The sequence below is a fragment of the Nanorana parkeri genome, unplaced genomic scaffold (genome assembly GCF_000935625.1).
Source record: "Nanorana parkeri isolate BGI_ZX_2015 unplaced genomic scaffold, ASM93562v1 scaffold890, whole genome shotgun sequence".
Lineage (NCBI taxonomy): Eukaryota > Metazoa > Chordata > Amphibia > Anura > Dicroglossidae > Nanorana > Nanorana parkeri.
In genome coordinates, this window is record NW_017307158.1 from 145,902 (window position 1) to 217,990 (window position 72,089).

Below are 72,089 nucleotides of genomic sequence, written 5' to 3' on the forward strand. Positions count from 1 at the left end.
GGCCGGGCGAACACAGCAGAGAACACCGCGGGCTTGCAGGGACAAGGTAAATGACACTTTTGCGCAATCCCGAGTGTGGCTCGGGGTTACCGCTCTTGGCACTGAAAATTAACCCCGAGCCACACTCGGGATTACCGCCAGGGAGGTTAAAGGAAACTGAAAAATAACAGACTTACTGGTCGGATTACCAGATGAAAATAAAGGGGGGGAAAAAACAAAAAAGAAAACTAACACAGTCACCCCTTCTAAGAACTGGTAAGCTGCAATGTACTGTATTACATTTTTGGGGGGTTTTACACACACACACACACACACACACACTTTGATAACAGGCTACCCACACTAGTGGGTAGATAGTTAAAATTTGCTTTTATAAAAGTATACATACAAAAGCAATAATGGTGTAATACAAAGCAGCAATTTAGGGGGTACATTGCATATGTCACTCTAGATATTTCTCTCCAATCGGCAACACTAAACATAAACTAATGTGTACAGTGGTGTCTTTATAAAAACAAGAGGTATCAACATATAACCACAAAAATGTAAAACTTCTTTAATTTTAGGATCAGGATCATTGAGGTATATAATCATTTATTTAGGATCCTGTGTCTAACTGTACATTCAGAAACATTGGTTTAGAGTCTACATTTTAAAGAGCCATATATTCAAACCTATTTTAGGTGTCTAATTTTTGGCTATCAGTGCAAGCATTGAAAAGCATAGCTCTATGAATTAGGTTTTAAGAAGTACCAGAACATACTGTCTAGCTATCCTGCTACTGAACATTTGAAAGAGCTAAACATAGCTTGTCACAGGAAACATTCACTTGGTATGCTTTGTTTTACATTCTGTTTTATCACTTGTCTGCATAGTTTATAGCTCTTGTTGATGCTAAAGTTCTTCTGCTGGTAACAAAGTATGTTGCTTTCGGCCAAATGCATTTTTAAGTTATGTATAAAGATTATGAAAAATTCAGAACTCTGGATATTCTCAGTGCACCTAGGATTATTGGCAAGTGTGATTTAATTGCTAACAATGTCCAGTAGAAAATATGACACCAGATACATAATTCATTTAAGTTTTTTCATATCTCAACCATCCCCTTTGGCTTTACTAATCACCTATTGACTGCAGCTAGTTATGTGATTTGTAAGCATAAGGGACATCACTAAAGAGTAATAAAAGGTTTTTTTCCTATAACGTAGCAAAGTATTGTGAAAACAGAATCTGTTTTATATTACTATGGCTTGTTCTTTTTTCTTTCAGAATAAATACAAAAGCATTACTCATTTAATGTGGACCTAAAGTCAAAAAGTGAAGATTCACTCTGTTATAGAGAACATCTAAAATGTTAATTGTGCATAAGCAGTACCCTGAAAAATTTACCTTTTGTCTATCATTCTGGAAATAGCAGTTTATGTCCTGTGCCTACAGCCTCATAGCTGTATATCTGCAGTATGAGATTTAAGGCAATGTTGACCCCTGGAGATTTAAACATATCACTATTACTCTTCTTGGTGTTCAAATTACAGGAGACATGAGGAAGCAAAGCTCTGCCTTTACCAAAATGGCAGCCTCCAAAGGGAGACACAGTGCTGGGGAAGGCATGTCAAGTCGATAATGGGGGAACGATCAGCTGCAGGGAGACCACAGGCAATGCCGGTGACTAATCCTTTGCCCTCTTCCTGCCTTTTGTGGGGCACAGCTTCCACGGTTCAGTAGCTCTCTAAGGTTGGGTTGACATCTAAACATCCATATTGATGCAAATAGGGCTTTTTCATATTTCTTTGATGCAGTGCAAAAAACAGCCTGCATATGTTAGGGTCTCATAGAAATGAATGATAAACCAGTAACCAGGGGTCTCAGACTACCAGCACATGGGCCAATTCTGGCCCACAGACCGTACCATGGGTCCTGCAGCCAGCTGACAAGTCAGGCACACAGTCACAGACCTCCTACCTGACTTGGGAGAGCAGCTACATTTTCCGCATCTCTGTCAGATGCAGACCGCATTGCTGCTCCTTGTCGGTGCAGCATGCGCCCTGACAGACTTCACTGAGCGCCAGCTAAAAGGAAGGATTAGTAAAGATTAGTAAGGTCACCAGCCAAAGGTGCAGACCATACTAATTGCCTCCTGAACCCACAGGGAATATGCCCCCTCCCTGGAAAAAATGTAAGCAGGTTAGGGGCCTCTTTCTTTTATTTTAAGGAGGTGTAAGTGTGTGTGAATGGGTGTGTGTGTGTGTGTGTGGGGATGTGTGTGCATTATTGTGTGTGTATATCTGTATGTGTGTGTGGGGGTGTGTATTTCTGTGTGCGTATGGGGACGTGTGTTTCTCTATGTGCGTATTTCTGTGTGTGTATTTCTCTGTGTGTGTGTGTATTTCTGTGTGTGAGTGAATTTGTATCCGTTGGTCCTCTATGATTAAAATTAAAACCTGTGGGAATAAAAACACACACGTATACTGACACTACACACATGCACACAAAAACACATGTATACATACTGATATGACACACACAGAGACACATTAACATACATACCGACATCACTCACAGAAATCCTGACATTGCATACAAAGAAACCATCACAGCAGCATACTGTATACTGACATTATAAGCACATGCAGACATTAACACTGCTACTGTATAGAGTTACATTTAGTTTTGAAGTATGACATTCTATGAAATTTGGCAAGTGGCCACCATGGGAGAGGAAAATGTGTCCAGTGGCCCCAAAGTGAATTGAGTTTGAGAACCCTAATCTAGTCTAATCCAGCAACAAATTCACTTTAAGGGACCAGTAAGTCCAGAAGGATAAAATTTTCAGATCTAAACCAAGAAGGAAAGACCTGACAATCCACTACAGCCCATTTGTTGTGTATCATTTATCATCATTGATAAAGTATTTTTTTCACTGCTTTTTATTATGGACACTGGCTAGTAGTTGTCACAGAGATCAGTGATCCCCATGACAACTGCATTTCTCTGGTAGATCAGGAACTGTTCACCCACATGAAATGAATGTCAGACTAGCAGCTCCTGGAAACATGCATACACACAGACCCTTGGAACTGAGCAATGCTTCAAGTAATTGTTTAATGATCCCGGTGTTCAAGGCTGTAACCGCCACTCTCACATGAACAAGATGTTACTTCCCTCCTGCATGTGTAGCATATCGGTTTTGCCTAGCACATTTTGCCATAGTTTACAGCGTTCTTTTAACAATGTTTGAGGGGGAACTGATACCTACCCCATCCAGTCCGATTCTTCCTTCTATTTGTCCCCTGTATGAAGGAGACAATCTCATTGGTTGTAGTAGCACTGCAATACAAGAATTTTCAAAATTTCCATGTACATGACTGGGTGTTTGAAGCTTTCACTGAGCGAATAAAACATCCTACTTCTTTAGCAAACCAATCTTTGTATCTCTTTCGATTTCACTCTGTCGACCATTATATTTGTGTGGCTCGGTTTCACTTTCACTTTTTGAATACTTTTGCTCCCTCCTTTTCTTATTCTTTTCTCTTTTTTTTTTAACCACATCCACCTCTTTTTGTGTATGAATAAAACCGGCATCATATTAAAGTGATATTAAAGTCAAAAGGTTTTTACGTTTTTTTCAAATGCTGATGAAATCACTCACAATGGATGCTGCATGCACTTTTATCTTTAAAAGTTTAATTTTCCTGCAGAATCAGCTGGTCCCCTGAGCACTGGCCTTAAATATTCTGTTTTCAGGTTGCTCTTTTACCTTGCAGGGTCCCATGGAGCCACCCTTGTGTGTACCGGTAAGCTGTTTGTGTCTCCACACACACACACACAGACACAGCAAGGCAAGCCACTTCCCTTCTTTTCACTCCTCCTTCCTTCTTCCTTCATCCTTTTCCAAGCTAGTAGATGGACAGCTGCTGGAGACTGCTATGTCCCTTCTGAGCTTGTACTGTACAGGAAGTTCATGGAAGCAGAGCTGAGAGTGTTTTAAGCCAGCTGTTTGGAAACAGAATGGTTTTAAGTGATTGGGACTACTTTGCTGGGAAAGTGTTATATTTTATAATCCGGTACAAAATGCACTATGGTTGATATATTTCACCATATTGTTTTTTAAGTGTTTTCTTAAAAGTATTCATGAGGGTTGAAAGGGCACTGGCAATATATGTACAGGGGTTTTAAGGGTACTTTGGATAATCTGCATACAGGGGGGGGGACATACCTGACAAATAGCTGATGTTATAGAGGGGTCCCTGATATCAGTGTACATTTTCCCAGGGGCAGACTGGTCTGCTGCAGAGGAAGTATGTTGGAAGACAATTTTTTAAATAGTGGGTTGCAGGAACAGAAGCACAATTGTGCAGACTGTGCAGCTGCCCAAGGGCCTGATTATGTGAGATGTGGGTAAGACTGTTTCTGAGGAACTCCCACGGACATGTAGACCTGGACATTACTCACTTCCACGGTAGTTGAGAAAGTAGAGGCATTTTTAATGATGATGGTGTAGAGTAGCAAGCCTTCTTTTCTGAACAGCACTGAGATGTACAGAATGCTTCTACTATTTTTTCTTATCATTTGAGCAGGTAATGGATAGGTGTTGTGTGTTACACCAGGTGCATATAATGGAGAGATCTTGGTGTATTACTAAGGCTACTCTCCAACTATATCTCTCTGCCTATCTGCCTGTCAATCTATCTCAAACTTGTTTGTACTTGGGAACTAAGAAAAGGGCCCAATCATTTCCTTGCACAGACGCCTTTTGCTGAATATGTATGCCATTGGTGTGAGCAAAGCCCTGCTAGCAAAGGTAAGGAGATCTGGTCATAGAGAAGTGTATTTAAGAGATCATCGCCAGTCAGGATGCCTAGGTTATGTGTAGGTGTAGGGTAACAATCCTTCTTCAAAATAGAGCATGCTGTTTAGGGAAGTGTATCATTGGCTTGTAGGTTAAAGTGAATTTTAATTTTTTTATTTTTGCAGAGTGGGAAAGTATTAGAACCTGTGGTTGGTCTTTTGGGGATATCGCTCCTACCTTTTGTCCCCCAGTGGCAACATTGTGACCAGGACAGAAAGTGATAGAAAATATCTACTGGCGGCAGCAATTAAAAGTCAAAGGAGATTCTCTCTTTCACCCACTGTACTAAAAGAAGTGTTTTTACCAGGGTTTCACTGACATTTTGGTCCAAAATGGTGCTATGGGCAAAATGCCGAAAGTACCAAAAAAACAGCTGAAAATGCGGTGCATCCCCAGATTTCCTCCTCCCCACTGGGCGCCACCTGCAAACTTCGCTCTGTGTCCCCTCCGTTCCCTGCTGCTCTCCCCCGCCTGTGTCAGCAAAGGCTGCAGGGATCAGAGGGGACACTGAGCCGATCCAGTTGCTGATGCCAGGAGGGAGAGACAGGGAGAGAAGCTTTCAGGAGGCAGAGCGGGGCAATACAGGTGGAGGACAGCTGTTAGGATGCCAAGGGGCAGTGCAGGTGGAGGACAGCTGTCAGGATGCTGACCGGGGCAGTGGGAGTGGAGGATAGCTGCCAGGATACCGAGCGGGGCAGTGCGGGTGGAGGACAGCTGTCAGGATGCTGAGCAGGGCGCTGCGGGTGGAGGACAGCTGCCAGGATGCCAAGCGGGGCGGTACAGGGAGAAGAGATGGGCTCCAATGACAGGCCGAAGGGGGCAGAGCAGTCAGGATGGAGAGCGGAGCACACATACTGAGCTATCAGTACTAATCGCTCAGTGTTTGTAAATAACTGAGCACATAGTAATTACTATGTACCCAGTTATGAATAAACAATAAATGCTATACATCACTTCCTGTTCATTCATGATTGCGGACACAGTAGATATTAACTATCTGCTCACTCTGTGAATGAACAGGAAGCAGCTATATGCAGAGGCTTCCTGTCCATTTATGAGTGGGTTGAAAGAAAATATTTACTATCTCCAGATTGTGAATGAACAGGAAGCCTCTGTACTGCTTCCTGTTCATTGAGTGCTGGGGCTGCAGAAAAAAGAGATTGAGGACTATTTTAAAAGAGAAGTTTTAGGGGTCTGTTTAGACCTCTAAAATCTCCCCAAAATCCCTGACAGTAAATTAAATTTTTTTTAAAAGTTGAAAAAAAGGCATTTTTGGTTTTGGCCTGGCAAATTAAAAAAAATTGGTTTTGGTCTAAAAATTTAATTTAAGTGCAGCCCAAGTTTTTTAACTGCTGCTGTGTATCCCTGAGATTTTCCCTCACTTCATGTCCTTGTGACAACATTGTATTGGAGACAGAAAGTGAGCAGAACTCTCCCCAATAGGGGCACAGACAGCAATAAAAATCAAATAGAGATTCTAACTATTCCCTGCTTGGTCAAAAATTAAAAGAAAAATTTGTCAAGAGCTCCACTTTTAAGTAAAATGAAACTTAGAGGGTTAGTTACTAAAGAGCCAAAGGATCCAGCTGTAGTTTCGGCTGATCCTTCGGCTCACTATGGCCGCCGGAGCCCTTCGGTTCAGTCAAACCAAAGGCCTGCTGTCCGGGCTATTCACAATAGCCAGTACTGCAGCCGAAGGCAGCCGAGAGGCTCAGCCGAGCCAAACGCATATGCTTCTGCTCGGCTGAGTCGAAGCGTGGAGAAAGGTCAGCCGAAGCCAACCGTTCTCCACGCAAATGACAGCTGGGCAGAGCCAGGCGTGGTCTCAAGACTTGCTCCGCCAGTTGTTGTCCTTCAATGACAGCCCAGCCTTTTTGAAGACACAAGGCTGTCATTAAATGACAACTGGGCGGAGCAAGCCGTGACACGTTTGGCTCCGCCCATGTGTTTTGATTTGTCCGGGACCTGCAGGCAGACTGTCAGGTGCCGGACAAATGTAAACAGTTGGGCCGAGCTAGCAGTGATGTCATCGCCAGCTCACCCAATTGTTTATATTTTGCTGGCACGTGTCAGAATGTCATTCTGCTGCGGGAGTTCGACTCGTACAGATGAGTCGGTGGGTGTCGTTTTTAAAAAATGTATTTTTTTTTTATTTTTTTTGCCGAGTTGGCGGCGGGGTGGACAATGCTGGACGTCGGACAAGGTGCTTTTCCAGGGAGGACCCTGGAAAAGCACCCTCTCAGTGCCGAGGGCATATGGCCTGGTATGGCAGGGAGGGGGGGGCTCGCTCATCCCCCCTTTCCTGCCCTGCCAGGCCTGTACTCGGTTTAAGGGTCTGGTTGGGAATTTTAGGGGAATCCCGTGTTTTTTTCCCCCCATGTTGAATCAGCTGAGTTGAACTCCTTCTGCACTTTGGCTCAGCCGAACATGCAGAGCATATTAAGCTGGCCGAAGGCAGCTGATGTACGGCTGATTTTAGCCGATGTACGGCTGAAATCAGCTGTACTGAGCTGAAGTGAATAGTCAAACATCGTTCGGCTCTGTTCACTTCGGCTCGTTATTCAATCGGCTGCCTTCGGGAGCTTAGTGAATAACCCCCTTGATAATAACATCAACAAAACTAAAATAGGCACGTACATTTATCAGCATAGTGCCAGTACAGAAATTAGATATAAACCTAATTATGAATTAAATAATGCAACTGCCACAAACCCAAATTCGTGCACCACATGCCCTCAATTTTGCAGCTCACATGCAGTTGTATAGGAAATAATATGATGTCACACATATATGATATGACACCTAGCACATATTTGAATTAACATTTTGTTCCTGTCAAGGCTATCATAACCTGTTCATTTTCCTGGCATCCAGGTAAAGTTATTTCATGCTGCCAGCAACAAGTTCCACTGAGAATGAAAGCTGTAAAAATAGATATGGTTTATTCTGTCTTTTATGATCCTTTGGTGAACGTTCAATAAGTGAAACTGAAGGAGAAAAGAGAAAAAAAAATGAACGCCAGTGTTTCATCCTCCAAAACATGCTGTTTATGTTGCAAATATTTAAGCAGGATATCCTTGTGAAAGCTTGTTAACCCACTTATTGAACTCAGAGCAGAGCTGACAGTGTCATATAAAGCAGCAGAGATTCCTGGGCTGCTTTATGAAACTTGACAATCCTCCGGTTCCCCATTATAAGCCTTTTTGTTATGCGGCAATTCTGAAAATAAAAAATGATAAATAGCACTGGCTGAAACCTGAGGTTTGCCTGCAGATTGTAAACATGCAGGAAAAGACAGTAGGGCTTAGAAAATAAAATCAAGACCTTGGTAAATTAGGTGTTTGGCTGAATGTATACAATCACCTGGAATAGCGCAGGATTCTCTTGAATGCTTAATGAAAGCTGACAGCCCATATTGTTTGCCTCTTTATAAGCCTGTATGGAAACTGGGGTGCAGGGATCTGGCAGTGCACAGGATGAGACACAAAGCAGCATTAGATCAAGGAATGGGCCATATTATGGAAGGCTGGTGCTGAAAAGTGACAGAGGGTTTCAGAATTTTCTTTTTCTGTACTCATTTTCAAATGTCATTTTTATCTTTTTTTCTTAAATTGAACAAAAATAAAATCAAAGTTATTATAAAAGAACAAGAATGGTATGCAAAGTAAAGAAAGCCTCAGCAACCAGATTTCTTATTTCCCTGCTCTGGAAAATAAAAATGCAATAGAAAGATGTAAAGTAGAACCTATAGGTAATAAGTATATTAATGACACTTTGTATACTATAGCACACTGTGTGGTTCTAAACTGAACAAAATATATGGGGAAATCAAAAGAAAGGAACCTTAAATACATGCTATAGGTAAAATATCATCTTACAATGTTAGGAATGAAAAATCCAAATTTATTTACATGCACACTAACCCTACATATATTTTAAAACTAAAGCGGGGCTCCATACAAATGTCAAAATATAAATAAAGTTAAACAAATATGTGCCTTGATAAACATCGTTTTTAAAAGGCTGTAGGGTTAGGGTGCATGTAAATAAATGTAGGGTTTTCCTTGTTCAGTATTTATATTGGGAGAATACAAAGAAAGATGCAATACATATTGAGACAACAGTGAGAACGAATTGGAAATAGTTTAATAAACAATGTTGAAAACCATTGAGGTATTAGCATGAAGCTGAACCAACTGAACACATAGAGCATCAATGCAACGCCTTAGCTGCAGGCAAAACACAGAACAACAAGGAGAAATAGGTAGTGGGAAAAAAAAGGGAAGGAGAAGGGGTCCTGGGGGTTCCACAAAGACACCAAGAACCTCAACAGATGACCAGGGAGCAATTGCAATCTCCAAATAAGTGATGGGAGCACGCTCATGGTTGCAGAAGGGAATGGTCAAACCCAGGTGGTAGGCATTTCTCTATTAACGGTTGCCACACTGTTAAATTGGAAGACTCTGTCTAAGATAGTTGCCTCAATTTGTTTTGTGGATCATGGTCTGTGTTATCCTATTCTTAACTTCAAGCAGATGAAGACCAGGGGTACACCAAGCCCTTGCGGTTTTTTGTTTTGCTGCAGTGAGAATTTGCAAGAGTAGTTTGAAATGGGAATTCAAGACATTGGGTGGTTGCCTATTTAACAGGGCAAAGGTCGGATCTGGAGAGAGTGAATATCCTAACAAGTTGGACATTACTGCAAACATAGCTGACCAAAACTTACAGACCACAGGGCAGGTCCAACAAATGTGCAAATGAGTACCATTCTTCTATGTATACCCTGAAACAAGTAGTGGGTACCCCGGGACAAAATAAAAAATCCTACAAGGGACCAAATACCACCAAGACAAAACTTTTTAATTGTTTTCCAGAGCCTCCACACTTAGCAAACAAGATTTTAATACCATTCATCCTCCTCCAAAGAGATCCCAAGAGTCATCCATCCATCATTCTGTGTAGGTAGGTAGCCCTAGATATGCTTCAGAGATAAACACGGAAAATAATTAAGACATAAAACCTCTAAAATGTGGGTCCTGCAAGCATTTCTGCTCAAAAAATTTGAGGTGGGGAGAGGTCCCAGGATTTAAGATTGGAAATTCTTGACATGTAGATATCTAAACACTTCTGAGTATGGCAGTTTATATTTTTCTTGCAGAGCCTGGAATGATTTTACACCAGGAGAGTCCACTATCTTGTGAATATTTGTTATATCCAGTGTTGGAATTGATAAAATTGACATCTATGATACAGCTTTGATATAAAGGTGTTCCTTGATATCCTGAACTGAATCAGCACGTGGCTGTGTGATACGCAAATGAGGACCATCAACGTGTTCTTGGGGCAGGGACACTGATGAATGAAGATTTGCTGGACTGTCTTATCTCCTGGGACGAGCCCAACCCCCTGCTGGTATTTACTGCCCACACCAGTGTCAGAAATGCAGCATGCATGCTGGGAAGGGGGCAGGGACATATGATGGAACCTTCTTCCTCTGTGATCGTCTGCACAAACCTAGCTCATAAGCAGGAACAATGGTGACCTTTGTGACCTCCAGGACAAGACTGGACTCTAGAATCAAGAATATGATTCGCTGAGACCTGCTGGAGAGGAGTGTTCTGAGCACAGAGAAAAGGCCACGGCATGTTTGAATGAAAGAGAGAGAATGTGGTTGCTAGCTGAAGGATCCTAACCTCAATTCCTATCCCTACTGACCCCCTTCCAAATCCCCTCTCCTTTTCCCTTAATTGTAATTAGAATGTATGTATATGCCTATTTGTAAATAAACCCAACACGTATTTAAGATTCGGTTGTTCATCAGTAATTTAAGGCACCCCCAAAGCCGAGCACATTCTACATGCAGCTTTTCCCAAGTGGTGAAGGAAGACTGGGATGTCAGGCCCAGAGCAAAAGAAGGATTACGTAGGAAGGGAGTGCGAGGATAGAGCAGTCCATCTGAGAGTTTCACCATGTCCAGGACCAAATAGATAACAATGTAGTCAACTTCCTAAGTATAGAGGAATAATTGGCATTATAAATTCACATAAATTATCATAACAGCTACTTAGGTTGACACCTAGGTAGGGAGAAACATAGATGACGAAGTGAAAGGGCAGGGGTCCTGCAACCCTAATAGATTGCGTTAGGAGAGGGAGATATTTAAAGCTTTTGACACCATTCACCACTAAACCCGAGATTGGGGCAAAAACATCCAAGTAAATAAGTAGATTGGTGACTGAAACATGGGGGTTAGTGAGAAGAAAGAGGACGTCATTAGTGAACAAGCTGACTTTGTGATGATGCCCTGCCAATGTGATGTGCTTAATATCCAGGTGTTTTCAGGCAAACAGAGCTAATGGCCTTATTGCCAGGGCAAAGAGAAGTGTAGAGAATGGGCACCCATGGCAGATACCTTTTGATAATGGCTAAAGAGTCTGATCTGTAGCCCACATACTTACAGGGTTATTCACAAAAGGGTGAAGAGTTTGGAGAAGGCAGGAGAAGTTAACAATCTAGGACAACATAGCTGAACTGGAAAGTAAGCTGAATTGGAGAATCTTTGCAAATCGGCTATTTTGGCCTAGAGTGTTCACTTCTCCTGCCTTCTCCAAACTCTTCACCCTTTTGTAAATAACCCTGTTAATGTAAGCACTCGGATACATTTGGGTTTATAATTTCTAATATTGTAAGGTAATACTATACCTAAAGCATGCATTTAAGGCTCATTTCATTTGATTTCCCGTATATAAAATAAAAAAGAATTGGCTGCTTTGGGTTACTGTACATTTGTATTTCTGTAATGTATCACAGTTTTGTGATCTAAATAACATTACCCCCCTTTGCACATCTTTAAAGCAGATTTAAACCGTAACTAGATGACATTCATTTTGCATAATAAAATGCTGCAATGTTTTTTGTCTTAAAAACATATGTTTTCTACTTTTTGCTTCTCAGTAGTGCTGATCTCTTCCAGTTGCTTCCTGTCTATATGCATGCACTCCAGAGATAGCTGTATGTAATTGCTCAGGGCGGGCTTCCTGATGGGAACAAAACATGGCCATTATAGTTTTCAATCGAAGACAGGGTATGACGGGGTGAAAACACAGGAGCACAAGCAGGAAACAAAGACTGTCACACTAAACAAAGATTTTCATGGCAGGATCACCAGGTATTATTTTAATAAAAATTGTATATTTAAAGCGATTGAAAGGCCCATGTCTCTCTTAAATGTGAACACAAAAGTATTGGCTAAAATCCTCACAGACAGGGCAAAACCATATTTAACAAGACTGGTACACTAGGACCAAGTGGGTTTAATACCAGAAAGGAAGGCCAGAGACAATTCTCAATGGACACTCTCCATCATTCACTCGTCACATTTCTTACAGTCAACAGATGTTGAAAAAGCATTTCATAGGATTGACTTGGTCTTTAAGGACAAAGTATTACAACATCTATGTTTTGGGGAGAAGATTCTCGGATGAATCAGTGCCCTATATAGTTGTCTCTCTGCTGGGATAATAGTCAACACTTTTTCAGATCCCTTTCACATAAAAAAACAGTACACAGTAGGGTTGCACGATTTCTGCTTTTATTTTTGTACCCCTCTTGGCATCCTTGTTATCAAAAACTAGAAATATAACCAGCGTTCACATTGGGTCACCACATCATAAATCCATGGCTTTTGTGGTTATCTATTTTTGAATATTATGGCAGAGTTGGTGTAAATTAAGATATCCCTGAGGAAAAGCCAAAATAAGTAGTCTAATACACGTCTCCTTCATTAATTCTAAAATTCAGGAGACTTCCTATACATTTTTTCAAGGTGGAACAGGGTGCATGCTAGATTTATGTTGATGCACCATAATGTGCCAACTTGCTGGGAAGGTTGTGGAGCAGAAGGTACATTCCTACACATGCGGTGGGAGTGTGCCATAACCCTCTTGGTCTGCAGTTTGAAAGGTCATGCACCAGTATCTACAACTCCAGGTCTCAAAAAACCCATTGGTGGTCTTATTCAATGCGTTCCCTACCTCTATCAGACTGTACAAAAAATCTCTTATATTTCATCTCCTAAATGCAAGCAAGAGACTTATGTGGAAGATAAATAGGGCATCCTCAATAAGGTATTTATTTACTAAAATAAATGAGATACTGTAGAACGAACAGTGGACAAAGAGACTAATGAACCAGTACAGGGCATAACATGGGTGGACTAGATCCACTTAACATTCACATACTCCTGTAAGGATTAAACACATAGATAGGGCCTGGAACATAACCCATAAACACCTTACACTGTCACTTTGCAAAAGAAGGTGGACACAACTTGGACTGTGTTGTCTGTTGATTAAGTATTGTTTCAATACATAATGGAAGAGTTAGGCCTCACATAGTGACACATATGCAGTGAATAGTAGACTTAGAGACACATAGTATTAGTATAGTACCTTATACATTCACATCAGTGTTTAACTTGAAAAGATGTGTTCTCAATGTCTTCCTTTGAGATCTAGCCAATAGACTAGTAAAGTGGTTAAATGTAACATGTTTGTGCCTTTGCGATGGAAAATGGAATGTACTGCTAATCTTGGCTGTTATATAAACAAATTAAGAATATATAATTTTAAAAAAAATGAAAATAACCTTGGAAATTACTTTAACATGTTAAAGATTTCATGAGAATTTAGTGATTGGGTTTACTTTAATAACATATAATGGTCTTATCTTGAATGAAAAGTGAGCAGACATTCTGTCAGGTACAGGAATTGTGGGTATTAATAGAAGGCCACTCATCTCAGTTCAGCATTAGGACGAAGGTTGATAAACGACCAAAGTTCATTCATGGGTTCCAGCAATTCTGGATAGACTAAGGAGTTATTGTCTGCTAAGCTGCAAAGTACGACAGCAATCATCTCTATTAGACTGGGCCCAACTGTCCCGTTTTCTTTAATTCCCCAAGAGCTAAATGTTCTTTTGTTCAGCTGGTGATTAAGGCAGAGTACATAAAAGTGGTGATATTGTCCCTATGATTTATTGATGCTATTTTCCACTTGCCTGTAAGAGATTTATAAACTTCACATCTTTTGTAGCATGTATCTAGAACATGTTTCCACAGTGAAGGTCACCTGTTTAAAAATATAATAAAGGAATGCTTGTGAAGGAAAAGAGGACCATAATTCCAGGCTTGCAAGTGTCTAGCACAGTGCATGCCACAATTATTCTGTTACGCATAGGAACAGCCAGTTACCGAAGAGTCACTGGATTGGAAACGGGAAATGTCTGCCTTTAATTTTAGAGCTTGGAACACGTCACTGTTCATCTAAAGAAACAAAGTATGCATTTTTAGAAATAAATCATCTGCAAACATGAATAAGTGAAGTTGAAACAGTGTCATTACTATGCCATTTGTTGCTGATTGTTAGACTATAGCTGAACTCCAGGCAGATGTTAAAGACAAATTAATGCAGGACTCTATTCAGAAATACATCATTAAATTTTTTTAAAATAGAAACAGTTTAAGTACCTGAATTTGATATGATATCAGCCTCTTGCAGTCCTCTGTACAGTAGAACTCAGACTGGTAAAGAGAGTAGCAGCACAAGGAGAAAGTCATGTGCTAACAAGAACCATTCTAATAAGAGGGGAGTGCAGAGGTACAAAGAGATAAGCTCAGTCATTGGGGCTAAGATGGGGCCTACCTTTCCTATAGAAGCCTATGGGGTTTTACTGAGCACATACACAGGCAGCGGTAAGTACAGGATAGATCAGCTGCATGTAAACATTGTGACAGAACACTGAGGGACTTGATATCAGAATTTGATAAGTATGCAGGTAGGAAGGGGGAGGGTGGGTTACATCTGCACATTGTGTGTGTAGAAGGGTGCGGAGGGGGTAAGAAAACTTTAATCAATTGAATTGGAATTTTAAAGTTTTCTTACACTTTACATATTTTAAAAAACTTCACAATGTAAGAATGGACAGCGGGAAATGCAAAAATATGTGAGTGTTCAAACCGGGGACATTCGGAAGAAAGAAAATCCAAGGGCAAATTTCCAATCTCTTGGAATGCCTCTGAAAATCAAAGGCACTTGACAACCATGGGAGACCTGTGCTGGTAGCATCAAAAGACATGTAATCCAAGGAAAGATTAAGCAGAGGGAGAGTTGAGGTGCTGTGAAAAACATTTATTTCTATCATTTTGTTTAATAAACTCCAAAAGTTCAAAAATGATTTAATATAAGAATATTAATATCTAAAATAAGAAGCCAAGCCAGGCCATCAAGTGAATCCTAAGCAAACGCCTGTTGTACCACACTGCCTACAGACTACAGAGATTCTGTATAAACACCTCTGAACAGTGAGTATTCCTTCTATTTTTATTGGATTCCCTACTGGTGCTTATGTTTGTTCTCATAAACAAAATGCATGTTGAAAGGTTACTATTACCAGAACTGTATGCAACATATCTATCCCAACATGTCAGGCAGTAGTGCAGTTCAACAGCAGTGCTACTCATCACAATCTATATCTAAAGACTCCTGTCTGACAGTTTAAAAAGGTCCCAAATCCATTCACTATGACATTCACAAGCCTCATAAAGTAAAAATAAAACTTCCTCTACCTCCCCTTACTGAGTCAAATCCTCCTTTATTTGTGCCTTACACGATCACGGTCCCAGGCACTGCATCCCACAGTAAGAGAGTTCCAGCAGTAGAGACATTGATGTCAATCCAGAAAGCAGCAAGCAGATCTAGGTGTAGCCAGGTGATGGTTGACAAGCTACAGGCTTCCAAAAAGCAGCGAGCAGATCTAGGTGTAGCCAGGTGATGGTTGACAAGCTACAGGCTTGTGAATCATCAACAACAATACTTATAGCCACACTCCTTCAACCTGACCAATCAAGAGGCGAAGAAGCTAAACCCAGAAGAAAACAAGGTGAAGATGAAAGCACCAGCAAGGAGGGGCGAACAGACAGAACAGCACTGGAAGGAATCTTCTACAAGGTAAGTTGACCATAATGTTCCAACTTATCTTGCTACCTATTACATTATGGCAAACACCCCTGGAGGGTTTTTATTTTTCTAATACCACTTTACCTCCACTCGAAGGTCATTACAAGACAGCTGGTAAGAGTAGTAGTTAATGCCTTAGGTCCATATATATGAGTTGCAGCTTTAAATATAGCTAGTTCTTACATAAGATGGTCTGGTAATGGTGACATTCTCATAATCTCCAAGGCTGGGAGGGAGGACCTACACAGAGTTGACACTGAGCAGAATGAAGAAGCAGCATCAAAATAAACCAATGCTGTACACTTCATTTAGGTTGTGACGTGCAGTTTGAATTAAAGCAAATTCTTTGCACAGAACCCAAGCGCACTGAGGCAATAAGTATGCCGGTGAGTGTCTGGTGCATTAACAACGTGCACTTCTTTTGGCACTTGTGTGTACAAATGATTAATTATGCACCCGGAGCTATTGCCCCCATTTCGCCCCAGTTATAATCCACCTTTGGCTTTGAAAAGCTTCATTTCTTAGGTTACTATAATTTCATGGGATCATACATACAAAATACACAATTCATTTTCATTTTTAGCATACATAGAGCTAATGATCCAGAACCTAAAGCTAGAATCCCAATCTATTATATAAAGTGTTATGCATCCCAGAGGCAAGAGCAGCATGCCTCAGCTTTACAATTCATACACTGATTTTTTTTTAAAGGTTATGCAAAGGTTAACAGACAATTAATATTTTAAACGCCGTAAAGCATGTGTTGTTTGTTTTCTATAACACCATATCAACATGTAAAATAATAAATAAATGAAACACAATGCTGGATATTTCCCCTCTGCGTGCATTGAATTAGCAGGGATGATAAAACAAATGCGTGCGTATACTGTACATATGTTCTAAAAAGCTTCTGCTGTGATGTATTGCAAGAAATATGTGCTCTGACAGCTGCTTCTATAATATGTCACCAGTGCTGATAATTTCTTTCATTATCAGGACAGCTGATATCTTTCTTGATCTATATCTGGGAAATACAGACAGAACAGGGATGTAATAAGTGTAGGTGACATTGTCAGTGCCTACTGCAAGCTACATGGTTCTCATTTTAGAAAACCTATAGTATTACTCGAATAAATGATTACAGCTTAAAGTAATTCAATGGTACACTAATTGTTTTATTGCATTACTGTAATGGTATGAAAAACACCTACCAAAAAATGTCTACATCCCGTTTTAGAAATTATAAACTGATAAACCTCGATTGTATGCCAAAGACACTATACACTAAAATAGAGTAACTTCAATAGAAAAATCAAAAAAGAAAACACATTCAAATAAATAGGGGTCGGTTCACACTTCTATCACTTTAAACTGCACTGAAGATTAAGAAATATGTTTTTACTGTTATTCCCAGTGGCACCATTGGCACATTTTTCACCAGTGCATTTTGTGCAGTGGGATTTTAAACAATTATTCTTGCTACAGATCTACAGTAAATTTTTGCTATAGGGGTGAATGGTGCCAGGTGTAAAACCATACATGCATACTACATGTTTTTAAATGCATTCTGCTGTACACAAAATGCAAGTAGTGTCCCTCTCCCCATGAAAGCATATGCATTCAAAAAGGTTTAAATGGAACATCTAAAGCGTTAAACAACTTTTGAAAATGCACTTAAAATCACACATTAAAAATACATGTGAAAAAGTGAACGGACTATTAAAGGACATTAAATGGGAAGATCTCAATAATGAATATAATACAAATAAATATATATATATATATGTATATATATATATAATCAGTAGGCTGCACTTATAAAACCTGTCAACATGACTACTAAGGATGTCACTAGTGGATTCCACTCCACCAATTACTATATAATAATAATCACCCCAAGAGCACAGCACTCATTATAAATGCATGAAGTCTCTTTATGCAGAAAATGGTACAGCAACCAGTACATGTAATGAAGGCAGTTTTTGCCAACCTTACCCTTCCTCACGTTCATGTTAATTAACAGCGTTAACACCTGAACGCTTGTCAACAGATCAGTTATCAACCAGGAACCACCCCCATCAACTTATGAATGATAGTATACACACAATAGTAAATAGTCCATACTACTCTCCAACTACCGTCAGTTGGGGAGTGGTATGGAATATTTACTACTGGGTGGAAGTTACCTTGCTACTCTGTTAATTACCAGGAATGAGAGGAAGGGCGAGGGCAGTTGAAACTATCTTCATTACATGTACTGGCTGCAGTACCGTTTCATGCATTTATAATAAGCAGTGCTGTGCTCTTGGGGGGATTTTATATTTTACATTTATATATATATAGTGATATTTGGGGATATTAGCACATATGGTGAGCGCTGTAAGGATGCACTCCACTCGCAATATCCTCTTTTTAAGGGCTTGGTAGCCCACTTTTTTTTAAACGAAAGTTCACATATCCATATCGGATACCCTTGCAGGAGTTGTTCAGTACAACATCCATGCACTGCTTGCAACACAACATAAGAACAGCCACCTGACTCCAATTTGACTTGTGTGGGAGTCCTTTTGACTCCTGAACACCGTCTGTTCCTATTTCCCAGCAAGAGCCCTGAACCCTAGCCAGCACCCTTTCCTTGCGGGCTGTGCACAGCTGTGCAGTCAAGTGCTGGTTACTAACAAAACATGGACCCAGAAATTTAGATTTTATCCCTCCCAACTCTAATTAAAATCTCCTCTTTTGAGTTCCTGGATCTCAAGCAGAATCCAATAAAACCCTTGCTTCCTGAAACCTCTTAGCCAGACCTTACTAATCCATCCTTCCAAACTGGGCTCAGAACTGTCAGAGCTCCGGCCGAAAGGAACGGAGCCAGGACAGCAAGGAGCGGCTGCTCTCATAAGTCAGGTACGCGATCCGTGACCGCTTGCCTGACTGAATTTCCACTCGCCCTCTCTTTATTTCCACTCAAGTTAGGAAGGCCGGTAAACCAGCAACAGGGTAATGGGCAGCCAAGTCTCATTGATGAACGTGGGGAGCGAAAGCTGGTCCATGTAGTCTGATCCAATATAAGAGCTACTGTAGAAATACTGATTTTTTCAAAGATGAAAAGCCAATATTTGAAAAAGTCAATATTTTTATGAAATGTGTCTAGTGGACACATTATCCTCAAATCTTCTCTGACTTCATGGTGCCACAGTCCTTCCTTCTGGAGGATGGCTACCTTTGTTGTTGTAAAGTAGTTGTCACTCTGAGCTCACTCCCATGATTGACTACAATCCCACATATAGTTAGCTAATTTGTATTGAAGTTATAGTCTTATCATAGGAGTGAGTTTGGAGTGGTTTACGGCTACTTTACAACACACACAGGGACCATGGGGAACAAAAGTAGCCACCCTCCAGAAGGAAGGACAGTGGCACAATAAATTCAGAGATGGTTTGAGGATCTACAACTGAGTGATACACAAATAAGATACATTTTTGTTAACAGTTGGTCACTAGAATACATTTTTAGCTTTAACTCCTGAGTTTAGTGTCACGTTAAAATGTATTTCCACTTTTGCAGCCAAATTGGGATAACACCTATTTTATATTTGTTACATGTTCCCATTCATAAAGCATAAGCTAAACAAAATTTAAAAAAATGCTTCTTGCAGTTTAAATTGCTTTTACTGGGGTTACATTTTTTTAACTTCTTATTGGTTAAAATGTTTACTTACTTCTCCTTCTATTGTAATGTTAGGAGTGGTAAGGGGCTTCTCCACTGTATGTTGATGGAGTTAATGAGAGAAACACAATCCTCAAATGTCATGTTGCCTGCTGCAACAAAACATCTAAAAGATAAGAAATATTTTAAAAAAAATATTTTTCTGTTTGCTGCGTGAATAGATACACATAAACATATATAGGGGTTTTCTCAAATTTGACAGTGAAATTGGAAATACAATTTAAGATATAATACAGTCTTTATATCTCAGCTATACTACTGTATATCTCTTTATTTATACTTCTATTCTCAACAGTAACACTCTCACTAGTACATATCAAAATAATATGCGTAAAGGCTTACAGCGCATTCTAACTGTAGAAGTTGTTATCAATGAGCAGCAAAATAAATTATTTCCTTATAACATCTTGCCAACTGAAGCATGCTTTCTTTGTTCTGAAGTAGATCTAAATCCAATATTATCACCATATCTGGTCAATGACATCACCCTGAATCGCCGGCCCATTTGAACAGCAGCTGAACATTGGGAGTAGCGATGGGAGTAGCAGCAAGTCGTTGTCATTGAAGTGGTTCTACATCACTAGATGATGTGATTGATTGGATTTACATCCGGATACATTGTTCTTTTCACCTTTATTTGTGAATGAGTAACAGGGGGTACTATACAGTATACCTCATATTCATTCACCTGTAGTAAAGTAATACATTCAATGAGTAATTAATTCATGCAGATATGTATTACTTTGTGTTTTTATATCTGCCTGGTGTTCCGTAGTAACACCACAGATATCACAATTTAGATTTGCACTTGTTAATGAAACTGAACTATTGTAATAAGCTGCAGCATCCAGCAGTTTTTAAGCTTGCAGTAGGTTTGATGAGGCAGTGGCACACTGATACAAGGCCAGTACATAAAGCATGAGTGGTATCACCTTCGGCTGGCCATACACTGATCTATTTTTTTTTTGTTTAACCCGTGGGCTGAACGAAAAAAAAATAGACCCGATTCCTCCAGCAACACTAACAGCGTGTCGATCAAGGAATCCAGCTGTTTACCGCCGGCCCCTGTTAGAATACCCGACCTGAGCACGCAGCTCACTGACCGCCGGATCTGATCAATCGAAGATTTTCCAACCGGCTCCTTCGAGCAGCTGATCGAGGGATGCCGATCGAAAGGGTGCAGACAGCGGCATACACAGTGCGGACAGTGTATGAGCACCTTTAGCTTGTGGCATGCCTAGAATGTGTTCTTTTATAATTATGCCTGGTGCTGTTAAAGGTGCTGCACTCTTCCCAGCTCTTTACCTATGAAAAACACCAGCTTGGTGTATACCAGGCTGCTAAACTGAGCATTACGACATTCCAGGAATGGTGCAAATTTTAGATTAAGTTTTTTGTTTCTAAATCCTTCTAACTCACAAACGTAGACCTCGAAAAACTTTCAATGAATTTTCCCTGCAGTTGAATACATTCTGCCCTGTAGCATTTACTGTTTGGGAAATGTGTACATTTTAAACATTTAAACCTACAAAAACAGAGTTTAGTAAAGATCCTTTTTCCTGGTGTCACATGAAATTGAATGTAAGACCTGCTTGTCAGGCTTTAGAAAGTAAACAGCTCTTCACAGTCTGAGGATTTGCTGTACTTTTCAGAGAGATGTAGTAAATAGATGAACACTGCAACGTGAAGGTCATTAAAAACGGCAACAGATTTGGTGTCCCAGGCTTTGCATTGAAAACTGGCCATACGCTGGGTGAATTTCAGCTGTTGACTCGGCCAAAATTTGAGCTGTGAGTGACTCTGCTGGAACCACCCTGCTCAACAAAAGTCCATTATTTAACTAACCAATCAAATGGTGAAAAGCTAATCATGGATTAGTCAATAAGCTGCAGTCACTCTTCAGGTATTCTGATAGCGTACAATAACCTGGCAGGGGAGATTCGTCCATCTATGCTGTTAAGTGTACATTGGAAGAATCTATTAGATTTAATTAGTTCAGCCTACACTAAAAGTGTATAGCCAACAGGTTATTTATTACAGGTATTTATATAGCACCAACAATGTACACAGTGCTTTACATAGTGCACATTCAGTCCCTGCCCTAAGGCTATGTTCATACCATGTCCAGAACTGATCTGGAGCAGATCTGCAAATGCAGTGCAGTACCTTTTTACTGCAATTTTGCAGCTTTTTTTTAAGCTTAAAATGGGCTTTTAGGAGCAGCCCATTGCATTTGCATGTGTTTTTATGCTTTTCCCAATGCATTCCAGTGCATTCCAGACCAGAGAAAATGAGACAAGCAGTATTTTTTTTGTCTGCATAAGAACGGACTGCGTTGGTATGAACAGAGCCTGGAAATACTATAGGGATACATTGGGATGCTTTTTTGGTCTGGGAACAAACTGTTCTGGTCTGGACATAGTGTAGCAAGCCAGGAGTTTGCAATCTAAGGTTCCTATCTCACATGTATACATACAGAGTCAATTTAGACATGAGCCATTTAACCTACCAGCATGTCTTTGGAGTGTGGAGAGAAACCCATGCAAGTATAGGAGAACATGCAACCTACATGCAGATAGTGTACTGCTGGTATTCCATTCAGGGACCCTAGTGATGCATGTCAGAAGTGCTAACCATTAAGCCACTGTGTTCATCTGCAACACGTGTATGTCTATTCCTCACTGCATTCACTTTCTCCAAAGGTGCCCATACAGCTTGTGATTATCGTTCGATTTCCGAACAAAATCGGCTTTTCGTAAAATAATCGGCCAGTTGATGGGAAGTCAATGATCAGAATTACTGTACAACTGGCCTAACTTCATCTATCGGGTAGACTAAAACTTTTTTCAAATCGTACAAAAATCAATGGATTAGTGGCGTCTCGCACAAAATTTGCAACAGGAACACTGTACCTGCGCAAACGAAAATCCATTATGTCGATCAATGAAATTTGCTCTGTTAGTATTGATAACAAATGATAATTGAAATCAACATTGGTCAGTGCATGATGGGGCAGTCGTGCGGAAATGGAACGACGGTTCGATGACGTGATGAAAAAAATCGTACGATAAATGTAAGGTGTATGGGCACTCACTCATAGTTCTGTCACACGTCAGCTCAATAGATCGGGAAGTGAGCGAACACATACCGTTGCTCACTCACTTCTCGATCATCTCCCTGTAGAGAGCCGTGACTGACAGTCACGTCCCCCTGCAGGTATTCCCCCCTTCCCAACTCCGATCCTCTAGCGCTGACTGGAGGAATGGATGGGGGAGGGGGTGGGTACCGCTGGCTCTGCCTCTAGATAGGCAGAGCCAGCTCTCACTCACACAGCTGGGTGGATCACGACAGTAATGTCGGGATCCGTCCTGGCTGCCACGCTCTCAGTATACCGCAAGCTGTAGCTCGCAATATACTGAGCTTTGGGTCATGGGAGGACGCTAGTATATGTCCTCCCGTGACCCTTTAGAGAACTATAGGGAAAAACACTTACCCCATAGTTCTCTTTTTAGGGTTAGTTTACATCTGTACATTGTACAATGCATGTCAACACATGATATAGCGTGCCGTGGTGCTATTTAATTTGAATGATGCCCCAATGCATCTTGCAAATGCACATGCATGGCATGTCACCACACCACAATGCACAAATGGGTTTTCCATTCTTTGGAGTGATGTGGTACATTGACAACCTATTCAAAAGGAATGGTCTGCCTTAAAACACTACACATCTGTCGTACTGCACAATAACATGTGTATGGTATTGCACTGCAACACACCATGCGTATGAAGGGGGCCCATTCACACCACTGCGTTCCTGTAACATGCAGTAAAACACGTGTGTTACCACAACACAAAATGGGGATTATTAACCACTTGACTGAGATAAATTTACAGTTTGTGTACATAACAGTCCTACTTCTCTCTTTACATTCTTTAAGACAAATTATTTCAGTGACTTTCCTCATTTCCTGTTACCTTACCCACAGGTAATTTTATAGCTTGAAAAGAGTATTCATGAAATGGGATTTATTAACCACTTGCAGTTTCACTGAAGCAAATTTAAAAAGTGTGTACATAAAAATCCTACTTTTGTCTTTACATTCAGTAAGGCAAATTAATCCTCTGACTTTATGATGATATAAGGCTTTAGCCAATATCAAACTGAGTATTTTGATTATTAAGTCTCTTGTGGGGCGAGAGGGGAAGAATTTCAAATGCCAGTCACCTCCTCAGAAAGTTTGTGAAATGACTGATAATTAGCCCAGCATGAAGCTTAAAGTGGTGTCTGCCGCAGCAGATGGCCCTCAGGAATAAACCATATCTTGTCTATCTTGATTAGGGCTTACTTGATGGAATATGTACATTCAAAATGACACCTGCATTACTTATCTGAATCTGTCCTAATCGGAGAAGTTGAAAGGAACTTTTTATGGATAAATTGTGCACAAATATATGAAATCTCATCTGCATTTCTATCCTGTAAATTGTAATACGGTTTATTTATATTGCACACAATGCAAATATGGAATTGTTACATTATTGCATATATACATTTTAGAATACACATATTCCTTTTTCCCTGTGTAGTATAAATGAAATGTTAGTAACAGGTTATGATTTTACAGTAGCCTAGGTAGTTGGACAGCTCTCACATAGATTTTTTCACCTGTGATTCTGTGAAAGGATCTGAAAAATATGCCTTTTATATATATAATTTTTGTAAATGGATTATCTTCCCCTTGTAAACCTATACAGGAGTGACATAGCTATTCGCTCTTAAAACAACCCTGTTGATACTATCATTACAACTGTACTGTCAAGCACCCTGTACATAGGCAGGGTAATGCTTTCCTTTCCAGTGGGCTGCAAGTCCATTCCTCGCCTTCTTGGACAGCCATGGGCACCGCTGGTATCCAACACTTTAGGATGTGTCAGATACCTGGTTCCCTTATGGGTGTTTTGTGCTTCCTGCTTACCCATGCATCACTACTGTGTCCTGCTGTGACGTCGTTGCCAGCAAAGACCAAATATCCCCTGCTCGGTATATTACCTTAAAGCAGAACTTAAAGTGATAATAAAGTCAAAAAGTTTTTAAGTTATTTAAAATGCTGCTGAAATCAGTTACAATGTATGCTGCTCCTTGATGTTTGAAAGTTTTAGCTTCCTGTAGAATCAGCTGGTCCCTTCTGCTCTGGCCCTGATATCCGATTTTAGGGTGGCTCCTTTCCCTTGCAGGGTCCTATAGAGCCACCCTTGTGTGTGCTAGTAAGCTGTGTGTGTCTCCACAGACACAGCAAAGGAAGACACTCCCCTGACCCCTGCTCCCCTCTCCTTCCTTCCTCTCTTCTCCTTTTCCATGCTAGTAGATGGGCATCTGCTGGAGACTGCCCTGTCCCGTGTGTCTTGTACTGGGCAGTAAGTTCAGGGAAGGTGAGCTGAGAGAGTTGGAGCCAGATGTTTGGATACATGATACAGTAACTGTAAGTGCTTGGACTAACATTTTAATAAATGCTTTGCTGGGCAATGTTTATTTGTTTGATCTGGATTCATTATTGACAAAAAAGTTTGAGAATCAAATACTTCTTTAAGTTTGCTGTACTTACCTCGCCTCCAGTGATGGAAGCTCCCTTGCCAGCACTTTAATCTTTGGTGTCTTCCATAATCTTGATTAGCCAGTTCAAAATGACATACGTCCTGTGCATGTGCAGGAGAGTTAATTCATTTTGGCACCAAGGCATGCTGAGAATGTACACTGAACTGTTCATACACATTCAAAAGGGACATTGCTGGAAGAGAAAAGAGGAACTTTCATTCCAGAAGAGACGTACGGAGACTCCTCTGCAATAAAAGCCTTTCTGCCAGCAATGTTTTAATAACAGGCTATCGTTCTGTTTTAACTGTCATGTGCCAGTATGACCCATAGATCTTTAAGAGAGCAAAGCTTTAATGCAGTGCCTACCAGAAAGGTAAGTATTAAACATCTTTATTTACAGGGTGTTTGTGATTTTCTTAAAGCAACAGGGTAGCTTTAAGAAAAGTGCAGCATGCAATGTTGTACATGACCTTGACATGAGCACTGGATCAACCTAAAGTAAGCATGGAAATTATGAGGCTGATTTACTGTAGAAGTTGAAAATCATCACACAATAATTTGTGTCAATATTCAATACAATTATTTCAGTGCAATTATATGAAAAACAAATCAAATGTTCACTTTGCATATCAGATAATGTGCAGACAAAATAACTATGGGAATATTATAAACTAAACTTTAAAAAATGATCACCACACCTTATACAGGTATTGACATTTATGACATGTTTAAGTTCAGTTCATATGCATATCAACAGATATGTCATTTTTGTACAAAATACTCTATGTCCAGAGATATATTTTAAACCTCCACTAATACTGTGCATAAGCAATCCAATTTATAGTAAACATAAAAAACATAAAAAAATTTAAGATCTCAGAATCATCATGCTAAAATTTAAATAAACCAAATGTCGAGATCATTCACTGCCTCCTATGCAAAGATAGTTTAATAGAATGAATAGTTCTGCCAGTAGTGTATCAAAATCAAATTAGAAACCTGCAAAGGTTAAATCTCTGTGCAAATATATGTTAGTTTAAGGGAAATATACTCTTTATTAAGGCCATACAGTAAGTTTAATTCCACAATGGTAGGATCAGTACACAGCACATGTATGCAATGTGTGGATTTTAATACACATAAAAAAAAGTCATACATTTCAGCGGAAACTTTATTTTAAAGGGTTATTTTACTTTTAATGTTTCGGGTTTTTTTTTCAAAAACCCATCAACATCACCTTTTACAATGCATACTGAAATGCTGCCTTCCATCTTTAAAGGAGAACTATGGGGTCAGTGTTTTTCCCCATAGTTCTCTTTAGGGTAACGGGAGGACGCTAGTTTGTGTCCTCCCGTTACCCTAAGCTCAGTATCCCGCGAGCTACAGCTCGCGGTATACTGAGCTTAGGGTAACGGGAGGACGCTAGTTTGTGTCCTCCCGTTACCCTAAGCTCAGTATCCCGCGAGCTACAGCTCGCGGTATACTGAGCTTAGGGTAACGGGAGGACGCTAGTTTGTGTCCTCCCGTTACCCTAAGCTCAGTATCCCGCGAGCTACAGCTCGCGGTATACTGAGCTTAGGGTAACGGGAGGACGCTAGTTTGTGTCCTCCCGTTACCCTAAGGAGAACTATGGGGAAAAACACTGACCCCATAGTTCTCCTTTAAAAATGATGCATACTTTTATAATTTTTTATCCTGTGGGCTCCCCCTCTCCTTCCTGACTATATGGCAGGACAGACCAACCATTGGATGCGTGTCCCCACCCCATCATACGTGTAATAGGAGCAAAAGCATATGCAATTCTCCCATCATGGGACTATGGCAGCCTGTGCATGTATATTGCACATGCTTCTGCTCTCTTGTTCTGAAAAATTAAGGGTTACACTTGCTTGTGGTGCTCAAGTTTTAAGACTGCAGGTCCACGTTCCTGTTTCATTTAGCTTTGAGCTGGCAACTATAAAAGAAGAGCAACAGAAATCCTTAGATATGAGGCTTGAGTTGTGTTGACTGAGCCTCTTATTCTTGCTGTGTTATATGTATTATTTCCATTTGCAGTTGTGTTGGAGGACTTTTGTTTTAAAAGAGATACGTTGTGTTGACTAAACGTTATATATGAAATACTTAAAGCTTTTATCCGAGATGCAGTTTATTAATTGAATGTTGTTAATGCATTTGAACCATTTAAAGGATGTGGACAATTTATTTCCAATAACAGTCTACAGTATGTTTCTTTGTTATTTATGACTTATTGTGCTGTTTATAGTCCTATAAGCACTCAGATAGGAGAATTCAGTGTGCCTAGCCACACATGCGCAGTCCACTGTTTCACTTATTCGCAGAACCCTGAGCTCAGCTGCTGCTGCAAGAGAAAGCAAACTGCAAATGTACAGTTAGGCAAGGTTGCCTGCCCCTGAGAGACGGCATGGCTTGTCCATGGCCACCCTTGTTTTATACTGGCATACAGTATCTAACTCTCTCCCCCACTACTTTATTCCATGACAGTCACTCAGGTGTTGCTGATTGGGGTCTCATCCTTACTGTAACTTATAAACTTTGGGTCAGGGCTTAGAAAGTCATTGGCTTCCAGTAAAGAATCACGGCCCACTCATGCAAGAAGAGAAGGTAAGCTGCAGTTTTAATGCTATTAAATGATGCAGTCCACATTCATTTTAATGTGTGGTAATGTAGAAAATAGCAATCCAGGACTTTCTGAAAACTTACACATGCCAAAAAACAGTTTTAGCAGTTTATCAATAATATGCAATGTTTACTTAATATTTGTCTAAAAAAAAATAGAATTACTTCACATAAATTATACAAATTTCAGAAAAATAAACTTCAGAGAAAAAATATAAAGAGTGTAAAAATTACCTGTTTATCATCCCACGCAAGTTTTATAAATGTCCCCCACTGTGTACAGAAAGTTCAGCTACATTTCTGCAACATTATAAAATATCATTATGAAGCAATTATATCGTTCTTAAATGCTATGAACTTTCAGGATAATCATCCCTACTAAATTATTATTTTATTTTACAGATTATATGCGGAATGTTTTGTGAATTAATTTGGATCCTCTGGGTTTCCATTACAGCTCGAGCTATTATCATAAGTAATATGGAGGTGCTCATAAACCACTATGAAAACTTTCAAACACTGTGTAATAAATCTGGGAATTCTGAGGCTTCAGGCTACGATTATAATTGGTTATAGAAATGGACAAAATAAATATTTAGTGTTTGTGTTTTGCTTGAATATGTAGCAGGGCTGGTGGCTCTTGTCACGGACGCAGCGCCAGCAATTAGTGCAGGCTGAAACTTGGATGGGCTAGAATCAAAGCAGCATTCTCCTCTTCTTACATCCACTGCCATGAAGATAAACAAGGAATTGGCTCACACCCAGCAGCCATTGCAGTACATTCTTAGATTACACCTTGCATTTATATCATCAATTTACCTTTCATGGGTGTGATTCTATATTTGTCACATATTGTTTCATTCTCAGAATACTGGAAACACAGCTTTTCCTTCTTAAGTAAGTATTTTATTCCTTCTTGATAAAAAGCCTTTTTCACTTCATATGGAGAATGTAAATGTATAAGCGAATATCTCCATTTCTTCAGACAATTTTCAAATATTTATTTTTGCATAATGGAACACGCAATCCATGGGATTACCATTTTTAATGTAATAAATGTATTTATATTGTAGAAATATATTCACTAGCACTTTACAGCAGGTGTTACTAGGGGGAAATTTAAGGAATCACAACAAAGGCTGTAGACATGTAAGCCAGCAAAAAATTTGTTTAGTTTTGTTTCGGATGTTTTGTTATTTAGTTTTTCGGGATTCAGGTCTGAAAGTCAATTTGTTTCAGCATTCGGATTCAGATTAATCCGAATGTCGTTAATTTCGGATGAGTTAAATGACCATTACCAACTAAAATTTGTTGCAGAAAAGTGACATTACATGTTTACTTTGTTTCATTTTAATTTCTGACACCACAAAAAAACACAGCTTGGGGTCCCTTCCTCAATTCATACCGGACCATTTAGGTCTGGCAGCAATGTTATGGGGGTCCCCCGATGTTAAAAAAAAACAGTGTGCAGTTCCCCGGCAATTAGTACCAGACCCTTAAGGTCTGGTAGAAATTTTTAAGGGGATCTTCAACGCCAAAAAAAGAGAAAAAAAGTGGGGTCTCCCCTAAAATCCCTTACCAGACCCTTAATTCGGGCAGCAGCCTGGCAGGGCAGAAAAGAGGGGGAAGATCAAGCGCTCCCCCCCTCCCTCCACCATACCAGGCCACATGCCCTCCTCATAAGGGGGGGACCCCTTGGAAAAGCACCTTGTCTCCATGCCGATGGGGACAAGGGCCCCCCCCCGAGTATGGGGGAGGTAGGGGGGGGGGGTGGACGAGCGAGTACCCTGCTGCTGCCTGGATTGAGGGTCTGGTATGTGATTTTAGGGGGAACCCCATTTTTTTAAACTTTTTTGGTGTTGTGGTTTCCCCTAAAATTCCTACCAGATCTAAAGGACCTGGTATGATTGCCATGGAACCGCACACTGTTTTTTTTTTCCGTTTTTTTTACATGGTGTCCCCCCTAACATTCCTTCCAGACCTAAAGGGTCTGGCATGAATTGGGGGGGAGGGGGGGGGCTCAAGCTGTTTTTTTCCTAATTATAATTTCTGTGAACAGTTAAACACTTATGTGTATTCTGTGACAGCTGTCAGGTTCTTTACATTCTGAATCAAGTGTCCTCACAGAAGCAGAAGCTGTTACAGAAGCTGTTTCTTTCATGATTTACATTTTGAAACAATATTGTGTTACTTTGTTTTCATTTGAGATCCAAGTGCAAAGAAGCCAGAGAGCTGTAAATGACAAATCTTCTGCTTGTTGTGTTTCTTTTCCAAATGGAATTCGAATATATCCGAATTTCGTTATCAAACATTCGAATTCGCTATTTTTGTCATTCAGAAATTTGGATGTAACCGAATGTCCGAATTTACAGAAATTCGTACGAATTTAAATTCAGAACAAAATGAATTGCACATGTCTAATAGGCTGTGGTTTATCGAAACAAAACATTTAACGTGAACACTCCAATAACTTTACCAGTAGGGACATCCCTGTTGCCTCAGGCAGCATCTCATTGGGTCAAGTGGGGGGAATGGCAGGCGTGGCTGTCGCCCTCTTTCTGGCCAGAGAGTCCCAGGTTGGGCTTAATATCCTGGGATGCTCAGGCTAGCATCCCATCCAGCTCACTGATGTCACTGGTTGCAAGGAGTTGAGCGGGACACCCTGGCAACCAGTGATGTTAGTGAGCTGGATGGGACACCAGGCAGATGTATCAATGTGCACCAACCCTGACACCCCTGTAACGTGCACCACCAGCACACCCCGCTGTAATGTGCACCACCAGCACTCCCCTTTACTACACCCAAGCACCCCCCTCCTCCCCCCCGGGGGGAAGCAAACCACCAGCAAACACCAATCACACATCGCATCAAACATCCCTCAAGTGGCGAAAAGTGTAGTGTTTACCAGTCTCCATGAATATATTCATAGTGTCACAATATACAGCAACAGTAACATTTTCAAAAGTGCTGTACCCTTTATCATTGAAATGCAGTCATTGAGTATTAACTGTGGAGGATCTTTTAGGCATCAGCGAGTAAATGTCTGCCAAAATGGAGAGGAGAATGTCTAAATATGAGACAAGCGCTGTTCATATAGACTCAGGTCACGATGCTATATGGCGGGGGGGGCAAACATTTCCCCTCAATCCCATAAGGCACTGCAAGAATTTGATAGCCACAGGTGTAACTTCCAGAGGCATATGCATGATGGGATTTGTTGTTTCAACATAGCTGGAGGGCTGACCCCTGCTATATGGAATTCAAAAACATGTCTAAAACCTTGCCCTTCATCTGGGCTTTAATACAGCTCCAGCCACTTGCGCGGATCTAGAATTTACTTTGACCCTATGGGCTAATTTCGTGCTTTCAGTCATTTACATCACTCCAACTTATAGAACCCCCAATGTCATAAATTTGCTGTGACAAAAGAGCACATAATAATGGTAATTCAAACAGAATGGAGCTAATTGTGTGAAAACGGAAAACGGTGTCTCGATTGCAAGCAATCAGCTCTCAATTTGAGTGCAGATTAGGAAACTGATCTGAAGGCTTCTATGGACAAAATAGACATTTCATTTTTTTCCCCTAAAAAATACCGTTATATTGCATGAATCTATTTAACCGCTTGAGGGCCACAATACATATACAAATGGCAGCAACCTGGTGCAGCCGCGATAATTTTTTACAGTGACGGCTGCTCTGTTACATACAAACCTTTGGGCGGCTATAGAGCAGATCACTTATTTGGAGCTGGGGAGTGCTCCGGTGTCCCCCATGCAGGCCTGGGACCGGCACAGTGGGTCTGTATATCTTGATCGGAGGGAGATCAGCACACTTCCAGCAGCTGAACTCCCCTCTGATCACTGAAAGCAGAAGTGATGTGTATTACATCACTTCTAGTTTCAGTGTGTTATTTATCTGGCTCCTGTGGGCAGAGCAGAGAAGGAACTGGTGAAACATAAACTGTGCTTCATCAGCTTCTTTGGGGTCTATAGGTGACATTAGGAGTCTAATAGACCCCTGATGGTTCCATAAAGAGGACCTGTCTCATCCTTTATAAAGTGGTGTAAAAAAAAAAAAGCTTAAAATTAAAGTCCCCCCCCCACACACATACATGCACATACAAACGCAAACTTGTATCAGGTGCGCCTGTGTGTGTGTGAAAACAATGATTTCGTCACACATGTTATATATTACTGCGAACGTCAAAGTGTGATCAATAATTCTAGAGCCATCAATCAATGTTTACAATAACTTGATGAGCAGTGAAAGCTTTTGGGTATTGTAGTTTTTTGTGATTTCCCGGATGCACACAGTTTTAAAGGTTTTACCTGTTTGGTATCTTTTTACCCGACATAACTGTAGATAACTGCCTCATTCCTTACCAAATGCCCCTCGTGCTGAAAGATGGGTGCTAAAGGGACTGTGGATGGCCCCGAACTTCTAATATACATTTTTACCCGACATGACCCCATATTTTATATTTGACCAAAACGTTGGATAATACATTGTGTTTGTGTGCACTAAAAATAATTTGAGTGTATTTTATCCTAAAAATATTGGTTTGAGAAACATTTCTGAAAATATTATGCAACATAAAAAATTGCAACTAGCATGTTTTTTTATTCTATAGGGCAGTGATTGCGAACCTTTTTGAGTCCCCAAACTGCGACGCAAAATCAATTTATTTACCTTAAAGTGCCAGCGCTGAAAATAAGTTTAGTACTGTATTGCAGTTCGGGCACTCGGGTTTAAGAAACGTTCAACATCACTGCCTTAGGCCCCAATTCACACCAAGCGACATACCTTACAAGCGGGGCCGGGATAGCGCGACTGTTCGGAGCAACGTTCCAGCAAAGATCATGCGACCTTCACCGTCGAGCTGCATTCAAAAATAGAAAAATTGCGCGACATCCGCAGGAAAAAGGGTCCTGCTGAAGCGACAGCGACGTGCGACATGGAGCTGTAGAACAGCTCCATTGAATAACATTGGCCGGCAACTTCTCGCGATAATGCGCAAAATAGCGGGATTTTACGCACAGTGTGAATGGGGCCTTAGGCAAAATAGGCAAACACGCATATTCAAGCACGCGTGCCATAGGTTCGCCACCACTGCTATAGGGCCTCTGCTTTCAGAGCTGTCTCTGCTCTCTGCTTTAAGCTGTTTTCTAGCTAAAAATTCAGATTTTATCATGTGTGTTGCAAAAGGTAAGAAATTGCTCCGCACGGCAAGTGGTTAAACACAATTACAGAAATTGTAAAACATGCATAGAATTTGACCAGATTCCAGTTTCAGACTCTTTTAAACCAGCTTCTTCGATAGGCTTAACATGCAAGAACATTTTTCTATTTAAAACTCAAAAGCTATTGCAAGTATGATATATGCAGTATAATATTACTGAGGAAAATATACAATTTTCTTTTCAGGAAACCCTCTGAAAAGATGAAGTCAATGGTTTCCGAATGCCTTTATGATGTGGGCAAGAATCTAGTGGTCTAAGCTAAATCTTTCAATATCAGAGATCAGTATACAGGTAGAAGTCATGCTGAGCAATCTGAGGTACACAAGGCATGGTCGCAGTGTGCACATTCTATCTTCATTTTGAATAAACGTATTTTTTCCTATTACTTTAGAAAAGTAGTAGATGGCCACATATGGGCTATTCCATCTCTGAAAAGCCATATTGGGTTTTGATATGGTCACTCAGGTTAATACATTCATGAATACATATTTGCTTAGTTGCAAATTTTCCCAGAATGTCCTATTCATTTTGAAAATGGTGATAATGGATAATCTTCATTTCCAGTTTGATTTCTGCTCTTTCTTATTTAAAGCATATATTAACCAAAAACAAAAGTTAGTACTTGGTTCCTTTAGGTTTGTTATATACAATTGAAAATTTTTTGTTGGATCTGTTTGAGATATCTGCTTATCATGATGGAAATCTTGTGAACTTTGTGCTCTCTTTGCTGACTGCACAACCACATCCCTCTATGTCTTTTAGAATAGCAGGGGGTTCTGTAGTGCTATCTTGTTTAATAAAGGAGAATTATGGATAGAGTGAAGAACACTCATCAACACTGAAGCTGTCACACGTCAGCTCTATAGATCGAGAACTGAGCGATCACATACCGTTGATCGCTCAGTTCACGATCTTCTCCCTGCAGAGAGTGGTAACTGACAGAGATTCTCCCTCCCCTCTCTGTTCCTCCAGCGCTGACTGAAGGGACAGATGGGGACAGGCGCAGCTGTCAGACAGATGGATGGATTGTCAGAATCCGCGAGGCTCTGCGCTATATATTGAGCTATATGCTGAGTTTTGGGTCACAGGAGCACATTAGTAAATGTCCTCCTGTGACCCTAAAGTTAACTACAGCCAAAAAAAGTTTGGTCATAGTTCTCTTTTAAAATTATCACTCACCACCTGATCCTCGGTCCTGCAGCATTGACCATTCACCCCCCCCCCCTCCTATGGCTGTGGTATGTCCCTCAGCATACTCATGTCTAATAGACCTGTATTAGATGATATCTCAGTTCCTTAGAATGCCAGAGCTGCGGGGACCAGTGCAGCAGCCAGGTGGGACCGAGGATCAGGTAAGTATATTTCCTTTATTTTCATCCCTAGACCAGAACAAACACTTACCCCTTGCAGTGTGCACTTAACCCTTGCAACCCCACAAGGGTTAATTTTAATAAATCCTGAAGTTCTTCTTTACGGCGAGTAATTAAAAGCTAACGGTACTTTTTAGACCATGTTCCATGTTAGGACCCATATTCTTTTACATCACAACAAGCTTTATAAAATGTCCTATAGGAGACCATAAATCACCTTCCTTTGGAAAGAACCTTTGGATGGTTTATTTACAAGAAAAAGCAGCAGCCCGGCTGGAAGTCTGTTATTTTGCAGTGGTATGGCTACTGCCGCAAAATAACAGATCCCAAAAGACTTCTGTTTGGGACCATATTTGGGCCAGGCTTCTGTATGTGACCATTTTGGACCAGGGTTCGAAAAGGAAAACTGGCCAAGTATGGCCTGTTTGTTCACCCATTTGCAGAACTATGTACAGACTAGGTTCGGGTCGATCATGTTCACCTGAACTCGAAGCTGATCCCTAATCAAGACAGGTCAGCGCCATTCTCTCTCCTTGTGCAGGATTACTGGTCTTGTATCCCCCCTCCTGTAGTCTGTAGTCTGTAGCCCCTCCCCCTTCTGTAGGCTGCTTGTTGTAGGTGAGCCTGATGGGTACCTCCCACAGCTCTGCTCTTTGCACCGGCTATGTGCAGCACAGTGATACATATTACTGCTATATCTTTTGTGGCCATTAAGGAATATATTTCAATAAAAATTACATTTTTGTGCCAAGGGTTTCAGGTTTAAATGAATGCAGATCGTGCAGCCCATACCAAGGATAACCAGTACATGGGAAAATACAAACAGAATAGCAAGGTAAAGAAATAATGAGTGCCATTTTTAGGCTCTCACTTTGGTCAACTGGTTCGTAGCAAATTCAACAGTCATAACAACAGGACATTCGGCCCTCCTACATGACCTTATCGGATATATCCCCCCACAGTACCATAACAGCTTTGAAAACTGATGGCATCATCGGGGCAATAGTTCATCATCAGTCCACACCTTAAGTTCCTTGTACCCCCAGTAAGCATTTTGAATACATTACATGAAATTTAAACAGCAAAAAGATAATGAGAGCTTATATCATGAGTTTCTGAGACAGGTATTTCTTTGTAAAAGATTTTATTTAAAGGAGAACTATGAGTTGAGTGCTTTTCACCCAATTTATAATTGTCGGGATCCGCTTCAGCGTCTCGCGGAATACTGCGGCGTCTCAGTATACCGCGAGCTACAGCTTGCGGTATACTGAGCCTAGGGTGACGGGAGGACGCTAGTTTGTGTCCTCCCGTTACCCTAAGGAGAACTATGGGGAAAAGCCTTAACCCCATAGTTCTCCTTTTAAAAATGCAAGAAAATGAATTATATTTCAGAAAATTATTCTGTACATGGTGATACCCTGCCCTTCAGACTATATATTGATGATCATGTCTATAGACTCCTTCACTGTAATTGCCATAGGCAAGGCTCAAATTAGAAAAGGGTCGCTTCCTCATCCATTCTTCCTTGTATTAGGAAGATTCTCATTTAAGAAACTAAATAATTTAGCTGCCCTCATTTTTATATTGATTTATGGCTTTGACCAACTAGTTTCCTTTGTACAGTAGAAGATAACTGTCTCTATTCATGATCCCCAGATGCTCTAACATGGCAGGGACTTTTAGCTATGAAGGATTGCTGAGTTAATGTCTGCTTACTACTGGTGAGCCGATGTCTTTGGTACTCATCGAATTGGCCTGTCAAGTTGTTCCTCATAATTGTCTATTAAATTGTTCTATTTAAATGTTCTCCAGACTATCATTAACAATGTAAAATTCCACATACTATAATGATTAATGTGCCCAGATAATCCTGCCGTCATTTGGTTTATTAAAAATGCTTCACATACATCACCAACTTCCACATCTTCTTAAATATTTCAATTGCCTACAATCTTTATTTCACACTTTGATTCCCTTTTTCACACTATATTCATCTTCGTTTTTCCCCCCACTCCTCCTGGTTCCTTATCTTTTTTTTTTCTGCATGGTTTAAAAACATCCACGCTATCTACACAAAAGATAAATGCTGGCCGTAATCCTCAGATTACTTTGATACAGCAGTACGGAGATCCAAAATAAGTTTTTGAAGCACTTGTCATAGGATGTAGACATTAATATTGTTTAAAGACAGGCATTCCAATGCACGTTTCCAAGGTGAAATTAGTTTCTTGTCATACCTTGTGAAAACTTTTCTATATATTCTTTCTGTGGCCTTTTTCGCTATTGTCATTCTCCAATTCTGTCAATCATTCTCCATTCTCTATTTAATAATCCCTGCAACAAAATGTATTTATTCTTTCCTGATAAGAGGCAGTCAATCTTTTTTCTCAGAAATCACAATCTGGGTTTGATAGCGCTGAAAATTATTTTTATGAGTTAAGAAGACCAAAACTTTTGTACTTGCCTCCTTTTGTTCAAGGAAAAAAATAGAAGAGCTTAGACATACAATTACAGCAAAGATTATTGGGAGTTGCCTGTTAATAGCACTTTAAGACAAGTTCCACTGATTTTCATTGTCTTATACAACAGGCAAAAATATGTTACATTAAATAAAGCATATAATACATATATATAAAAAAAGTCAGCAATTTTCCTTCTATACCTAGAAATATTAGATGACGAATTAAAGGTACAGCTGAGCATATGCAGTGTAACTGGGGTGGACCTTTACCCCATTTACCAAAAAGCACATCAGCCTGCAGCTTTGCATGCTGATACGAAATCATCTTACATTCATTAGTAAAACAAATATATTTTGCTTTTACTTATAATTTAAGTTTTTTCACTTCCTGGTCCTCTTATGGATTAGTGATATAGCCCATGCCTAAGAGATGCATCCTGGGAAGGTTACATTAGCAGTGCAAAGAAAAAAAAGCCTGCAATTATTTGTAGGTATCTGTTTGTAGATTGCTATTACTAAATGTTTCTAAAGGTGACTTCATTCTTCGTCATTTTTATGAATTGGGTAAAATATCTCTTGAAGGGTTAAGTATAATAATAGCCTTCTGTGTTGATGAGGAATCTTTTGCAACAGAGTTGAGAAGATGGTGGTGCTGGAATTAATCATTCAGATGCTACCTTGGAAAAAAACATATTTCATTTACAAATTTCATTTTAAATAATATTCTACAAAATCAAAAAAAGATATCACAAGGGCACTCTACCCCATACAAAAAGCTATGTTGTTGCTAGGTTACCAGTGGTGGTAAATTGTTAGTAGGGACGAGGTTTTGGCTTCGCCACTACAATGGGCTTGCAGCTGATTTAGCTGGTTTGAAATAATGCACTGCATGGACTTTGACATTAGGTCATCGGTCATCTGGCTTAGAAGGGCCAATAAAGGGACTTTTGGGCTATGATAGGGCTATATTAGGGTGAGGCCACAACAGCCAAATGGACAAGGTGCTTTATCTGTAATAGGAAAAGCATAGGTATTGCTGCTGACAAACTGCATAGGGAGGGATTAGTGTAGGGCACTGGCACATTTGTTAAAGTAGATGTGAACCCTTCCTAAATTTGAATTTAGGTAGCAAATCGAAACTGGAGCAGACAAAATTTGGAGCAGTTGTCCATGGCAACCAATCAGCTTCTCTTTTAAGTTTGTTGAGTTAAGCTTTCACAATGAAAGACAGATCCTGATTAATTGTCATGCACAGCCACTCCAGATTTTGTCTGCTCCAGTTTTGATAGACAGCCTGTCCTTGTCTACATGCACTACAGCAATAACAAGCCTTATGTGTTTTTTCACAGGCCATATTTCCAGTTTGTTTTGTTTCCACAGGCCTTTTTTTTTTAAATGGGAGCAAGAGTGGGATATGTCTGGGCAATATGCATTACACAGAACCCTATAATTTCCTTCAGAAGAGCCTGTGACAGGGTGATTTACAGGTAGGAAATTGTGGGAGACAGGGGTAGAGGACTGTCACCCCATAAAGCAAAGTGCCCAAACAAGGCCCTTTATATCAGTGTCATTTTCATTAACTCCAGCAATTAAAATAAAAATAGACTTTCCAAGTGATATTATTATTTAAAGCTTATATGAGAGTGTAGTGGTTGGGTTTACATTTATTTAAAAAAAACTATGCTCAAGTTCTTAGAATTGCAGTGCTGGAGTACTTTATTGATTTTTGCTATGTGCACAGATCTGTACATTCAAAAATACTTTAAAAGAAGAACTCTGGGCAAAGAAAACCTTAACCCTTGCAGTGGGGCTACCCCTGCACTGCAAGGGGTAAGTGCTCATTTTGTCTAGAGAGCCAAAATGACAGAGTTATACTCACCCGAACAGCAATCCCAGCCGGCTCTTAGACCAGTCCCTTCAGTTCATTTTCTCCCCCGCTTCAGCGATTGAATGTCCCTCGGCATCCTTACATCCTATACAGTGTATAGGACATGATGACTCACTGGACAGTAGAATGCTGGCGCGGAGCAGGAGAAAGGCCGGACCGGTCTAGGAGCTAGCTAGGTTCAGGTGGGTACAACTCTGTTATTTTAGCTAAATAGAGAAAATAAGCACTTAACCCTTGTACTGCAGGGGTAGCCCCACGGCAAAAGGTTAAGCTTTTATTTGCCGGAGTTCTTCTTTAAGGACCAATATCTGTCCTCAGCAACTAATTGATAGCTAGCTCTTCAACTGTTAACACAATAGCTACTTTTTTTTAAATTAAATGTATTTTCCGCTTTTTTAGATTAATCTCTTTTAGTTTTGAGTGAGCACATCAGGTGGTTGTTGCTGATAGAGCTGCCTTTTTTCACAAAGCCACACTATGAGGGGAATTTATCAAAACTGGAGCAGGCAAAATATGGAGCAGCTGTGCATGACAACCAATCAGCTTCTATCCTCAGTTCGCTCAATTAAGATTTGAAAATGAGAGAGAAGCTGATTGGTTGCCAGGCACAGCTGCTCCAGTTTTGATAAATTCCCCTCTGTATCTTTTGAAAAAAAAATGTTAAAATACTGTGCACACAAAACACAGCACACCCCCTCCCAAGGTGCAACACAAACCTCTGCCATATCCTGATATAGTTAACTGTATATAAAACAAATGTATTGCTTTTAAGTGTAACATCTGTAGTGGTTATTTGGTAGTCCTCTGTGATCCAGTTCTTATTCATTTTTTAATAGTTAGCTTTACAGTCACACATCTCCCACCCCCACGCTACACTGAAGGCCATCTCTGACATAACACATGCAGCAGGACAGGCTAGTACCTTGAGCACATACTGGGCCAGTCAGCCAGGGGTACATCATTAACACCCAAGAGATCATAATATTTGTAAGCATTTTGGTTACAGCCTTGCCATCCCTGCTCATTTACTTGACCAGGGCAGGGACGGCCTAACATGAAATTTAAATACGTAAAAAATGTAAAAAATCAAAAGTACAAAAATCTGTAAATGTTTAACAAAACAATACATGTGATGGTGGGTGGCATGCAGGTCCAGGGTGTGTGGGGATGTCATGTCCCAACACCGTGTGCAGGTACCTATATAGGTGATTTGAATATGTGACCACACTGCAAATACCACAACAATCTTTGTGAATAATAGTTTTAATAGATATAGCAAACCACATAAACACAGGCAATCCCACCACCACCCGCAAGAAACAAATAAGAGCCACACTATATACAAAAGGCAAGGGCCGGGAGCCACAGATCGGGAGAACTCAGGGGTAAGGGTCAGGAGTCAGGGTCCGAGGCAGAAACAGGATACTGGCGGGTCAGGGTCCAAAGCAGAAACAGGATACTGGTTTACAGGAAACAGGAAACTGGTTTACAGGAAACAGGATATGGCAACAATACTGTGGCACAGGCCTCACAGCAGGGAGATGTTAAATACCCTCCCAGAGCAGCACCAGGTGGCGACTAATTGCTGGAAGACACCTGTAGGCGAGCACTGGAACTGCAGGATCAGGTTCCATCTCCACAGTGCCATCCGGAGGTGCTCTGGTCCCTGACAGGGGACTTTGAGAACATTTTTTTTCTCCTTCTCCATCAAAAACCTGGAATATGAAGGCTGTTAGTGAAGATGATGGAGTGGGTGTTAGTGAGTGCTGCTTTGAGTTTCAAGACTACACTCTATTGAAGGGCAGAGAGCCTACACCACAGTGGCAAGTACTCACCCTTCATGGTTTGGACTGAAAACTTTAGAGTCAGCATTATTTGGTGCTGAAGGCCAGCCCTTCTCTTCACCTGCATGTGGTATGCCATGAGCAGCAAGAGGCATGGGAAGAATACAAGAAGGAGGAGGTTTGGGGTACTGGCAGAGAGGATGAGGAGTATTTTTTGGGGGAGGTTTCAGTTTCACCCCTTCCTGATACAAGGGGAAAATCATGTGGGGATCTAATGCCATCATCCAAGAGAGAGCACAAAGGGCCCCACTCTGAGGCAGAGCTACAAAGAATCTCTTTGCCACATCTCCTAATGGTGACTCTATCCTCCTCACTGAAAGCATAGTTGAAGACAGAAAACCTAATGGGAAAAAGTTGGCCACCCTCACACAAGACATGTCACCATGTACTCCAAAACACCCCCTATTTTGCCCCCAACCTTTGCCATAGCTGCCATTACATTTAATAAATCTAGTGTCTGGCTGCACTGCACTGGAGGCATACATGCAGGGAAAATGACAGGGCATAGACTGGCCACCCTCATACAAGGTAGCTTTGGTCTGATACTTGTTCTTCAAGGCTGGCCTTTTTGGGACAGCACGTTACCGCATACTCGTGTGCAACAGTGGTGTGCACCAAGCACTACCTATTACCCCCACCCCCTCCCCCATTGCTATCACTGCCATGACATTTAGTAAATCCCCTTTATTATAAAACAAGGTCTGCCAGGCCTAAAGTGATAAACAGAGGTTCCGCATGCACAGGTAGTAAGTTATTTTTTATGTTTGTTTTTTTTAACAGTGTTTTGTATGTAGATATTTGAATTTGAATTTTTTTCTTTTTTTTATGTAAGGCTGTGTTGAAGAAAACGGCAATGCAACCTGGGCACTACCTTTAAAAAAAGTCCTAATGCTAAGCACCAACTTGTCCCTATTCAAAAATTGAAAGGAGTTCCTTGCAAGATAAACCTGCAAGCTCAGGCACAATGGTCTCATAGGGGTACTAATATCGACAAGCAGTTCTCTTCACTTTATCAGCACATGGCTCTCTAATGTGAAAGAGCTTTGGGCTCAACTGCATCCCTGGGCTTTTCTGTGGTGAAAGGTTATTGATAACATAATGTAAAGGGTAGACACCGAACCCTGACATTTCAAAGAAGTTGGAAGTGTTACTAAAGGAATCCAATGAAAGAGAATAGGAAATAATACAATAATTACAATTAACATGTGTGATGATGATGAGGTTTGAGCCTATCAATATTAACTATGAAATTCTCGTTTCCCTCATCTTAGAACAAATGCAGCCTTCAATTCAGTCAAGTGACCTCAGGCTGCCCTCAGTTTGCCATGTATCTTCAAATTCCAGTAACAATATTTGCTAATCTGGGCCTGTAATCTTGATAGTTTTTAGTAAAGCACTAAAACCTGATTGTTTATTCAGAGTTTCCCATAGGCCTGGTGTGGATCAGCTTAAATGACTCTTTTATGATCGGGGTCATAAATCTGTAAAGCCATGGTAATGGTTTTGCCCAGCTCAGCTAAATCCCCTAAATCCCCTAATAAATTAGCATTTGACAGGTTGAGGTAAACACAAGATGGCCTGGTAAAGAAATTAACCCAGGTAACCTTTTATTCACCCTAGGCAATTAACTGAATGTTGCAATATCACCCCAATTTCATAACTTGGAATTGGAGAGTGATATTGTAAAATGAATGGCACAAGTAGCTGTGTCTTGTCAAGACAAAAGCATACATATCAAGCATGGACAGGTTATGATGGTCAGAGACTTGACAAGCCCCATTAATCTTCCTGGGCCAATCATAATTCATATATATGGCAGGTTTGGTATTAATGTAAAGCAACTTTCATGACACATAATAATGTAGGGGTTTCCGGACAGTATTGTGTATCAATATTCCCCTATAATCTTAGATATACAAGTTGGCAATTTGGGAGGAGCAAAGAAGGACATCGTAAAGGCTTAGCCTTCCTGCTCCCCCTCCCCGCCTTATGGGCCAGGTCCATGATACCCCCTAAAGGGCTGACAAAAAGAGGCTGCAGAGGTAGCTTAAAGGCTCTTGTTTTAGTATAAAAGAAGGGACTCTCGCAATATCAATAAACTCGTAAAATACCAGCGCTCCAACAAGAGTACTTTTTAACATGCTCTAAATAAGAACATAAAGTATCCTTGCCTCTGTGAAGAGTGCTACTGTATAGTGAAACCTGTCATATCCCTGTCTGAGAGGACAGCGGTATTATAGGCTTTGTTTAAGTTTTAGAATTGTCACAGCACTAGCTGGGATCGGTTTGTGTGTTCATTAACACACGTGGTGGTAGCAATTGTTTGGTGTGCAAAGGGTTAACTGCAGAGTTAACCAACTCTAGTGGCGATCACACTCTGAGATTGTTGTCCCGCGAGCTTGGAAATCTCTGTGCAGGGTGAGGCTGAAAGTAGTATTCTTGTGACAGCTCGCTCGGTTCAGAACTGCATATAGTAGCGTGTAGTTGGCGTACAGTGGGTCCGGACCGGGGGTATCCATCACAATATGTGCAACAGAATTGGAAAAAAGATCAATGAAGAGATTTTTTGTATTAAAACTGTCAAATAAAAGGTTACTGAATTAGGAGAAATCACAGCCAGACAAAATAGCCAGATATGTATAGTTGATGCACTGTATGTAAGCAACTTTATTAGACCACAATTTCAAAGTAATTGACAGGGTATGTTTTATCATGAAATAAAAACTGGAGCATATTATTAATCGAACCGTAGCCAAAAATATTGTGCATTCGATGCACAGTATGTAAGCAGATTTATTAGGCCCCAATTTAAGAGGGAGAGAAGAGACAGCTTTTAGCTTGAAATAAAAATGTAAGTGTATTATTTAATAGAAAATAGCCAGAAATATTGTATGTACTCAATAAACACTAAATAAGCAACTTCAGTAGGCTGCAGTTTGGGAAGGAAAGACCAGGTAGGTTTTATCAAAAAATAAAAGAGTGTATTATTTTACAAACAATAGCCAGAAATATTGTATAGACTTGATGCACAGTATGAAAGCAGCTTTAGGCAGATTTTTACCAAGAAATCAAAATGTATAAGCAGCTTTAGTGGGCCACATTTTCAAAGCAGACACCAAGCAAGTTTTATTTTAATGAAATCAGAATGTATGATTTCACAAACAATACCCAGAAATATTGTGCAGGCAATGCACAGTATGTAAGGCCATTATTTAAAAGTGAGCGACTATGCAGGTTTTAATTAAGATATTAAAATTGGAACGTATTATTTCACACAAATAAAACAGCTAGAAAAACTGTACAGACATGTTGCACACTATAAAAGTGGGTTTTAGCAGTGACACCGCTTCAGAATGTTTTTAGTAGTATAGTGCAGTATTCCAGCTGAGTGTTTGCTGCCTTTGGTGGTTTTTCTATCCCTCTGTGGCCCCTAGCAAAGATATTCACAGTGACCCTCCTCTTCTGGAACGTGTGGCCGAGCTCTATGTGGCTTTTATTGATCGCCTTATCCTGAGGTAGCCCCTTTGTTGGGGTGAAACACGTAGAAAGAAGGACCAAGTTACAGCGCAAAATTCCATCAACATCCTACTAAAAGCAGGAAGCCACCTGCAAGAAATACACAACCTGTCATTGCGGCAGATGAATATCCCAAGTTTGTTGACCACTGTCTTGGCCTCTCTAGGTGATTATCACTAATTAGAGTTGGAATTTTAATTATCTTTTGTTTTTGTGATGGAACTGTAGGTAAACTGTATGCATACATGTACATTTTAATGTAAATTTATATAAATGCATTGATTTAATATTCATATGTACACCTTAAAAGCCCCAATCATACATGTTTGTTATGCCTTTTTATATTAAACATATTTTTTAAAGTCTTTTTTAACTTTTCCTTTTTATAAAAATGTTTAAAAACTTTAAAAAACTGTTTAAAATTTTTTATTTTAAACTAGATGGGACTAAGGGGTTAATTTTTTATTTACATGGGCTTTTGATACTAAGGGGGTTATTCACTAAACAGCTGTAGGAAATACCCTACAAAGTCATATACAAATAAAATATATCTCCCTCAAAAAATAAAACCTAAAACACTAAACCCTTAACCCTTGTTTTGTGTTTTTTTTTTTTCCTAACTGAAATTAAAAAGCAAATATGAATACATATATAATAAAATATAAGATATAAAAAAAAAATAACATGGTTAAAAAAAGTGGGGGGGTTGGGGGGGGTAGGTGTAGCAGTAAAACAGCAACTGAAGTTGTTGCTGACACATACAAAAAGAGGTCTAGAGGCACTGATGGATCTTTGCACTGTGAACATAGAGGAAGATAATATTATGCATGTAATATGTTAATAATATGTAGCCTACAACACTGTACTTTAATGTAGCACAACACAGCGCCGGGTATAGCACTGTTTAGCACGGTATAGTACAGAAGCATCTATCTCTTCCTGCAAACACTTTCAGGGTTATTCACAAAAGGGTGAAGAGTTTGGAGAAGGCAGGAGAAGTGAACAATCTAGGACAACATAGCTGAACTGGCAAGTGAGCTAAATTGGAGAATGTTTCCAAATCAGCTATTTTGGCCTAGATAGTTCACTTCTCCTGTCTTCTCCAAACCCTTCACCCTTTTGTGAATGACCCTGTTTGTGATCTACAGTATTTCTATCTACATCATTGACTGTGTACATGACTGATTGTAAATATAGCACTGTGATTTCTCCCTATCTACTCCAATTTTCCATCAGACACTGACTTCTATATATAAATTACTGCATATATGGCACTGTAGAACTATTCAGCATAACTGTATAGTAGTATAGCTTCAAAAAAGATAATACTGGGAACCCTGACTTTTATAAGGAGGGGGCTGGAACCTGACAACAATTCAGAGGCAAGGAAGTGCATTATTGCTAATTAGATGCTATGGCTGCATTAGTTCACCATTTTCTCAAACAATTAAGCTGGGGTCAAACTCATGGTCAGCCCAAGCCCAAAGCTCATCCTCAATGATAACACTTTGTTTCCCTAAAATGAAAGAGAGCTAAACATCATTCTGACCCCTTTTTTTGTTGCCTTTTGCACACAAAGCATTCATTTCTAACCAATACCAAGAAGGTGGCTGTACATTGGTAATCAGGAGCTAAAATTTATATTCTGGAATCTATGAACCCTTCACTGATGTGTTGGAAGTCAGTAGGTGCTGAATTGAAAAATGTGTTTCACACATTTTTGTTCCCATCCAGTCGTGAAACATTTCTGAACAACTGAGATCACTAGACGAAATCTATCAGAAAACCCTCAGTAATTTAATTAATAGAGTGCACACTTGCATCCATCTCTACTGGAGATGCTCTAAATCACTCCCTTATATGCTTTTGCTCTCCACTATCAATGATAGAAATATGGGGGACCTCACAGCCTAATTTAAGGTGCACAAGCACTTGCTATTTCCCTGCTGCACAACAGGAAACCTTTTGCCAGTAATGTTTATTGTACTCTTGCTGGCTTTTTTCCATTAGTCTTCAATATGCCTGTTATTTATATTTTCTCATGTGCTTCACGTCTTTATTTATTAACCCCAGGTGTAAGTGACAAACAATAAAATAAATAATAAAAACTGTAGAGTCATGTTCAAATCAATGGGATGATATCAGCATAGGTGACTTCCCAGATGACAAATGCTGTATAGTGACAGTGACGGCAGAAGAACTGGAAAAGAACAAGTATTAGCAGATCAAGCCCTGAAAACCTTAGCTGCTTAGAGGCATGCATAGTCTCTATGGAAACTTGGCGCCCAACATTTGTCCTGCCCCGATGTAAACAAACATGTCGCAAAGAAGATTTAAAATAAATGAGCTAACCACTCAAAATCCTTTATATTTGGTGTTAAGTCAATGCTAAGTAAATATCTTTATGGCAAGCTCTTTTCCTGGGGTGTCTCATTATTTGATTCCTCTTCCTTCTCACAGGGGACAGAGCTTGGCATTCGTTGTATAACTCTCTGTGCCGATGCTCATGTGTGGTATCTGTGTTTGCCAGGCAGCTCTGAATGCCATTATGCTTCGAAAGAACTGCTGGCTCTACTGTCAGAAACATCCCTTTACTTGCTGTTGTGATCTTTTGTACCTGAGAGCCGGCTTAGCCAGACAGACAGGGCATGGCATGTGGCACCCGCCTTCTCTTTGGTGTGCTTGAGACGGTGAAGGATAAGATAAGACACCATGACACAACTAGATAATTTCTCATTTTGCATCAAGTGACGGCCTGAAAGATGACTAATATAATCTTTTCCCCTGGGATTCAGACTTTGCCCTTGAAGACTGTTAGGAATCACTGAATGCAGCAAAATGTGGATTTTATAAAATCTTTTTCTCTTTGTTCTACAGTCATCAATAAAATAAACCTTTTTATGTAAATTTTGACATTCGTTTCTAGTTTCCTTTGCAAATCATTTTAAAACAAATATTATTTTCTACATTTCCTGACATTATTCTGACACAGCAGTATATGCAATCATCAAAACATATAATGGTAGTAGATTCCAATATTTATATCGTTTTTAGAACTAACTTTACAAGGTATTATGTTGAATAACATCAGCTCAGTAATAATTATTTTTATTTACAATCTCCCATGTTATTGTACTATATTTAATAGGATTTTGGAGATAAAGGGCATCATATATTTTTCTTTAATTGGTGTTATTCCTTTGTGCTTTTAATCCTGTTAGCAGCAGGAAAAGGGCACACAGTGATGCGCAATGTCTTTGAACATTAGACTTGTTTCCTTCTGAATCTAAGTAAGTCATCCTAATTTTCTGCTAATGATCTATAAAGTCAATTTAAGCTATTCTATGCAGTCACTGAACCTAAATAATATACATGTAATTCACTCTTTTCATGAAATATCTTGTTTTCAGGTTTAGACACAGACAATGCTACAAGTGTGTTCATATGTGTGAGGGTGTTAAATTATTATACTGCTGCTAGTGTTGTCATCAAAACTTTGGCATGTTCTTTTTTTAACGGGCAAGGCAAGGCTAGAGGGCTCATTTATAGCAGAGGGTGGATATCTATCCTCTCTCTGTTGCATTGTGATTTGCTATGCACAGTAGGGCCCATCCAATTTATAAAAATAAGACCAGGTTTTATAGACTTCATTCCCTCTGATTAATGGACCAGAGCTAGCTCTGTCATTGGGGGAGAGCTGGTCATGTGACTTTGACAGGTCACATAACTGGGCTTGCCTCCTTTGAGACCCTATGTGTTGTACTATGCCTGTCCAGCAAACAAAGCCATATCTGGCAATGAGCAGCTAACCATAAGTGGTGCCAACAACTATGTCACTTCTGTTAAATGATTTAGACCTATAGGGAGGGTTATAATGTGGCCTCCAGAGCTGTGGCTACTGTGCGGGCCCTCAGCAGGATTTTTCATTGCTGAAAGAAATTGCAGTGGGATTTATACAGGATAAAGCAGAATTTCCCTTTCGTTTAAATGCCCTGTTTCCCAGTTGCCTGTTGTCCGCATTTCTAGTAGACGTACTAGGCTATTGATAAAGACACTACCAATTAAAACAAAAATATCAGACCATGTAATATTTCTGTGTGAGATATGAGGGGAGCCTTTGTTTAGAATGTGCTTTAGGACTGTATGTTCTTTAGTTTCGCCCCTGCTCATTGACTGGAAGCAACTGGATGAATATAATAAGGGCAGAGTGGGTGTCAGCCTGGGACTTCAGTCTCCAGGGGGCCCCAAGGCGATGCAAAAAAAAGGCTTGCATTTCAGTGCTGCTTATAGTGAGTTACTTAGCAAGCCTTTAGACTTATAACGGCTGACATTGCTGACTTCCTTCCGAAAATATTTATCTCAGGAAAGATCAGGCAACCATGTACAATGCATATGTATGTCAACCATTTATCCCATTATCCCAGACACACACTCAAAACTAGTTGCCATGGCTGATTCCAGCTACCCAGGCCCCAATATAGTGACATAAAACACAAATAATAGAATGATCTACAGCAACAGCCGGACAAGATGGCACTTGTTTAATTCGTTTTTAATCATGTTGCGTTTTCTTACAAGTCAAAGAAAATGTATGTTGATTTCACATTATTCTCATAATAATAACAATATCCTGCTGTGTGAAACATTTGTTCTGTACTTTTTGCCTATGCCTATAAGCACAGTATGAAATGTTTGCAGCAGAATATTAGAACATTTTAGACTGTTTCATAAAAAATTATAATATATATTAACATGCCATTCGTCACTTGTAAAAATGGCCATTTACCATTCTTTATGTAGTTGACAGTGACTTTTTACGAAAAGAAAAACTGGAATATGGCCTGTAATTACTTAATTTCCTGACCCAGCCATTGATTTATGCGATGTAGTACAAGGTAATCCAAAAAAATGGATTGTGAAGTAACACTGGAGAAAAGCCAGAGAGTTGTAATTCTAAATGAACTACCATAATTGTGTCTATGAAGTGTATGTGTAATCAGAGCCACATTAAAGTGACATTAAACCCTCAGATTTTTTAACATAAACCAATACTATAATGTGTGCCTTACTGTAATTCATGGTTGTTTCCCTTCTCTTTGCTGCTCTTCCTTTTAAATCCTCATGTCTTCTCATGCTGGGGGAGAACTTCCCTTTGCAGCTCAGGGCCTCTTCCTGTAGTGCTGGCTCGGATTACAAGCCTATACAAACGGATACACAGACACCATATATCCATTCCTGAGACAAGGCAGTCTGCTGCAACACAGAAGTTCTGCCCAGCATGAGAAGAGAGAAGGATTTAAAAGGAAGAGCAGCAAAGAGAAGGGAAACAACCATGAATTACAGTAAGGCACACATTATAGTGTAAATAAAGTTGTAAATAAAATAAGTCAAGGCAACTGGAATTGCTGTAGTTTTCTTGAAGACGTTTCACTAGTCATCCAATTCAGCTTTCCAAAATTTGGATGACCAGTGAAACGTCTTCAAGAAAAATACAGCAAGTCCAGTTGCCTTGACTTATTTTTTTACAGATATACCATGACCTGGATGAATGAGAACCTTCATGGACATGATCAACCATTGTTAGCATTAGGAAACCTGACCTGAGAAATGTCATGCCATTTCCTCCCCAGACTGTGAGCTTTTGTTGAATACATCTATCAATTTTATCAAATGCTATGGTGAAATGAACTTTACCAAATCACTGCAGAGTTGCATTGATCACAGCTACTGTTATTATTATTATACAGGATTTATATAGCGCCAACAGTTTGCGCAGAGCTTTAGAATATAAGGAAGACATTACAATCACAATACAATTCAAGACAAGATGGTAAGGAGGGCTCTGCCCTGTTGGCCCGAGACTTTAATGTTAGCATTTACAATGGGATGGATTCCCTATTGCTGCAGGATGTATGTGCATTAAAATCATTGCTTTCTATTCCCTTACAAGAGATCATACATTTATTATGAGATTTGTGAAAGGAGGATACATCCCTGTTTGTTAAACATCAATTATCTATGATTATGTATGTGGTTATCTCCAGAGACACTATCATTCTAAGCTGAAAAGAGGAATATATATTGTAGCAATAAATTACAGTAACACAATTGTGTGAGCTAGACAATCCATTTTATTCTGTTGCTGCTTGTGGATTAGATCAATAGGTAAAGCTAGTGCATCTTCTCCTAGTGAGTAAACATACCAAAATCAACCTGGGGGCAAAACTTAAAGGAAATGTATAATCTATCCATAGTTTATATGTGTCTTTGTAGCTTAGCTTGATATAAACAATCTTATCAATATGTGTTAGTGTTTTAAAATCTTGCTTCTATGTCTGTACTTATATCTGTACATGGGAACAGCTATATTTACATATGCAGACTTTGCTTCCTACCTTGCAGTGCTACACAATAGTTGTGTAGTTGCAGCTATTGTTTTAGGGTGTTTTTGGTTGAATATATTTTAGGCTATTTTTTCTTCTGGTCGAATAATTTTTGACTATTTTCTCTCCTGTGAAAATAATAGTAAAATAATAATAATACAGAGGAGACATCTGCCCTCACTTGTGCGTATTAAAACATGTAGCAGAAAACATTGATTGTAGAACTGTAATCCTTCAAGGTAAAAATGCAGAACTTAAAAATGGACATCTGTTAAAATATTGCAGGAATGTTATTGCGGCACCTCTCTCCAATTGTACAGCAACTTGCATATGTTCTTTATCCCAGATCAATGTCTAAAAACGGTCACGGACTGAGAAGTGGCCAGTATAGAAGTAACAATAGCAATGAGTAAAGCAGGGTTTCCCACCTGGTTCAATTGATTAAGTAACAATGTATCCATTGGCTGTAATATATTCGGGAGTGACTAACTGCTACAAATTTCAACAAGCAATGTGACTAAGAAGCCAGTTTGTATAAATATGCATTTTCATCTGATTACCTACACTGGTGAAAGTATGAGGATTCAGCCTGGAATTGTGTGTGGCCCTCCTCACCAGCACAGGTAATTGATATATGCTTGTTGTTGTACTGATGCTTGTACCCTTTTGTGTCCAAGGGTGACAACGCTAAGTTTATAGTACTGTATCTATGGAGAAGGAGTGTTGCCCCCTAGAACAGGAGTGCAATAATCTACCCTTCTCTCCCTCTCCATAACAGGAGGAGGGGTCCTGTAGTGCTCCAAGATGACTAGATGTCCTCTGTGACATAGCAGAGGCTAGTATGAGTATGGCTCCATAGATATAAATATTCCATAGAAGGGAGCCAAGCAGGGGCTTTTTCGAAGCAAAGTCTATGCGGCATCAGGTGCACAGTGAATATAGCTGGAATGGGGAGAAAGGTGAGTATTTTACAAGACAGGCTGCACTCAGAACTCAAGAAGGGGGAGGAGATTAATAAAAGTACAACTGTACTAAAGGTAGAGTTGTCCTTTAAGGCAACCATTGCCTACTACAAAGTATTTTAATTAAGGATTTAGTTACAAAAATAAATCACAAAGACAATAGGGCCTGCTCAGCTTTCAGTTGTTGTTCAATATCGTGAGATTACTCTGTATACCAATTTTCTCTACTGTCTGCAGAGTTATGCAAGGGGAAACTGGACATTATGTTAAAAACACACATAGACAATTCCTGAGCAAGGGATAACTAATCACTGAGCTTAAATTTCAAAGAATAACCCCAACTGTAGAAATGTTACTGTAATATACTGTATTCTAGCAATTAAAGAACAGCAGGTAAAACATAATTCAGCAACAGTCTATGAAGATCTATGTAGCTGTGTAATGTGAAAAAAATGTTCTCTAAACTTTTTGGCTTCATTCACATCTAAGTGTGAGTGTAATCAGGCAGTTTAGAGTCTTTTTTGCACATTTGTATGCAAGTATTTAACTCATTCCTATGCATTACTTGTAGTACAGGAGCAGAATCCTGCCTTTTTGGCTGCATAGACTTTTAAATAGCAATGCCTGAAAAACGCATGTAAACACACATTTTTCAGGTGTTACCATTGAAGTCTATGGGGCAGAAATGCTTGATTCTGCCTGAAGAGAAGCTTGTGTAATTTTTTTGCACTATGGCTATCAGACCTCAAGCGACAGAGCACTCAGATGTGAGCAGGGGCCATTGAAAACAATTGGATTCCTTTTGTTGAGCATTGTAGCACTTAGGCATTTTGTAGCTCGATAGTGTAAATTGGACATTCAGTTTTTTTCAGATGACTACATCCCTGACTTCTGGAGTACACACCATCGATTACCCAATTCACTTAGGTCCAATAGTATCCCTTCCCCCAGACATACAGAAAACCTGCACACTGATAAGGAAGTAATTTATATTTTGCACAGGCAGGGTATTGCTACAATAAAAAAAAAAGAAATCCAATTTCACCCAACATTTTTTATTTTACTAATTTGCTTTGACATGTTTTCTGCAGTGCTTAAAGCCCCACACCAGTCTCCAGAAAAGAATTACCCTTGCAGTGAGACCTCCCTGCATTGCAAGGTTTATGAGCTCTTTATGGTAGAGGACTAAGCTGTCATACTTACCTTCTCCCTCTGAGATTTCCTTCAAGCTGAGCAAATGGTCCCCCATAAGGCTGTCTCTAAGGTCAGGCCAGCAACTGCACTCTGACATCATCATATACAATGTAGGACCAATAGTTCTGCATTATATGTGAGATCGGGGAAGAAGAGGTGAGCACTGGAATCCTGCTGGAGCGAGGAATATTATAAGAATTACAGCTCATTCCTCTACTCCTAGACATAGTGAGCATTTAAACATTTAACTTGCAGTGAGGGGGGCTCTACTGCAAGGGTTTGTTTGTTTTTTTTAATTCCGGAGTTTAACTTTAACAGAGTACATAATACGTTCCCTAAAAGTAGATAGAAATAGATGTCCCTTCCAAAGTCACTACTTAAAACTATTTGGGAGAAAGCCAAATGACCTACCAGCATATGTTTGGCTTGTGACAGGAAAGGAAGTAGGATGGGCAGTAGGAAGAGAAAGAGGCATAGCAATCTTCATGGTCCCTTAGAATACTGGCAAGGTTGCCACCTTGTCAGTGCACGTGTCCCAGCTGGCATAAAGACTTAACTCCTTCTTCATAGATGGTGAGAAAGTGTATTAGCTGCAATAGGAGGGAGGCATATATGTGCCAGAAAATGTGCTCAGAGCCACCACTTCAGCTACATTAAAGCACACATAGATGGGCACCTAAGAGCCTAAATTCCCTTCTGCACTATGCTAGGCTTGACAGTTTTGCCAAACATAGTGCCAGACAAGGTCCTACTGAGAATATTTATACTGTACTAAACAGCCATGTCCATACTGTGGGATTGCTGCTTATAGGGTTCACTATAAGCAGAGGAACAGGGGAACCTGGTTGCACTAATCAGAGCTCAATGGAGCTCAGATGACAAGTGATTGTTTATAGCTGAGTCTATGCTCAAAGATAGTTAGGTTTATTAATGCAATCTACCCCTGAACCAGTGTGGCTAAGTCTTTTCCTTGGTTCGAAACCTGCTCAGCTATAAAGGCTGAAGGAGATGAGTGCCAGCACCACATATAAATAATGGTTCTCTGATTAAAATAGTTGTAAAATGGCAATTAGAGGCATGGGGACACAATCGGCTCAGTTCACAAAGCCTTAACACAAGGATAAGGACCCGTAATTTAGACATGGGACTGTAATGTTCAAATCTCATTGGACTCAACTTTGGAAAATAAGTATCCTTATCTTGGTGTGTAAGCTTTGTGAATTAAGCCTTATGAACGTAAATCTATTTTCACATAAAGGGTAGTTTTTATGTTTTAATAACACAGTTTTGTTAAATGATTGTGTATCGCCCATGACCTTTTGTGATGTGACTACCATGCATTTAGTGATAACCAGGGCTGTAGACAGCCTGGCTGGTGCCTGCTGAGATAGTGTACATATATGGGTGGGAGCTGCCATGTGCTCGCTCTCTCGCCTGGACCAGCCATGGATTAAGGCTGGGTCCTGTTCAGCCTGCCCCCCAGGCTGGGCCGAGGCCCTGGGGTGGGCAGTGGCTGAAGTGAGGGAAAAGGTTTCCCTGAGGCCTCCAACATGGAGGAGGCCTGAGAGATGGAGAGAAGAAAAGAACCAGGACCAGTACAGGCTCTTGAAGTGCCCTGGATCTATGTGGACTTCAGAGCATGATGTTTCTTTCTTGGATTGTGGATATGCCTTCCTACTGTTACAAGATCCGGTGAGTCTGGAGTGGATGATGGTTGCCCCTACACACCTAGAACCCCTATACCCTCTCTCCCACAGAATATGTTCAATAAACTGTTCAATTAGCATCATAATACTGAAGTGGACATCAATTTATGGGCGGTTAGTGCTAATGGGTGCGGCTGGAAATCAACCCCTAGACTGACTAGATGAGGACCGGGCAATCAGCGGCTCCTTGCGGGGAGTTATCGCTACAATTGTGTTAGATAAAAATATAAAAACAGTGCTCATGAAGGGGGGGGGAGGGGTCTGTTTTATTAACTCTAGCTTTTCAGCTCCATCATATAAGTCTTATGCAAACCTGCCAATGGTGTCAGTGGAGATCTAGATACTGGAAGTTTTCATTTTCAGCTTGCAGTCATTTAAATGTAGCTCGAGTAAAAAGTGCTGTGGATAATGCAAACTCCGATCACAGGAATACTATGTAAGAAATAAGAATAACACAAATATTTTCTATATCTAGAAATAATCACTCTCCACATTATTGTAGGATGCCCTCTGCACATTAGTGTAGGAAGCATGCATTGCAGTTCATGTGGTAGTGTACAATATTACAAAGTGTTCAAATAGTTCCAATGTTTGCGGCATCTTATTATTGGGAAGACTTCAAAGGTTTCTCTGGCAAGTAGATGAGAGCTGACCTTCTTTAGGTCAGTGAGCAGTGTGTCCAAGCCGCAGTAAAACATTGTGTCCTGGATGTTTTGTTTGGAAGGGGACATGTGGAAGCGCGATGTATTTGTTGGGTGTTTGTTACTACGGAGCTTGCTTTGCTGACAGCCGTCCCTTTTAAGATGTAGCATGTGGAGTTGTAGCAGTCACTAAGCAGTCACTAAGCAGTCACATGTTTTTGGCAGTTGCTAATGTTTTCCCCTATCCAGAATGACATTTGTGATATCACAGCCCCTTCTCTGTAGTGCCTTTTTAATTTTAGAAAGGGCATACAATTCATAAAATGGGCCATTCATAGACTCATAATAGACAACTAAATCATCTGTTCATGACAGCTAAAAGTAATTTTAGAAAATGGAATTTATGTTAAATTTACCTTTAGATGAAAGTAGGTGCAGGACTTGCCTAAAAGTAGACAGCATATTCAATACATAAGCCGTATGCACTTATATAAAAAACACAAAGCTAATTTATATCAGTGCCAGAGCAACACTTCTTCAATCACCAGATTGTGTAGGGGATATGTGTTATGTAGGGACTGCTGGAGATCTGGACCGCAAAATTATGGGGTCTATTCACAAAGCTGCCGAGGGCAGCCGAGTGAATGACCGATCAGACATTGGCTCTGCTGCCCCTTATGGTCTAGGGGTCAGAATACAGAAGATATACTCACCTGATCCTCAGTCCTGCAGCAGTCAGCACTCACTTCTCTCCCCCCTCCACGCCATCTGTGGAATGTCCCGTGGCACCCTCACGTCTAATGCAAGTCAATTGACCTGATTAGATGTGATGACGGCAGTGGGGATAAAGCTGGTCATACACTAGTGGATTTCTGAACAAAAGATCTTTCTTTACCAACAAAAGATCTTTCTTTACCACCCGATAATGCCATCAAACAATTGATGAATGTTGAACGAATAGTAACTTTTTTAACATTCGATTTTGGATTGAATGGAGTTTTCCGAACGAAAATCACATTCACTGTTAGAATTTCGTTCATTTGAGAGACATTTTCCATCCTGCTCCTTCGAGTTTTTTTGTCACTATGGTCTAAATCGATTTTACCCCATCACCTAAAAAAAAGTTGAACGAAAGATCTTTTGTATAAAAGTTTCTACAGAAATCTACTAGTGTACGGACAGCTTTAGACCACAGAAGTGAAGAGGAGCCTTCAGGGACCGGTCTAGCAGCCAGGTATGGCCAAGGATCATATGAGTATTTTTTTTTTTTGAGCCCCTAGCCTAGACCAAAAAGAGCAGTTAAACACCGCACTGCAAGGGTTAATTTTTTAGGTTTATAGAGCTCCTCTTTAAGCAGCGGCCCTGCTCTCTAGCGTGCCTCCAGCACAGGGTATCTGCAGCATCTTTCAAATTGCAGCAAGATCCCCCTGGGAGGATGGTGATGCCACACTTGCCTAGGTACCACAAGCAGAAGTTGGGGCTGAGGTAAGTATATTAATTATGTTTTTTCAATACAGGCTTTTTTATTCCACTAAATCACTTTGGGGATGTGAAAAAAATAAACGGACCTTGGGTGTTTGGTGCACGGCTGTGGTTTTCACATGAATAAAGCCTGTATAGGAATATTTAGGTAACCTGATGTAAACCAAGACCCATGGGCGGCTAATCTAATTTAAGGATTACAATAAGAACAAAATCTTATTCTTTGTAAATGTTTGTTATTTAGGTTCTTAGACGTAGATTTGCTGGGACTCTATATTTTCTTCTAATTACATACATTTACAGCAAATTTCATATCCTTGTTATGACAGATTCAGTAATCTGCCGTTTAGTGGATTCAGAGCTTCTTCCACTTTCTGACATTATAGCACCACTTACTGGCAGAAAAGCTTTATCTCCAGAAAGCCGAAAGACGTATTACGTAATGTTTACTTGTGATCATTTACTGCTGTAGACACACGAATACATCTGCGCTTTAACGTTTATAGGGAAGCTATAAAATTCCAATTTACTACTGAAAATATAACAACCTCACTTGACCTATAAAGTAATGTGTTGTAGCAGACAAAAAAATAACTAAAGTGCCAATACGCCATTAAACAAAACCTTATGTTTACGTCCACAAGCTCTGATGCAGCAATGACATCATCTCAAGAACATTGCGGTGACAGAATTACAATGACCATGGTGACATATTTATTCATTCCCTCAGCGGTTTCAACACCTTTCTTTTTCGGCGTGGAGAGGCTTCCACTGACCTCAAAGTGGTTGGGGGGTCACCGGATTTCACTGCAACCAATGCAGCCATTTTGGCAGGCTCCTGATTCACTTTTACACACCGTGCACATTACAATGTTACTGTACAATCTCCCTTAGATATACCAATAAGTGTGTAGGGCTTCTCGGCCTTTTGGCTAAGATCAAGTGTAGTATCTGTTCTTATCAGTTGCCGGAGGAGAAAGGACACTTCCATCTATGGAGAGGGGCGAAGGTGTTTTAATATTCTCTGGCGTAATTGGTGGGTGCTGGAGGAAGTTTAGTCTCTGCTGTGGTTTTAGACCCAGGTATCGGGTTGACCCCAGAGGCAGGACCTCTGAAGGTGCTACCTTCTGATGGGAATGGGTGCTTGCTTGGTCTGGCAGGAGGGTTGGGAGGCGGCAGAGCCAGTGGTGCTGTGCCCCCTGGGGGTGGCATCCCAGGGGTGCCAGAGAATCACATTGGGTATGGGACCCCAACACTGATTCACGGACACATGGACACGACACTCATTGCATTTCTGCACAACACCTCTTGGACAGGCCTTATGGCTAGTCCGGGGCAATATTTTTGCACTCCGGCCCCTAAGACCTGTCAGCGTGGTGCACTGGCACTTTAGATTTATTTATTGCACTCTATGCACGCTTGGCACTTTTTGATTGAAATTTGACCCACAGAGGGAGCAGGTACCTTCGGGGCCTTTTCCCGACGTTGGAGAGGAGATTCTGTGCCCTCATATAGGGTTCTCTGTCTTCTCCCACCTGTGGGGGGTTTCTCTTCGGGAGATCCCCCCAACCTAGTACTTGCGGGACCTGTTTCGGCAGGTCCCGGAGGATCGAGGTCCGCCGGCCTTCGGGTTGGTGGACCATAGTTGTCTCAACCCCTGTCAGGACCCTTGCGCCCCGGGGGGTCGGGAAGTTGTGGCCCCTTCTCTTCGGAAAAGGACCAAGCACCCTTGTGCACTTTTTTACGTGTGTTGTGATTTCACGATTCACTTTTTTTGTTCACAGGGGATTTCGTTTTCGAGCACGCTCCACGGGCTTAACAAAAAAAAATAAGTGTGCAGGGCAAGGGTCGGCCTGATTGAAAAAATTAGTTAGGTCTTCATATTACAGTCTGTTTATATCCATAGTTTTGGTAGATCTAAAGTTGATTGTACAAACATTGAATGATGATGAATAGACTTTGCAGCTGAATGATGATGAATTGAAACATTGAATGATGATGAATTCGACTTTGCAGCTTTGGTCTAATCCTGACAAATATTCTGGGTTGTACCAATGGTTAATATTTCATAAGAGTAATTGTATAGGTCACAGTTTGCTGCTGCAAAACATTTACATTTTCTCAGTGTAATTGACCTGAACAAAGGTGTAAAGGTGTAAAGGTTAAAGGCTAAGTTTACCTTTCTTACCACGTTTCATGATATACTTATATTCAGTATGTTACATGAAACATGGTCTCATTGCAACCTCTCCTCCCCACTTACCTGAATTGCGGGGTTCATCTCCCCGCAGGCTTGTTTCCGTTTTTGAATTAGCATGATGGTGCATGGCTCAATAGTGGCAGTAGCTGTAGCTCGCGGTATACTGAGCTTTGGGTCACGGGAGAACGCTAGTTTGTGTTCTCCCATGACCCTTAGGAGAACTATGGAGAAAAGCCCTGACCCCATAGTTCTCCTTTAATACATCATAACTGTGCTGCACATAACCTGTGCAGAGAGCAGCGCTGTGGGAGGGACCCAGCAGGCCCCACCCACTAGAGGCTACAGGAGGGGATGGATACAAGACTGGTCACCCCACACAAGGAGATAGAGCAGTAATGACTGGTCTTTATTTCAAGAAACCTTCTGCACAATGGCAAAGTCGTTTCTTGCTAGTTAGCTGCGCAGATTTGGAAGACATACACAAAGGACAACAAGATTCCAGTTAGACACCTGCCTCTTGTATTTAGACGATATTTGTATGCAGCTTTAACATATCTACTAATCATATATCTTTTTTAAATGAATCTATCCATATATACTTATCTAAACATTCATTTGCAGTATATCTCTATCCCATCTATGATAATTTTCACCCATGTGCCAGCCATTACCTACAGTATGTCTAGTTAGAGCAATCTAAAATTCCTGAAGCCTCGCACAAGTAATATTCACTGATTACCGAGTTTAAAAAAAAATTGTTCCTCACGAGATGTTTTTCTCATTTCAGTGCATCTGGGAAAATAGTCAATAACGTGCTTGCATCACTGCGCTGACTTTTCCCATTTTATTTCAAATTTATAAAATTGAGGTGCTCTCAATGTCCACACAATGGCTGGTTTATGGTTCTGAGCAGAACAGTCATGATTTGAATCGAATAGCCATGAATGATTTATGGATGGGGTGTGTACCAACACCACTAAACAGATGCATGCCCATTGTTTGAGCAATTCAATGCAAAATTTCAGTACTAATATTCTGGATGTATGATCTATTCTCCTTCAAAGGCACTACGCTGAGAATATGTTTGCACACCTGAGTTCATTTATTCATCTACAGATTGGTGTGTGGGTGAATGAGTGTGTGCATACATATTATTTGATTCAATGAATCATCTCATTTTTCTTTGATTTCCTTGAAAAATGTAAAGTGTAGCAACCACTTTTTTCCTTTGTATATATAATCTGGAGTTGTTCTGAGAAAATTATTACATTCTTATGATAAATATGTTCTCTATGTACTGTAGGCAACCAGTGGCAAGATGGTTATGTAGCAGGTATGCAAGTTACTTAGAGGAGGGTGGTGAGCCTTGCTATCGCCACAGGGCATAGGGTTCTACAACCAAAGAATTGTATTCATTTGATTCCTACTGTGCAGATAGATTGTAGGAAGGATAGGTTTATATATATTAATTAACCCAACTCTGCTTTATTTCAGCTGTACCATTGCAGTTGATATGGTTAAAATGTAATTGTTTATTTGCTGTGATATGTAAATACACTGTACATATTGCACAGCATAAAGAGAAGTATTGAAGTCTCCATTTTTTCAATAATGAATCTAGTTCAAACAAAAATAAATGGCCCAGCAAATAATTTTTTCACAAACACAATTATCATGTTTCCAAACAGGTCCAACTCCCTCAGCTCAGCTTCCCTTAACTTCCTGTCTAATACAAGATCACAAGGGCGAGCACAGTCTCCAGCAGCTGTCTATCTACTACAGGGTTGGGCAACTCTGCTCCTCCAGCCATGCTTTAACCACAAATCTAATTGTGCCTCTGCCTCTGGGAGTCATGCCTGTGGCTGTCAGAGTCTTGCAATGACTCATGACACTTGTAGTTTCACAACAGCTGGTGGGCTAGAGTTGCCCACTTCTGATCTACTAGCTTGAGCAAGGGAAGAGGGAGATGCAGGGAGCAAGAGCATGGCTGAGCTTGCTGTGTCTGTGTGTTTGTGGAGACACACACAGCTTACTAGCATGCACAAGGGTGGCTCCATAGGACCCTGCAAGTGAAAGGAGCCACCTTAAAACAGGAAGTCAGGAGCAGTGCTCAGAGGACTAGCTGATTCTATAGGAAACTAAAACTTTTATAAATCAAGAACCAGCATACATGTAATTGATGTATTCAGCAATTGAAATATCTTCAACATATTTTGAATTTAATATCACATTAATAATTAATACATGCAGACTAGTGAGTGAGGTTACGCCTGAACAAGCTCTGTCAGGTTTTACAATTTTGAACAAATGATATAGAAAAATATAGTTGCAACCATATAGTTGCATCTGCTCCTCTAAAGAAACTGCAAACTAGTTACAACATTTTAATCAAAGTTAATTTTTTCACCCGAAGTCAGTCAACACTGTGCATACGCAAGGTCCTTCCACTGCACACTTGCAAGGAGATGGAATTTCTATTATACACAACCAAATTTGTGCATGTACAGCACCACGCAGTCCAGTTCCAAAGAAAAAGGGAGTCAGCAGCATATGCCACAGCCTTTGCAGCAGGAAGACCACCTCATCTAAGCTCTGTGTGGGGGCATGTTGTCTAGATGGGGGTGGGCAAAAGGGCAGCAATTGACCAAAAAGATAGTTATGGTTTATCCAACTCTGTGCATAGCATAATTTAATGGCACTTGCACTTTATTCTCTATAATAAGCTGTATCAGTTATTGGCTAAACTAACTGACTGAAATTACAGCAATAGATATAAATTCTGATAGGCATTGTGAACAAACCCCATTTTCATAGCCTTACCTCCATTTTTCTGTTAACGCAGCTGTGCAGTGAGAATAAATGTGACTGTACAGTCCTGTAGCAACCAGTATAAAGGTGCCCATACACTGCACGATTATCGTACGATAATCGTATGCGATCGGTTTTTCGTACGATAATCGAGCAGTGTGAACGGAGACGTGCGACCGTTTCTACTGTACGGTCGCACGTCTTCTGTCGAACCAGCATGTTCGAAAACCAGCCGGGAATCGTACGATCGCACGACTCGGAAGACAAATGCCGAACGGGCCGGTGTGCGCACGCGCACACTGCCCGTTCAGCATTGCGGTCATCGGAAGCCCGCCCCTCAGGGGGGCGGGCTTGCGATGATCGAGAGTGCGATCTGCCTGTCCAAGATAGGCAGATCGTACGTTTTTTTAATCCCTGTACAACCATCGCAAGACTAAAGTCTTGTGATGGTTGTAGAGTGTATGGCCACCTTAAGACCCACAGGGTTATTCACAAAAGGGGTGAAGAGTTTAGAGAAGACAGGAGAAGTGATCAATCTAGGCCAAAACAGCTGATTTAGAAACATTCTCCAATTAAGCTCAATTTTAAGTTCAGCTATGTTGTCCTGGATTGTTCACGCCTCCTGCCTTCTCCAAACTCTTCACCCTTTTGTGAATAGCCCTGCCAGTGTTTTCAGTAATCAGCACTGGCACACCACCTCTCTTCCTTTGCACTACAAGCCTGTGTGAGGACACTTGTGCTGAGGTGTGTGGCTGTTGTTACTCAGCTATGCTTGTATAGAGCACTGAAGTAAGAGGGCACCAAGCAGCAGAAAAAAAAGTATTTTTTTTAAGTATTTGTGGACAATGCTAAACACATAGCAAAAAAAAACACAACTTATTTGAGATACACAGGGCAAGTATTGTGCCATTTCCAGCTGTCACAATGATAACCAGCCCCAACACACAGAAAAGGCCATTTACATACGCGCTAAAGAACAGTACTACATGCAGCACATTATGGTGCAGTGTGGTAGAACCCGAAGGCACTTTGCTGTACTCATAGATCTTCTTGAAATGTCACTTGTGATATTTCAGTAAAGTTCTAACAAAAAAGGAAACAGTGATATGCTCAAGAATCTGCCTATTAGCACAGCACCTGTCTGTGCAGACCAGCCGCAGCTTGTTGGTCTGTTTTTTACAGCAGCAGCTATTAGGGTCCATTCACACCATCTGACACAGTATTTATAAACACTGTTTAGAGGGAGGGAGATATCAAGATACAAAGTAAAATTGTTATTTATGTACCTCTGTTTCATTCATCTGCAGATCAAAGGGCTTCAATCTGCATATGATGACATTTAAAGCAACCAGACAGGTTAAAAAATGTTTACCCTGATCTACTCAAATTAACTCCTTCTTAGCCTTCTCCCCTTAACTATTATCTTCTGATATTTAAAGTTTTTGTTTTTATTTTGTATTGATTTGTTTGGTTCATTAATTATTATCCTGTCACATGAAAAAAAAGAATGCAAAAAAAAAAACATTTAGGAGCAGTGCAGCATTATTTCCACACCATCACAAGCAGGTGCATTAGGTGGACTTTACTGGCTGGATCTACAGGTCTTTGTGGAACTTTGCAGGGGCAATAAGAGAAAACCGTGAGTGCAGATGCAGGGCATATTTCTTTGTAAATAGGATGCCGTTGTTCTACTTTGAAGAAGAACTTCAGGCAAAACTGTTCTTAAACCTTGCAGTAGGGCTACCGTCGCTCTGCAAGAGTTAACTGCTTGTTTTTGTCTAGATGCTAAAAAAAGTTATGCTCACCTGAACCGCCAAGCTGGCTTCCTGCTTCTCTGGTCTCTGAAACCTCTCTCCTTCTACACAGCAGCATTGGAATGTTCCTCAGCATGGGAGCCCTGGGGAGCCTCACACCTACCCGTACAGCCATGGAGAGCCCGGCACCCACCCATAGAGCCCTGGGGAGACCCTGCACGCAGCCCTGGGGAGACCCTGCACGCAGCCCTGGTGAGACCCAAACACAGCCGTGGTGAGACCCAAACACAGCCGTGGTGAGACCCAAACACAGCCCTCGTGAGACCCGAACACCGCTCTCGTGAGACCCAAACACAGCTCAGGTGAGACCCAAATGCAGCCCTGGTGAGACCCAAACGCAGCCCTGGTGAGACCGTATGCAGCACACGTGAGGTCCGAATGCAGCCCTGGTGAGACCCAAACACAGCCTTGGTGAGACCACACACAGCCCTGGTGAGACCCGCACGCAGCCCTGGTGAGAACCGCATGCAGCCCTGGTGAGAACCCCATGTAGCCCTGGTGAGAGCCGAACACACCCCTGGTGAGATCGCACACAGCACTAGTAAAACCGCACACAGCCCTGGTGAGACCTCACACATCCTCCTGAGACCCTGCACAGCCCTGGTGAGACCCTGCACAGCCCTGGTGAGACCCTGCACAGCCCTGGTGAGACCACACACAGCCCTAGTGAGACTGCACACAGCCCTGGTGAGACCTTGTACAGCCCCGGTGAGATCCCAAAAATCCTCCTGAGACCCTTCACAGCCCTGTTGAGACCATGCACAGCCCTGGTGAGACTGCACAGCCCTGGGGGGACCAGCACAGTCCTGTTGAGACTGCACACAGCTCAGGGGAGGCTGCACACAGCCCTGGTTAGACCTGAACACAGCCCTAGTGAGACCCGAACGCAGCCCTGGTGAGACCCACATATAGCCCTGGTGAGACCCTCAGGGAGCCCTGGTCAGACCCACACGGAGCCCTGGTGAGACCACACGCAGACCTGGTGAGACCCGCACGCAGCCCTGGTGAGACCACACACAGCCCTGGTGAGACTGCACAGCCCTGGTGAGACCCTGCACAGCCTTGGTGAGACCGCATACAGCCCTGATGAGACCACACACCGCGCTGGTGAGACCCTGCACATCCTCCTGAGACCGTGCACAGCCCTGATGAAACCCCACAGCCCTGGCGAGACCGCACACAGCTCTGGTCATACCTCACACAGCTTCCTGAGACACCGCACAGCCCTGGTGAGCAACATAGAGTACGTAGCTTCTTATTATTCTGCATTGCTGTATAATGTATTTCTGGGATTTGTAGTCCTCTATAGCTGATGGTATTCCGCGTTCCTGTATAAAGTATTGCTGCGATTAGTAGTCTTCTATATCAGGTAATATTCTGCATTGCTGTATAATGAATTGCTGGGATTTGTAGTCCCTCTACAGCTTGGAGTCAGCGGCAGAACCACCGGGATCGCAGCAGTTGCAGCTGGGACCGGGCCCTGGCGCTCCACCACTGTCCTAAAATCATTTGTCTGTATTGTTTTAGAAAAACTGTCACATGACGCTAAAAAAAGTATCAGTAATTGTTATCGGCGAGTACTAGAGGAAAAGTATCGGTGCACCCCTACAGTTAACCCTTGGAGTCCTGGGGTAGACCCACTGCAAGGGTTAAGAAAAAACTGCTCAGAGTTTTGCTTTAAGAGGCACTGGAAATGATTGTATGAAATCTGTTCATCTCTGGGTACTTATCAGAGACACACAGTGCAGCATGTATAGATCTGTGTGCATTAAGCAACTGGCAGATATCCAGAAAGTTAGAGCTGTTTTCAAATGCTTCAACAGAAAGACGATATGCTTTTATTTAGGAGGTCCTTTCTCAGATGCCATTCTCCTTTCAGAAAGGGGATTCTAATATTGTTCTGGTGAAGGATCAGCACAAGTCAGAAATTATATTTGAAAATTTCATCTGACAGATCTATGAGTACACCCACTGTGGGGAATCCATAAAAAGTGGAGCAGTTAGCCATGACAACCAATCAGCTTCTCTGTTACATTCTCAAAGCTTAACTGAACAAAATGAAAAGACAAGCTGATTGGTTGTCATAAGAAAACTGTCTAGTCCAGTTTTCATGAATTCCCCCCCAGTAGTATTCTGTTTGTAGTAAAATTAGGCACTATAATTTCTAATTCCTGCCCTCTTTGCTTACTCATTTGTACAATATGTATTACACTTTAGTGATTGCGGAGCTAAAGGTTTGACTCAGAAAGGGGATGTGTTAGACCCACTGCTGAGCCCACTGGGATGTGTTGAGCCCACTGCTTTCACAGAGAGAACAAGGGTTCTTCTCTACAGTATGCTGTGAGAGGAGAGAATTTTCTCAGGCTGTGGCTGCTTTCTTCAAGACTGCAAGACCTCAAATACATAGAGGGGAACTTATCAAAACTAGGGCAGAGATAATCTGGAGCACCTGTGCATGACAATCAGCTTCTATCTTTGGCCCGGTTCACACCTGGGCGTTTTGTAGCGCGTTCCTACGCTCTGCAAAACACTCAAACACCGAAATCCCATTATTTCCTATGGGTATGGTTCACACCTGGGCATATTACAGGCCGCATGAATGCGCTACAAAACGCCCTACGCCCAAAGAAGTACAGGAGCTTCTTTGGGGCATTTTTGTCGCGCGTATCCATTGGGATACAGCCAGGTAGCCCTCGGAAATGCACGTTTGTTGCACGTTTTTTTATCGCGAATCGCGCGACAAATGCACATATTCGATACGCCTAGGTGTGAACCCAGCCTTTCAGTTTCAAAGCTTAACTGAACAAACTGAAGAGAGACGCTGATTGGTTACTATGGGCTCCAGATTCTGTCTACACCAGCTTTGGTAAATTCCCCTCATTTTGTTTTCATGCACTTGGAATGTATTTAGCTGATTTAACCTAGAAGTTTGATTTTAAAAATGCTTGCAAATTTCAGAGTCCCAAAGCACTAGAGGTGCACCAAAATAACAATTTCAAAACCGAAACCGAAATGAAAACAAATGGTAGGCCGAAGCCGAAAATGTTTTTTATTTGAACTTTTTCAATTTTTATATATTTATTTTTTTATTTACTTATTCATTTTTATTAAATATTTTTATGTTTTACTTTACTTTTAGGGGCTTTGGGGAAATATTGGGGGGCTAAACAGACCCCTTATAGTTCCCTTTTAAAATAGAAAAAGAGATTGAGGACACAGAGTCCTCAATCTCTTTTTCTGTAGCTCCTGTTATAATTGAACAGGAATCCTCTATGCTGAGTGTTCCTGTTCAATCATAACATAAGGAGATAGGGTATCACACAATCATGTATGAACATGAGGTGATGTAGATCACTTCCCATTCATTTATAATTAAGGATACAGTAAACATACTATGTCCTCAATTATTTACAAACACTCAGCGATCGCTGAGTGTTTGTACCTCGCTCTCCTTCCTGACAGCTGTCACAGGAGGCTGAGCGAGCAGAGCTTAGCCTGCTGTGACAGGCCTGGCTGTCTCCACCCCCACACCATTGTCCCGATCTGTGACAGGAGGCTGAGCGGTGCGGTGAGGAGAGACGCCAGCCCCTCACAATGCTCTCCTCCCGCAGCGATCGGCCGGCCGCCTGTGACAGTTTTTCTCCTCCCCGCTGGGAGCGCCCAGCAGGGAGGAGAGAATACATGGATGCACCGCTATATCGGGCAGAAAATTGCACTTTTCGGCCGGTATGTTTCGGCGGCTGATATATCGGTGCATCCCTACAAAGCACATAACTGTGGGTATGTATGATTGCAGCTGTATGTCCAGGTCCGGATTTTCTCTCAGTGGCTTCCCCGCTGTACATTTAGCTCTGCTTGCCCAAAGCAGGGCTAAATGTAGAAAATAACTACTTGCCCGATGCCTGGAACTGCATGTCCCGGGCATCGGGAGATAGGAATTCTACATTCCTGCTGCCCCTCTACTGCCTGCTGCCCCAAGACCGGGCCTTGGTTGGCCTTGTGGGAAATCCGGCCCTGTGTATCACCCTGGTAAGCGAGGTGAACTGCAGTACATTTATTCTGAATAGTACATCAACACACCTTGCAAATGCATAGACTGTCTTAATGCAATGTGTACTGATGCACTGAACACACCGGCGAAGAGTGAATGAGGCCCCAGAAAAATAAGTCCTGGGCTGGGACAGAAGGCATCAGAAGCAGGAAACTTAGCTAAATTGTTAAATGGATATAAGTAAGGAAGTTACAATTGGGGATTCTGAATTATGGGACTCCCTGGTTTGTCTTACATACAAAGGGGGTTCACTTGCTAAAGGAAATAGATTTTCGCTTAGGCCAGTCAAATTGTGTTTTACATGAGAACACGAACACATGTCTGAAATAAACACAGCTTTGCCTGGCTAAGTGAAAAAAAAAGTAGTAAATCAACACCACAGTATTGGAAAGGCATTGGTATTGTATTTGCATATATTGTTCTTTCACCTCTGGCAAAGAGAGTATGTAAAAGTGATTACAGTAACTCAAATTCTTGTTAATTAATTACATCTTAGTACTTCATTAAAGTGATAATAAAGTCAAAAGATTTTTTCAAATGCTGATTAAATCATTTACAAGAGATGCTCCTTCTTGATGTAAAAGTGTTAGCTTCTTGCAGAAGTCCTCTGAGCACTGCCCCTGGTATCCTGTTTTAGGGTGGCTCCTTTCCCTTGCAGGTTCCTATGGAGCCATCCTTGTGTGTGCCAAAAAGCTGAGGGGTCTATTCACGAAGCTGCCGAAGGATCTGGCCGTAGCTTCGGCCGATCCTTCGGCTAGCTTCGGCCCCAGGACCCCTTCGGTTCAGGAGAACCGAGGGGGTGCTGTACGGGCATCCACAAACACACATGCATGGCAGGGCAAATCATTCCCTGCTCCCCTCTCCTTCTTCCTCCTTTCTCAAAGCTGGTAGATAGACAGCTGTTGGAGACTGTGCTGTCCCTTGTGATCTTGTATTCTACATGAGGTTCAGGGTAGCTGAGCTGAGAGAGTTGGAGCTGTTCTGAAACATGATGGCTGTAAGTGCTTGGTCCAAAATTGAATTTGCTTTTATTTTATTTTGCACTTATTATTTTGCTGGGCAATGTAATTTTGATTAACCTGGACTCATTATTAAAAAAAAAAGTGTGAGAGTTTAATACTATTTTAAGTACTTCTTGTATTGATTGGTATGTTTTTCCAGACAGTAAAAAGATGGAGATGTACATAGATACCTTGTGCAGGATATTTGCAGATGTTTGCTTAGTCACTTCCCTATACATTAGGAGAGAGGTTACTGTTCTAGTGTTTACAAACACTCAGCAGAAATCAGGGCTGTATATAATACCTCTCACCTCTGAACAAGTAAGTAATGCATCATAATGTGCCCTTGGTCTCTCCAGCAGAGAGCACACAGTAGCACAGAACAAGTAAAATGTCTTCAAGTTGTCAGGAAAATGGCATGAATTCTGGCCACTTTGGAGCTGTTTTACGTTTAGACAGCAGGTGCTCTCTAAGATGTGGTTATGGCAACAAAATAAATGATGGATAATTGCTTTTGTGACAACTTGCCAATTAAATTAGACTCAGCAGAATAACATAATGACAATTTGTTATGCTCTGGTGGGCACTAACATACCAATCATAATTAAATCCTATGACTGAAATAGAATGCTCTTCGATGCAGGAATATATAACCCCAATTCCCTCTCAGTGAAACATTATAGGCTCAGACTTGATTTTAATTTCTGTGGGATAATAACATTAGTACACGTCAGAATTTGTTTGCATGTGCATGCATGTGCTTACAAGAGAGCCGAGTTGGAGGTGATTTAGCATATTCCTAAGCTAGATGTCACTTCTCATCACTAGAAGTGAGCAGATTTGTTTAGGCTGCAGCTTATTGCGAGCTACAAAGAGATGACTCACTGCCACACACCGCCACTTGTCATTCATGGATCATGGAATGCTCCTTTGTAACTCTTTAATATTCATTAAAATAATATTACCAGTAAAATGAGAACATGCTCTTTAAAAATATATCATGCAACAAAGGCAAATGCAGAGAGCGTTTAAAAGCTGAAAATTAAAGACTTGTTAACAGTGAAATGATGTGAGACAACATTAGTTGTCAATGTCAGTATTTCTAATTGTTTATCTGTTATATACTGTACGTTTTCTTTTTTTTTTTAAAGAAAGATTTAACATCACTGATTAAGCCTACAATGTTTTTTCAGTAGTGATCAATGAAACCATCAAGTCAAGCAGTGGCGTAACCAGAGTTATTGGCGCATAGCGGGAAAGGCGGCTGCACATTTTGCATCGCTCCCGCTACGCTAATAGCGTATCTTCTCAGAAGCTGCACACTGCGCGCGTCGGTTTAAGGTGTAACCAGCACACGCTGTATGCAGATTCTAACAGCGTGGGAGACGGGAGGCCGCGCTTGTTGGATCCAGGAATCAGGTGAGTAGTATTAAAAAAAAAAAGTTTTATTTTATGTTCCCGATGACATTTAAAAATGTCCCCGGATTTTATTTTTAAAAAATGTGTCAATTCGTTTAGCGGGGGTCGTGACGGCGCCCCCCCTCAGTCCTGCGCCCGGGGCAAGTGCCCCCTCTGCCCCCCCGGTTGTTATGCCACTGAAGTCAAGTGGTGTAACATACAAAGTAATTGCCAAAGTATATGGGCGCTCTTCAAAATGAATGAGTTCAGGTGTGTCCAGCAAAGGGTACTGTTAAAGCTGTAGCATACAAGGACATTTCTGCCCTATTTTGTTCCAGCATGACTGTGTCCTTGTGCACAAATCCACGTCCATAGACATGGTTTTATCAGTTTGGTGTGGAGAACCCTGATCGACTTTCACAGAGCCCTCACCCTAATCCTATGTGTGATTTAGCACATTTCTAAATGGCACACAATGACAAAGAGAGCATGAGCTACTACCCGAACCCACAGTGGCCAGGCCAGTCCCTTCTGAGCTCTTCAATGTTCCATCAAGTTGTACTCAAAAAAGCACTTTCCGGGATAGCATGGCTCTACTGTGGAAAAGAACAAATCTTTGATCAACTTCTGTGATTATCTGCTGCAGATTACCAGCCATACCTCCCTTTTCCATGCTTCCAGACAGAGAGTGAACAGGCAAGTATATATTATATTAATGACTTGGCACACAGTTGTAAAGGTGCACTGTATTGCTATAAAATTGGCATTTATATTTGGACTTTAAAAAGCCCTTTCCTTTCAGCAAGGATTCACTGAGGGTTATAGTCATCTCTCATTTGTAATTCTGATGGTGGCAACATCTCACCAGGAATAAGATTGCTATACAGGGCAGGGCATGGTGTTTCTCCCTGATTGGCCAAGTACCTGAGGGTTTGCCCTCTTGCAGGTGATTCTGCAGACAAGTCTCCTCACTCAGCCAGCCAGTGAAGGGACAAAAACATTCAAACAGGTCAGTATTTCTCATTTTGTTTTGCCCTTTCTAGCAATTCTCATGGGCAAAGCATATATCCAGGATGGAGAATGTCCAAATAACACAGCATATTACAGCCCATATTGCACAGTCTCTGGCCAAGCATTAGTCACTTTCAGAAATAGTAAGTGCCAGAAGCAGGGTAATGCATGACATCCCTCATTGTGAAGAAAAAAACTATTATACCAATAGATCATAGAAATAAAAAAAGCTTGTACTGAAGACTTATTAAGCTCAAAAATGAGCTTAATAATGGAACATCAACCACAATTCTATGCTCCCTCACTATGGTTTGGGTATATGTTCATTCAGAGGAACCGCCATACAGGCAATAATTTCTCAAATGACTGAAAGTACTGCTTGCATGACAATTTCTTATGAGAAAAATTACATAAGAAAATGTTTGCTTGGGAAAATTTGTATTAAAAATTTTTATGTGTAAAAAAAACCTGTTATTTAATGCGCAACAAACCTGAACAAAGAGAGCAACAAACTGAAAAAAATTTAATACATTTATAATGCCATTTTATTCATCTGGCACTATACGAGTCCAAAAGATGATTTTGGCATGTTTAAGGTTTTGAAATATCAGAAGAACAAATACTATGTTAATAAGCCCTTCTAAAATAACACTAGCAGCTCAGGAGATGTTAACAGGTCAAAAAGTAACTGGCGGATGGAGGCTTTGTGACCAATGAAATTTGTGCATTTCGTTTGCTTGCATTTATCCTTAGTAATCAAGAGAATATCAAGCTGCGAGTGCCCTTTATGCATTTTTTAGTAGTGATATCAGATAGAAAAGAGAACCATAAAGGTCAAATAACATAAATGAACAGACATTTAATGTCCTTTATTGGCAACAAACATCATTATACTGATTTTTTATAGTTGATTCCAGTTAGGTTTGTGGCTCAGACATTTAAAAGTAATTTCAGTTCCCAACACTGCACACTAGAAATTGAGCTTTCATGGTCATATTTGTCATCATTCATGGAGAATCAAGGGAATGCAACTATCGTATGGAACTATAGTAATATAACAGCAGGTTAGACATGTGCATTCACTTAGATGCCAGGGGGAAACTATAGTATTGTATGGTGTTTTATGTTTGTTTTTTTAACCTGATACATTAGTACATGTGAATTTTATTAGCTTAAATCACAACTTTGGAGTCAAATTTTGATTCTTTTCAGCAATATGTGTGTCCGGCACACATATACCTATCATTTTCAATATATTTAGTTTGCTGGAAGGTAAGAAAAGTGTTCACTACA